The sequence below is a fragment of the Cynocephalus volans genome, chromosome 3 (assembly GCF_027409185.1).
Source record: "Cynocephalus volans isolate mCynVol1 chromosome 3, mCynVol1.pri, whole genome shotgun sequence".
In the NCBI taxonomy this organism is placed as follows: domain Eukaryota; kingdom Metazoa; phylum Chordata; class Mammalia; order Dermoptera; family Cynocephalidae; genus Cynocephalus; species Cynocephalus volans.
The window spans coordinates 86,766,987-86,836,925 of NC_084462.1; the positions used below are offsets into that span (position 1 = coordinate 86,766,987).

The window sequence follows — 69,939 nt, forward strand, 5'->3', positions numbered from 1 at the left end:
GTGTCATAATGCTATCTTGCTTTATGAAGATGACATCACTGATCTTCAATCAGTGGGGCATGTACATTTAGTGGTTTTTCTGGAACTAAGGGAGAATTTGTGCTAAATTGGTCACATTTTTTCACCAAGTGAAAGATTGGCAATACTAACATCTCATGTCATCAGCAGAACACTTCTGATGTATTTAGCCTAACTCAAAGCTATGCATGTAAACAGAGATAGGCCTCTATCATAATCACAGTTACAAACACAAATTATATAATAAATGCCTTTCAGTGATTAAAAAAAAAAAAAAGCTTAAGTAAGAAAGCAAGACAACCCAATACGAAAGTGGTTAAAATCATTCTCTTTCTGTTTTTTTTTTTTTTTTTTGGCAGCTGGCAGGTATGGAGAACTGAACCCTGGACCTTGGTGTTACAAGGCCACACTCCAACCAACTGAGCTAACTGGCCAGACCTTAAAATCATTTTCCATCATTGTCACTCTCTCAGATCTGCACCAGTCCACTTGTCAAGTTGCCAGAGGTGCCCATGAGCAAATAAAACTACTATATATATCAAAAAATCCAAGATAAGCAAGTAGTGCTAAAAAAGAAAAACAATTAAATTATTAGTTGTGTGGTTAACGGAAATGAACAACCTTTGATAAAATGGTCCCAATAGGGAAGGAGGAGAGTTTTTGTGTGTTTTTAAACGGCCACTGGGGTGAAACTTCACCTCTTGTGGAAGTTTACCTTCGGTCACCTTCAACTCTCTTCTTACGAACTAGGCAAGAAAAAAAGAAACAAAGGGTTAAAAAGGCAAATTAGAGCAATATCTCTTAAATTCCAGACAAACAACTTAATCACACATAATTGCAATCCCACACATCTGAAGACACAGTTACCTTAAATTTCAATACTCAACCATGGCAGTAAATGGAAATGATAAGATAATTCAGTGTCTGGTGGAATTTACATTTAAATAAAGCTATGTCTGATAGTTGGGAACTTGGAGTGTTAGAATTTTCCCATTTCTATGAAGTAGAAGGTCCAGAATAGACACATGAAACAGTGAACTAAATATTTTCATGGTCATTTATCCACAGAACATCATCTTCTGTGCAACTCAAACACCAACTGGCTTTAACTAATTCCCCATGTTAACACAATCACAATCTTAATTCTGATCATGGCTTGAAGACCAGGAGGAGCTGCAAGCAGAAGTTTAAGTTTCCAAACCCCTTTTAAATAAAAATTTCTAAGTATCAATTTTCAAGAAAGGTGTGATTCAGATTGCAAGTGAACTCAGAGATTAAGATTTCCTTAAACTGGTACTTAACATCAAAGAAGCTGCTCAGACTGCCTGCTTCCTAGTTATCTGCAACCCTCTTCTCCCCCTTTCACCTGCAGTCTCCCCTTGTCGCTAGGAAGAGGGCTACTCGAACTTTCCTGGATTTGGCGAAACGGTGCCCTGGCTGTGATCCTGCCCCAACTCTCCACTTTAAATAGCCCAGCCTAGGGCAGGCTAGTTGGCTCAGTTGGTTAGAGCGTGGTTTGGGTAACAATGAGGTCAAGGGCTCAGATCCCCATATCAGCCAACTGCCTAAATAAATAAATAAAATAGCCCAGCCTGCTTCCGCCTAGGCTGCAAGAAATTAGACAAAGTGGTTGCACACAGTTGCTGCTCTTGGGCTAGGGATCGCCTCTCCATTCACTTCAAAACCCTAGTTTTGCTTATTTTTTGGTTTCTATGTCAGTCATGGACCCAATGTGCTTTTCCTAGGTGTCTCCTGACTGCTGCTGCCACCCTTCCCCAAAGCTCTCTATGCTGGGCTGCCTGTTGGCCTCAGCCTCTACATCCCACAGGTTAGCACTGCTGTATGCCTGGCCAGCCTCTTGACACCACACACTGCACCTTGGCTGGGCCCCGGGGTGTTGGCTAAGCATGCCTGGTCAGTGAACTGAACACTGACCTTTGTTTGCCCCTTCCCATTCTAATTCTTAACTTCTATCTTGTCCAGTATCTGAATCCTGAATACTTCCTCCCAGCCAGCCCTATACTTTATGGACAACTTGCCCAGTTCCCCTGTCCAAGGCCTTGCATTCTGTCCCTGAACTTCAAACTGGAGACTGGAGCCTGCTATATAGAGTAACTGCTTGCCAAATGGACTGTCTACTCCTAAATGTCCTTTTGCCATGCTGCTGCAGGTGGCTAGGATGTCACCAAACCAAGCCTTCCAATCTGTTCCATTCTTCTGTGCTGTGGTTGACCAGGACATGCCTCCCATCCTCATCCTAACAGAAGAAATGGCGTAGATCCTCAGCAAAAAGTGGCAATAGGAAAAATTAAAACTTCTGAGTTTAATCTTCATAATGTAGCTCCATTAGTTTATTTCACATGCAAAGTACCAAAGTATCAGACATACCATATTTAAACCTAAAGCACAGTCAGAAGTCAAACATAAGTAAACTAGAAATTTCTGGGTTCCTGTGTCCATTTTCTGGTGCAGAAACAACAACAGGGGGTGACTGCATGTAAGAAGCAAGCAAAGGAGAAGTAAACATACAAAAGAAATCAAGAAAAAATCAAAGGCTGTCTGGAAAATGCTACAACGGAAATTAAACACTGTGAGGACCACAAGAACTTCTATGACTGTGTAATAAAGTGCCCTTGATGAAGGACTGACACCAAAGGCCAGTGGAATGGTGTCAGTGAGATGTTGTATCTGAAGTGGAGAAATGAATGCTCATCACACTTTTCTAATTGCTAACAGCACATATCAGGGTGCATTACCCAGGTCATTATTCTTTGTGATGGCAGCTGCCACCCTTGTTCGTGGCCCCTGCTTGGTAAACTGGTATCCAAACTTGAGGATCCTTGAATTCTCCTCCAGCATCTGGGCAATTTCCATCTCTACGGCTGTTCCCAACTGCTGCCTCTGTTGCAGGTACAGACACACACACAGAATGACCAGGAAGGAAGAGGAAACAGTTACCTTCACAGGAAAGATATATGGCTACTTGTTGGACAAAAAGGCCAAGCAATTGAAAGGGACAGGGTCACTTGAGATGCTTTCTCCACACAATCACTTGAGTCCTGATCCTTGTCTAGAAGCAAAATCCAATAGATAGCTGAATCCACTGGCATTCTAAGTTGAAAAAACTAAGCAAGTCATTTATGAAGAAGACTTCAGAGATAAAGTTAGAGCAAAACTAGTATTTGGTGTTTCCAATTCACTCTAGTATTTGTGGTTTAAACAAAGGATGTTTTCTAATAGTGAAACTGTTTTATAGCAATCGATCCAATTACTGAATTTTCTATCCTGGGATCCAGATCCCCAAATAATGAAAGATCATCAATTGATGGGCCAGTCTCTCTCAGCACAGTTTCACCAGGAGATCCTGCAGAGGCTTTGCTGAGATTTGAACTAAGCACAGTCAGATGAATTACCAAACACTGAGATTCCTGGGCTACAGAAAAATTGCTTAATGTTGCTTAAATTGGTGGAGAGAGGTTTTTTGTTGAAGTTGAGACAGAATAATGAAAAAATAAAAAGCATTTTTTAAAAATGTGGATATGTAAATATAGAAATTTAAAATTAAATTTAAGAGGCTATATTTTTTCATAACATTAATTTAAAATAAAAAGTAGTCTTGTTTAGAAAAAAAGCTAACAAAAAGTATATAAAATATAAAAACCCCTTGCCTCCAACATTCTCATTAGAGAAGGCCAGTTTGGCATGTAGTGCATAGTCTTCTAAACATTTTCTGTGCATTCACATATCTACACAATCATTTGTATGTCTATGCTTTTCTCCACACAAATGGATTATACTAGCATATTGTTTTTTGTTGTTTTTTTTTTAAAGATGACCGGTAAGGGATCTCAACCCTTGGCTTGGTGCTGTCAGCACCAAGCTCAGCCAGTGAGCCAACCGGCCATCGCTATATAGGATCCGAACCCGGGGCCTTGGTGTTATCAGCACCGCACTCTACCGAGTGAGCCACGGGCCGGCCCTTATACTAGCATATTGTTCTGAAACAAGTTTTTATTTTTCATTTAACATTAAGGATATTTTTTCCTGTTGGTAAATATACATTTCCCTCATCCTTATAAAGATCTACATAGCATTCCATCATAGTGATGGGTCATAATTTACTTGGGCAGGTCCTAATGACTTAGGTTACATTGCTTTCCATTTCCACTATTCCTCACGATGCTGCATGAACCGCTCCCCCCGCCCCCCCATATATCCTGGGACATTTCTGAATGTGTGCCTAAAGGGGAAATTATATCTGGGTCCAAGGGTAAGCATGTTTGAAATTTTGATGTATTACTGACTGACCTTCAAAAGGAAACTACGTATACGCTAACAGCGTATGAGAGTTACTGTTTTCCCCACCCTAGCCAAATGAGATATTATCAATCTTTTAAATCTGTCAGCCCATTTAACTAAAATTTATGTCACCTGCATTTATTTATAATTGCTTTAATTTGCATTTCTCAATTATGAATAAGAAAAACTAATTTTCTTAAACATTTGTATTTTTTCGGAAACTAATAATCTATGTCTTTTGCCCATTTTTCTACCAGCTTATGGTTCCTGTTTTTTTTTTTTTTATTGATTTGTAAGTTTTTTATATATTAGGAAACTCGCCCTTTGGCAAATGTGCTGAAAACACTTTGCTCTGTTTGTCTTTCGACTTTCTTTTTGATTACCATAAAGACTTAACATTTTTTTCATATGTCATGTTTAGGAAGGCTGTCTATTCCTCCTCATTTCTTCCATTTGTTTTATAATTCTTATATTTTAATATTAATTCTTCATTTCATCTGGAATACATTTTAACATAGGAATGAAGATAGATACCCAACTTAATTTTGTTCCAAAATGCTAGCAAATTGTCCTATTGTCTTTACTCCATTCTTCCCTGATCTGATATACTGACACATCACTGCAGGACATTCAGGTGTACTCTGGTTTGTTTCTGAAAACTACTCTATTGCTTTGCCAACCTATTTTTGTGCCAGTACCATGCAATTTTGATTATGATATATTAAAAAGACATTCCTTTTTTAAAAATTTTAAAATAAAATATTTTATTGTATGTACATCATGCCTTAATAAAATTAATTTAAGAATTTTTTAAAAATTGAAATCTTCACTTTCTCATTGCCACTGTCCCCACCACTCCCTATTGTCTCTTCAATGCTGAAAGCAAATGTCACCTGCTAGCTGTTGTTTTACTTATAACAGAGGTTAGAGAAAAGTTAAACATTTTTTTAAAAAATTTTATTTTGTCGATATACAATGTGGTTGATTATTGTGGCCCATTACCAAAACCTCCTTCCCTCCTCCCTCCCACCCAACAATGTCCTTTCTGTTCACTTGTCGAATCAACTTCAAGGAACTGTAGTTGGTAAAGACATTCCTTTTAAATTTGGAAAATTTAAGTATGGAATAGACGAATGAGAAAAGTTTATGGAGGAACTTTTGTGTCTCAGGCAAGTTTTAAGGCTTAACTCTGCTCTTCTCTTTCTTGTCATCTAACAACCTGTCAAACGAGTCACTCCCCAAGAAATGAACACAATGTGATATTTCCAGTCAGACAATGACAATTATGGTTACCTACAGTGCAGAGATTATCATTCTAAGCAATGTGGGCCTATGGAAGGGAGAGGCAGCAAAAAAACTAAGAGATACTGACTGACAAGTTTCATGAGCAACTTTAGCTCTTGATACACTTTAGAACAGGGGACTGTATTAAGGATTGAGACCAGAGCTAAAGTTGGGGCTGCCACAGTTATGGCTTGTGCCCCTGGAGTGGAACAAAGTGATACATTTGAGTCTTGGACTTGGGTAACCTGCACTGTTAATGTTATGATCAGAACTTACCCCAACACCTATACTCCCAGGTGTCTGAGTCCCTCCTCTCTAAGCAGCTGGCTGTGTTCTCAGTAGTTTACATTTTGGTCAGCATCCTTACAGCTGCTTTATTTTGCAATAAAAGGCAAATCTGTATTTACTTCTCCTTCATTTGGGCATTTTTCTCTATTTCGCAGTGAATCTTACGTGACATTTTAGTAAAGTACTAAAATAGAAACACAACCTCCTCTTGTATAATGTTAATTGCATAAGCTGTTCATGTACTCTGGTAAAGAAAAATAGAAGTATGACTAATAGAATGATAGTTTTTATTTTTTGTTTGAAGGAGGAGGGGTATGCTGATAGCTATGTAAAGGACTTAGGAGCTGAAGAAAAATGTACTGGGGGAGGCATGTAAAGAAGGTGAAGAAGTAATGTAACATAGGGCATGTTTCTTTCTTAGCCTGGGTCTTTTTTTGTTTTGTTGTGTTTTGTGGTTTCTTGTGCTATATAAACCCAGGACAACAAATGGGCATCAAAAATTCTTATAATTTAGATGTATTTTCTTTTTATATTTTAAGTCACTAAATACAAAGGAAAACAACAAAAACAGAAGTCTAAGCATACATGTCTTCAGATAATCTTTTTTTTTTTTCAAGTGAACTCTTATCTACTCAAATTTCTTTAGCAGTTACCCATCTGTTTCTTTAATACGCATCACCATCACTGATTGTTCTTCTCACTGGGATACCTGATTAAATCATTACATATTCACCTGGAGCCCAGCTGCAGCAGCCCACCCCCGCCCAGGTTAGATTCTTAGCAGGCCTTCATTTTGGTGCAGGTTCCTGCTGCTGTGATGCTAAATTGGTCTCAGCTGTTGGTCCTGCTTGAGGAAAACTGTCTTATAGATTGTTTTATCATAAACCTTTCATTATACAGATGAAGAAACTGAAGTTACTTCTAACAGTCTGAATCAACAAACAAGATTCATATACAAGTTTTGACTCTGAAGTTCCTCGTTCTTCCAGTAAAGCAAACAATTGTTCCAGTTCCTCTAAAAATCTTAATCATCTTTCTTGTCATACACAAGAAAAGTCCTTTCAGATGCATAATGGAGGACTGAATTTGAAAAATTACATAAATCCATTCCTAGATGACTGAGAAGGAGTGATGAGGTTGATTTAAAGGGTATTTAAGAGAGCAAGTTCAGACTTCATATTTCAGGGTCTTCTTCATATGTATTATAAAAAGCTGCTCTATTCTAGGGCCGGCCCATGGCTCACTTGGGAGAGTGTGGCGCTACCACCACCAAGTCAAGGGTTAAGATCCCCTTACTGGTCATCTTTTGGGAAAAAAAAAAAAAAAAAAAAAAAGCTGCTCTGTTCTAAATTTTCAGGATTCTAGATCAATCACTAGATGAAGGGTTGCCAGATTTAGCAAATAAAAATACAGGACACCCAGTTAAATCTGACTTTCACATAAACAACAAATAACTTTTTACCATAAGGAAGTCCCGAATATTTCACAGGACATCCTTATACTAAAAATTGTTTATCTGAAAGTCAAATATAATTGTATTTTATCCGACAACCTTAACTAGGTGGTATCTTGCAAAGAACAAGGAACAAAGTGTCTGTGATGTTATTTCAGCTATGGGGTTTCACCATGGTCCTAACCAATACAAAAAGTTAAATGTACTTTGGAACAAGATATCCACTACTCTCTTACATCCCCTGGAAATATTTACTAAGAGCCCACTAAACTTCCTGATACTAGTCTATTCAACAAATACCCTAGGCTATCGCTTCTTTTCACTCACTTCATATTTCTCTCCAGCTTGTTTCCCTGCTCTTCCACTCCTGATGCCTCTTTCATAATTTGCTAGCAGCTGGACACACACCAGGACCCACAGCATCAAGCTTCCCCAGTGCGTGGGGCCACATATGGCACATCCCCCGCGGTGCTGCCCTCTGTATCTGGGAAAGTTGTTTTGGTGGCGTGTCCATTCTGGGAGGGTGAGAATGAAGAAGCTCCTGTCTCCTGGTGGAGTTTCCTTGCTCCCCTGGCAATGAGCCTCAGAAGGAGTCTAGGGTCAGATGGCCTGCACTGAAAAAGCCTGCTTGACAGGTTAGCAGATAGAGAGGAACTGTTGGGGTTTCCAGGCTTAGGCAATAGTCCTGGGTGAGATTCTGGGGCTTTGATAGGTCTTGGAAGGTTTGGACAAGGAAATATCTCAGACATGGTCCCCAGATATGCAAAGGGTAATTTGAACAGTTACTCTCCACATTGTCCCTCTTGTCCGCATTGTTACTCTGCCACCACCCCACAGGGAATGCTCACACCACAAGTCATGCTCTCTGCTCTTTCTGGTCCATTCCAGGGCTCTTTCTCCCCATGACATAGTGTCTAGACTCTCCTGATTTGCTGAATCCCCATGGCAGACACTTCCCTGTAGCCAAAGAAGCAGGGCACAGCATCATGGCTGATAGCTGAGTGTTGCTGGGCAGGAGCCAGGTGAGGCCAGCAGAGCAACTCTGAAGGCACTGCAGGCCAAGGCTGGGAAAAAGAGGTCTCCAAGGCACAGGAAGTGGTGGCTCTAGGGAAAAGCAGCTTGTTTGGGCTGTTGATGGGAACCCGAGAAATGCTGGGCAGAGTTGAGAGTGTGATCACACTGTGGGTGTGGACTGCTACCTTATGCCACACCATCTTCTAGAACCCTGGTTCCTTTCAATAGGTTCTCTGTGGCCAACACCAGACTGCAGGAGCCTGGGTCTGCTCTTTCACCTCTGGCAGCCTCCAGCCATGAGCAAGAAGTCTGAGTCTCTGGCCATGGCCCCCCTACTTTCTCCTTCCAGCCACAGTCCCAGTGAGAAGCAAAGCAAGCTAAAGGTAACAATGATGATGGCTGAAGAAAGCAGCTGTCACCACCTCTGCCTCCACCTCCTGGCTTTCTCTTCTAGTGCGTGACTAGCCTAGGGTTAGGGGGATAGCTGGCTCTTTATGTCTCAGGCTGCCCCAGAGTGCATTGCTTAATTAGTGACAAGCTCTTCTGCTCACCCTCTGTGGGCCAGAAGCTGTTGTAACTCACAGTAAAGCCAGAACATCACGAGTCACACACTGAACTTGGTCTTTTAAACTCACTCCTTGTGGCACTTCCCCCTGTCACTGTATACTCTGGGAGTTGGCTTTGCCTGCCCTTCCTTACCTGGTTGTCGATCTTGATCTCTGTCAAGGTGTCATTTTCTTTTAGTGCCTCTACCAGGGCCAGGATCCCGCTTCCAGTGATAAAATTGGATTCTATGTTTAGACTTTTTAAGGTCTTGTTTACTTTCAGCATATCTGCAAAAGCCTTATTATGCAAAAAGAAATAACCGTTAGGTTTTATAAAGACTGATTTACTGAACCCCTAATTATTCTCAAATTAAACAGACATTTTTTACAGCACTTAAAGACAACCTTCATTAAATCATGCTTTCACCTCCAAGTAACAAAGACAATAACTTCATACTGCAGTAAAAGTAATTTAGTTCAGCAGTCCAAACTTATACATTTCACACACCTGCAAAAATTTTTCTAAAAGACACTGAAATATGATTACCAACTTATTAAAAGGACATTTATAAAAAAAAAAAAAAAAACAAAACCCACTACCATCTGTTATCATTGCCAATTTTTTTTTTTTTAGAAAAGATATTTTAACATTAGGAAAAAAATAGAAAGGACATAATTTCAGAATTATCTTCTTTCCCTTTTACTAGGAATGGATAAAAATTTACCATTGACTAGCATTTGGGCACTACTGCTTTACTTATATTATCTCAGATCTATAAATCAGAATTCCTTCAAGATAACTTAGGAACAAAACAACCACTCAGAACAGCAAACCCATGGAGACTCCCAGTTTGAGACAGCACACTATACACAGACACCTGCCTGCTCCCCTTTACTCCCAAAGTTTCCCATCACCATCAAGAAAAGATAATTTTTAAGAGACTGGAACTCTCACAGTGCAAACCTAAACAGACCAATAATGAGTAATGAGATTGAAGTAATAATAAAAAGTCTTCCAACAAAGAAAATCTCAGGACCAGATGGCTTCACTGCCAAATTCTACCAAACATTTAAAGAAGAACTAATACCAATTCTTCCCAAACTCTTTCAAAAAATTCAAGAGGAAGTAACACTTCCAAACTCATTCTACAAAGCCTGCATTACCCTCATACCAAAACCAGAAAAAGACACAACAAAAAAAGAAAACTACATATCAATACCTCTGATGAACACAGACTCGAAGATCCTCAACAAAGTACTAGCAAACAGAATCCAGCAATGCATTAAAAAGATCATATACTATGGTCAAGAGAGATTCATCCCAGGGATGCAGGGATGGTTCAACACATGAAAATCTATAAACATGATACATCACATCAAGAGAATGAAGGAAAAAAACCGCATGAACATTTCAATAGATGCAGAGAAAGCATTTGATAAAATCTAACACTGCTTCATGATAAAAACACTCAACAAATTAGATATAGAAGAAATGTACCTCAACACAATAAAGGCCATATAAACAAACCCACAGCTTACATCACAGTTAATGGACAAAAATTGGAGGCTTTTCCTCTAAGATCTGGAACTGGACAAGGATTCCTACTTTCTCTACTCTTATGTAACATATTACTGGAAGTTTTAGCCCCTGCAAAAAGGCAAGAGAAAGCAAAGTGCATTCAAATTGGAAATGAGAAAGTCAAACTATCCATATTTGCAGATGACATTGATCCTATACATAGAAATCCCTAAAGACTCCACCACAATATTACTAGAACTAATAAATTCAGTATAGTGGCAGGATACAAAATCAACACACAAAAATCAATAGTCTTCCTATATGACAAAAACAAAATAGCTGAAGAAGAAATCAAGAAAGTAATCTCATTCACAACAGCTACCAAAAAATTTAAATACCTAGGAGTAAACTTAACAGAGGAGGAAAAAGACCTCTACAATGAAAACTATAAAACATTGGTGAAAAAAATTGAAGAGGACACAAATGAATAGAAAGATATCCCATGTTAATGGGTTGGAAGAATTATCATCATCAGAATGTCCATATTACCCAAAGCAATCAATGCAATCCCTATCAAAATACCAATGACATTCTTCATAGAAATAGAAATAACGATCTTAAAATTTTTATGGAACTACAAAAGACCCTATATAGCTAAAGCAATCTTGAACAAACAGAAAAAAGTTTTAGGCATCACACTCCCTGACTTCAAAATATACTACAAAGCTATAGTAACCCAAACAGCATGGTACTGCCATAAAAACAGACAAATTGACCAATGGAATAGAATAGAAAGCCCTAAAATAAACCCACACATTTACAGCCAACTGATTTTTGACAAAGGTGCCAAAAAAATACAACGGGGAAAAGAAAGCCTCTTCAACAAATGGTGCTGGGAAAACTGGATATCCACATGCACAAGATTGAAACTAGACCTACCCTATCTCTCATCATATACAAAAATCAACTCAAAATGAATCGAAGACCTAAATTTAAGACCTAAAACTATGAAACTACTAGAAGAAAACATAGGGGAAATGCTATGTGAAATGGGAGTAGGCAGTGCTTTTTTGAGTGAGACTAAAAAGGTACAGGCAACTAAAGCAAAAATAGACAAATGGGACTACCTTAAATTACAAAGCTTCTCCACAGAAAGGGACACTATCAACAAAGTGAAGAGGCAACTTACAGAATGGGAGAAAGTGTTTGCAAACTACACATCAGACAAGGGACTAATATCCAGAATATATAAGGAACTTAACTCAACAGCAATAAATAAATAAATTTTAAAAAAGCCAGTTACCTACCTCCAAAGGAACAAGAATGAGACCAGCATTAATCATTAGATTGTAAGACCCATGAGAACAGAGATTTATGTTACATAGTCATAAAACCGTAAATGCCACTAATATGTTTTTAATTTTTAAAATTCAGCTATACAAAACATAGAATATAATCACATAAAATGTATAAAGCCCAAACAGTGAAAATGATGGAATACCTACAATTTGGAGGTAGAAGAGGAAGGAGGGATGGAAAACAGAGTAAGTATAGAACTCCCCTCACCTTTTATAATAGACAATCAAAAATTATCTAAGATGACAAATCAAAAAAATATAAAATTCTGTACATTAGTGGTTTTCCACCTTGGCTGCACATTAGAATGATGGGAGCTTTAAAAGACATACCAATGCGTGGGCCCCACCTAAGATGAATAAATCTTTGAGGCTGGGGCATGGCCATCTGCATTATTGGAAAGCTCTCCAGGTGAATAATGTACAGCCCGGACTGACAACTACTTTAATTAAAGTCATAAAGACAACAACTAGAAGAATGAAAAACAAACTGCTAGCAGTGATTGCTTCTGGGGAGCAGAATGAGGAAGTTCTAAACTATTTTAATTATTTTTATGGCAGAAAAGACAGGAAGAAGGAAGAGGAGGTGGAATCCAACATGGGACCAGAACAGGGTTTCTAAACCTTGGCATGACTGACATTTGGGGCTGGAGAATTCTTTGTTGGGAGAGGTTGTCCTGTGTACTGTAAGATGTGTAGGAGTATCCTGGCCTCTAAGACCCACTAAATGCCAGTAGCACTCCTTCCAGTCACGACAACCAAAAATATCTCCAGGCACTGCCCAATGTCCCCTGGAGGACAAAACGGCCCTGGGTTGAGAACCACTGGACTAGAAGAATAATTCTGTGTATTAGGCAGTTGTTTGAACTGCAAAGAAGCTCAAGGATTTGGACTGACATTATGGTACATCACGTAAATTAAAGAGCATTTATTCAGTGCAAGCCCTTTAAAATCAAATTTACACATTTTAATCAGAACACCAGAAAGGAACGCATCATGCCTTTCCTTAAGGATGCTCCAAGCTTTAGGATTTACCTTCACTATTAGAATAACAAAATGTCACAGCAATTAGGCCTTTACAAAAAAGTTGCAGAACCTCCTGGCAAATAGCCAGGATCTTTCCAATTTCTTTTTAACTTGAGAAAACACTTTTCTTATATTGAACAAAACAGCGGAGACCTAGCCAACGTAACCCTGGGCTGTAAGCCCAAGTTCATTTCTGTTCAGCAAATATTTGAGCATCTATTACATGTGCTGGTGATAACAACATTAGTAAAACAAAGGCTAGATTTCTGAAATGTTATACAAATAATTGGAGTAGGAATACATTTTAATCTTATTTTTTTTAAAAAAGATGACCGGTAAGGGGATCTTAACCCTTGACTTGGTGGTGTCAGCACCACACTCTCCCAACTGAGCCAACTGGCCATCCCTATATAGGGATCCGAACCTGCAGCCCTGGAGCTATCGGCACCACATTCTCCCAAGCGAGCCACGGGCCGGCCTGGAATACTTTTTTAAAGAGAAGGTTTTGCTTTCTGCAGTTTACAGGATTGTATGGGAATGCAGTTTTCTACACTGTCCAAAAAGTAGCCACGAGAAACATGTGGCTATTGAGCCCTTCAAAAATGGGTAGTCAGAATTGAGATGTGCTGTAAGTGTAAAATACACTGAATTTCAAAGATGTAGTATGAAAAAAATAATGTAAAATACCTCATTACATTTTCAAATCACATTTTGAAACGATATTTTGGATATATTGGTTTAAATAAAATGTTATTAAAATTTCACGTATTTCTTTTATTTATGTATTTATTTATTTATTGGTGGCTGGTTGGTACAGGAATCAGAACCCTTGACCTTGGTGTTATAACACTGCACTCTAACCAACTGAGCTAACTGGACAGCTCCCCTTTTTTTTAGTGTGGCTACTAGAAAATTTAAAATTATACATGTGGCTTACATTTGTGGCTCACATTTTATTTTTATTGGACAGTGCTATCCTAAACTCTTGATTTTTAAGTGGCATCATTGTTAATAATAAATTTTTTTTTAATTAACAAATTATGGCCTTTTCAATGGCATTCAGTGGGGGCAAGTTCCATTAATTTTCCACTGCTTCAGAGGTAGTTGTATGGAAGTGCTTGGGGCATGGCGAATTCGCTCAATCTCTCTGAGCTTTAGCTGCCTCATCTGTAAAATGAGGATAATGCATCTCTCATACACATAGCTTGTCTACATTCACAGCAATCCCAGAAGGGCCTTGTTGAATCTGTTTTTAAACCTTAAATAGAAAAGTCTCTTGAAGCTCTTTGCTTTAGTGACTCATTTTTAATTCAACAGTGGGTAACAGCCGTAATCACAGTTTGAAGACCCCTGTGGGGTAATCAACCAATTTTCAACTTATAGAAAGATTCTTTCCTGACCACAGCATAGCTGGGAAGGGAATCATCTGGAGGCAGCCAGGAGTGGGCTGAATCATATGAAGCCATCTAGGCATAAGGCTGAAAGAGGCTGTTCTCTTTACATCTAAGGACAGTGATTATTTCTTGTAATTGTGTTATCTGCTTCTGGGTGACTATGAATTCACTTTATCCTACCAGCAACTTCAATTATCTCTGAGGAAACTAAGGTCCACCAGGGAAGTTACTGCAGATGTCACGTAACAGGTTACTGGCAACACCAGGACACAGACCCAGGTCTTCTCTGCCAGGTCTAAGGAAAGCTCTTCTTGACACACCACACTGCCTCAGAGGTGGAACTGTTATACTTTGATAAATCTGAGAAGTGTTTCAAGTGTGCACAATGTTCTTGAAAAGTGATTTTAAAATACTATCATTGAGCATATTTGTGTTACCAGTCCCCCCAAATGTTTTCTTATTGAACGCAAAATAGCCTTAAATGGGGACATGTCTAAATGGATGCCAACCACACATGGCTTCACTGATTCTAGAAATATATCAGAATAATCATTTCTAATAAGAAAGCAGAATAAGGTTTGAGGTATGCAAATGGCATCCACTAAAAACATGTTTTCACTTCATGTTTGAACACTGAAAATAAACACTCTCTGACAGAGCTCCCAATGAAATGGTCACCCAGGCACAGCAATGACCAAGAAAACGTTTCCTAAAACACTCATTTCTTTCCCTTGGTTTGGCTTCTCTCTTCTCTGCTTACCCTTGAGGAGGGGAGGGGAGGGGTGTGACACATCAATTAGAGTTGGAATGAAGGAAAAGTGAAAAATCTGTTAGGAGTGGTGACCTTCAGAAAACAGTCATAAAATCATATTTCAAAAACTCTATCCATAAAAATTAATTAATAAATGCAGACAAACACACACACATATAGTGGTCCTTCTATTTTACAGACTGTCCTGTGACCACACCACATAAATTATTTTTAAAAAGCTAGTTACAAAAGAGGTCAAATTTGCCTGAAAAATGTTACCAAAAAAATCCAGCTCCTAGCGCAGTGCTTGTCACATGTAGGCATTCAACACACAGTTGTTGCATTAAAAAGACCACCAGACATTATTATATTTGGAATTACTTAGTCCACTTAGCAAGTTATCTATTTGACCTAGTATATAGGTGTTAGATTATTTACACCTATAGTAGTTGTAGCCTTAACAATGGACTATGAACTATCCCTACCCATGCAATTTTCCTGTAAATAGAATGTTAAATAAGTGACAAATCATTTCTTTGTTCATCTCTTTATTCATCTACATACAAAGTATATTGTATTTTTGCTTTATTGAAAGCAAATTGACGAAAGGGCAGGGATAACACAAAATCATTCACAGGTAAGAATCCTTAAACTGCCTCATTTCACCTTACCAATGGTTTAGTTCTATTTTTCTATTTTAATGATAGGTCTCAAATTCAAAACTGCTTTCAGCCTATATATTTAGATATGTAATAATTGCTGGTGAAACACTGCTTTTGTAGCTTAGTCTTTCTTTTACATGAGTGCTTATTTCAAGTTTGCTGTCATCACCATGGAAATACTCTCTATTGCTGAGAGGGTGGAGGTCATGATCATTCATTCATTTAAAAAAAAAATTTTTTTTTTGATAAGCATTTTCTCTGAGCTTTACTTGGATTGACTAATTTAATTACAGAACCGTCTATCCAAGGTAGCGAGGTAGGCACAAATATCACCCCTATTTTATAGAAAGAAAAACAGGCTCAGAGGGGACGTCATCGGTCTGAGGTCACACAGCTGGGAATGGCTATACCTGGGTTTGGATCAAGGTCAGATGGGCTGTAGCTCCTGTTCCTTCCACTCCACCATCTCGTCCTCTGGCTGGTGCTGGCACAGCACTCCCCATGGGGGAGGCTACATCTTAAACTGGAGCAGACTTGGGATGCTGCCTGGCAGAGGAAAGGACCTTGATGCATTTCACAGGACCCTCAGCACATGAGCAGAGCACATCTGTCATTAACAACACAGCTCAGCTCAACCAGGGAGACTGGTGTCCAGGCTTGGAGCTTGATGCTTTTTCGTGACTTGCAATGGAGGTTTCGCTGGATGACTACACCAGGGCTTGTGGTCCCGGGTGATGAGGATGGTTCAGGACAGAGGCCAACTCCCAATCTGGGCAGAGTCCCTTGGACAAATGCAAGTGGGACTCTTAGCTCAGCAGCCCCTCAGTGCCACCTCACAGCTGAAGGATTTGCTCCTTGCTATCGTTTTCACTGTCTTTCAGCTGCTCCAGGATCTCGTCCAACACCACAGACTGCTTTTTCTTCAGGGGCTTGTGGAAGTGTTTGGCCATCTTCCACCTCAGGGCCTGCAAGGTCACCTTGGAGTCAGCCCACTCCAGCACCAGCCTGCAGCCATACAGTGGGTGCTGTGACACAGGGCGCTGAAAGCTCTCTTCATAGCCTGCTTGGTGAGGAAGTCCACAAAGCCAAACTCTGTGTGTGTGCCTGTCCCAGTCATCTTCTTTGGCAAGTGGACCGTCTTCAGCTCCCTGAAGGTGCTGAAGGGCTCTTGGCTCTCCTGGCTGTCAGCCTGGAAAGGGATGTCCTGCTCCAGGATCTTGGAGGTCGTCTGCTTTCTGGGCACTTGTTTCTTCCAAGCAGATGTCAGGGCTAGCTTGGTGTCTCGTTCTGAGAGCCTCACTTCTCATTTGTGGTTGTCCACGATGTGACCCTGCAGCTGCTTGAGAGCCTTCTGGGCTTGATCTGGCTTCCTGTATTCCACAAATGCAAACCCCACGGACAGCAGCACTCCTGCTTTGCTCTTCTTCTTGGAAACAGAACAGCTCTTCACCATTCCCACTTTGGAAAACACTTCCTTCAGTGTCTCCTCTGCTGTGTTGAAGTTGAAATTTTTGATAAAAGAGTACACCCTAGAAGGCTGTCTTCTTCCTCCTCTTTCTTTTCTTCTTCTTCCATCTTTGCTCAAGAGTCGTCTGCTCCTCCTGTTGGCTTTTCACCTTCTGGGGTCTTACTGTCTTGTATGGTTTCTGGCTCTGCCTTGTCCTTTTCCACAGTTTCCACTGGTGGGTCTTGGGGCTCTTTCTCCTTTGGGTCTGTGCTGGAGAAGATGCCAGTTAGAGCCCACTCCAGATACAGGGGGACACGGTGGAACTTAGAATAGGCCAGATGTCTGAAGACCTTGCAGGCCTCCAGGAGCTTCAGGAACTCCACAGTGGTGGTGACGTCACCCTCAGGCAGCAGCTTGGCCACCAGGGTGCCAGCCGGGAGGTTCTTCACCAGAATCATGGTCTTGCTTCGCTCTGCTACGTACAGCCAGGCCGAAAGCATCCAGACTAACCTGATTGTCAGTGAGGAAGCGCCACACTTCTTGGATGAGCTGGGTCTCCCCCAGGGCCACGTGAATGGTCACATTGCCCTTGGTCTCGTAGTCAAACACTTGACTCTTGGTGGCATCATACTTCTATGCAATGTCATCAGTTGTGGCATTCAGCTCCATGAACAGTGTGTTCCAGTTGTGAGAGCTGGAGCTGTTGGCTTTGTCCCTGGACTCCTTCTTCTTTTTTTAAGATGACAATCGTGGAGCAAAGGGGTCCTCGCTAGCTTCCTCTTCCAGTGGATGGTAACACGTGGAACATCCTGCCCTGGAACACCTGCCCATCTCCTTCTGCGTAGGCCTTCACAGCGTGCTCGGGAACATAAAGGTGACAAAGGCAAAGCCCTTGGGTTTCATGGTCAGGCTGTCGATAGGGTAGTGGAGCTCAGACAGGGGACCGTATTTGAAAAAGAGCTTTTCTAGGTCCTCCTGGGTGCGGGTGTAGAGCAGGTTTTGCACAAAGAGCCTCCTGGAGCCAGCCAGGTCCTCCTCCTCTTTGTTCTCCCTGAGCATCCAGCCTTGCCAGGCTTTGGTGCTATTCTTCAGGGGTCCCTTGACTATGGGGATGTTCTTTTCCCTGAACACCTTGACGCAGCGTCCACCCATGTATTCCCCGACGCATTTCAGAGCCTTCTTCACTTGCTCTTCACTGCTGAAATCCACAAAGAGGTACCCTGTTTTGCTCCCATGAGCACTTCTCACTACTCAAACGGCCACTGGTTTCAGGGGCGCCAGGAATTAAATAACATTTTTCTCCTGATGTTGAATGGGGCTCCCTGCAGCCTCACAGTGTGAGGGGTGGTGGGCTCCTTCTGGTTCACTGGTTTCTCTACCTTGTCTCGGGCATCAGGTGGTCACTTATTCCCAGACGGGGCCCCTGGCTCCCGGCTGCCCCCCTGCTCTCTCTCCTGCAGGGCTAGGGCAGCGGAGGATCCTCTTCCTCAGCCTCACTCCATTCCTCCTCGCAGTTACCTGCTTCATCTTCACGCTCCTCCTCCTCTGAGGGAGAGGATGACTCCACCTTCACTGTCTTGGATTTCAGGTAATCCATGCCCAACAGCTCCTTCTTCACAGCTGCCTTCTGTTCAAGGCCGGCCGTCCTCCCTCTCCTGCCCTGAATCAGAGTTGGGGGCTCGCTCTTCCCTCTTGGGGGCTTGCTGTTCCGGGCGTCGTTTGCCCGTGTGGCCGTCTGCCTCCACTTCTGGTGACCCAGCAGGAACTCCTGCAACTCAGAACCTTCCTTCAGCTTCTCCAGTTCACTTGCAACCTTTTTCTTCTCATCGTCTTTCTTAATTTCCAGGGGAATGGAGTCTTTTAAAGGCTGCTTGGACTGGCTTGGTTTCTGGGTATGTTTGCTCCAGGCTCAGGGCTCTGTTGGGTCCCCAGATGCCTTGCAGAACTTCACCATGATCCAGGATGTGTCAATAAAACTCTTGTTCAAATGTTTCTGAGCTCTTTGGGCCTCTTCCTTGAAGTCAAAACAGCCAAACTTGCTATCCTGCCCTCTTTGGTGAACTTCAGATTGCAGTATGTCAGTGTGGCAAAGGCAGTGAACAGCTGCCTGATGTAGGGACCCAAATGCCCCAAGGGATCACACCCCGATCACATAAGCCCTTCTCGGCCACACCCCATCATGGCGCTGGTTGCCCTTCTCTTCCGTATTCTCCTTCCCGCCGGTGCGAATTACACACCAATCAGCTCCCCCAAACCCCATGCGGTATGCTAAGTAGGGATTGTATTTTAAGCCAATCAGCTTTCCCCTTAAAGCCCTATATATATGTGTGTGTGTGCTGCCTAATAAACGAGCTCTCTCCGGTGGATCATCAACTGGTGTCGACTCGTCCTTTCATTTGGTGCCGAAACCCGGGACGGAGTTTCTCTTGAGCGGCGACACTTTTCGGAGCGCAGCGACAGCACCTTCCGAGTCGCCCCTCAGGGCTCCCTTGAGCTGTAACACTTTTCAGATCACAGCGGCAGCACCTCTCAAGTCGCCCCTCGGGAACTCCGTCCCACCAGGACCGCCTCCCTTCCACTGCTCACCATTGACGGTCAACCCTCGTCCATTGTTTTCGGTGCTGGCTTTTTCCACTCACCACCGGCTCATCATTAGGTAAGCCCCCTTTTCTAAAGGGCACCGGCCCTTTTCAGGCTACCACAGGGAGTCTAGCCCAAACTATAACAGGTTCCAAAGCCCCGGTAAACTTTTACTTTCATTTTTGGAGGTTAAAAGCCCCATTCTGTTCTCTCCTTCTCTCTTTCACCCTCTTGTCCACCACTCTCTTCCAATTTCCGTCTCTCTCCACTTCCCGGGTCCGGGACCCGACCAGAAATTCCTAGCGCTAGGTTTCCTTCAGGCACTGGGCTTTTGCCCTAGAGAAGTGAAGGTCTGGGTGACGACCCACACCTCCCTTCTCTCCTCCTGGTTCGTACCTGAACCTGCCGGGACTAACGTGACCTACTGGGGACGCCCTCTAGGATCCCGCTTTTCCCAACCGGCCGAAGGATATGTCTTATCACTAATCTCTGTCCAATTTCTGTCTAAAATTCCCATTAAGAGACCAGAATGGGCGCTTCCTCCTCCTCCCTAGAGGACTCTCCACTTCAATGCCTTCTGAAAAACCTCACCAATCTTTCCCTCAGGCCGGATATTGAGCCCAAACTCCTTACCAAATTCTGCACACAAGATTGGCCTTATTATTCTTTAGATAATCAAAACACATGGCCCCCTGTGTTTTGATTATCTAAACACATTAGATCCTAACATTCTATGCGACCTCTTTAACTACTGCCAGCGCCTAAAAAAATGGAAAGAGATCCCCTACATCGAGGCTTTTCACCTCTTGGCTCAGAACCCCACCCTCTGCTCCTCCTGTGCTCCCTCTCAAGTCCTTTTAGCCTATAAACCCTCTTCACAGTCACCCCTCGATCCTTCCACCTTCAACCCTGCTGATGAACCCCCACCTTACCGACCTCCTCCCCCCCAGTGCCTCCAGCGTCGGCTCCTCCTCCCCCGTCATCCGCGTCACCTTTTGCACCTCCTGCGCCATCCACTCCCCCGTCTTTACCCTCCCCTACTCCTGACCCACTAAGCCCCCATTTCACCCGTTCCTGAGGACCTCCCCCCGCCCCTTTAACAATCGCCCCACTACGTGAGGTAGCTGGGGCTGAAGGAGTAGTTAGGGTCCATGTTCCCTTTTCCCTAGCTGACCTTACAGAATTAGAAAAAAGAATAGGCTCTTTCTCTACCGACCCTACCAACTACATTAAAGAATTCCAATGGATCCTGCAGGCCTACAGCCTCACACATCATGACATCTTCATGCTCCTAGCCAATACCCTCCTCCCTGAGGAACACCGCAGGGTCTGGGATAGAGCCCAAACCCATGCCACTGACACCGATCGTACTAATCCAGATCACCCGCCAGGCCCCCAAGCAGTCCCAGAACAGGAACCTAATTGGGATTATAACACAGCCCAGGGAATCCAGGCTCGAGACCGTTTTGCCTCTTGCTTAATAATTGGCCTCAAAAAATCGGCTCGCGAGGTTGTCAATTTCCAAAAAATTCAAGAAATTGTCCAAAAAAAGGAGGAAACTCCCTCCGAGTTCCTCAACAGATTAACTCAGGCCTTTCAACAATACACTAACTTAGACCCCAACTCAGAAGACGGCCGGCATGTCCTTATGACCTATTTCCTGGCCCAATCCTACCACGACATTAAAACTAAACTTAAAAAATTAGAGCAGGGTCCTGCAACCACTCAGACCGAAATCCTGTCAGTGGCCTTCAAAGTCTTTCATAATAGAGAGGAGGAAAAGGAACGTTGAAAACAAAAGGCCGACCACGCCAACTTCCAGATGTTGGCCCAGCTTATCAAACCCCCTGGGCGCTCTCCCACAGCCTCCACCTCTAAGCCTCCACCTGGAGCCTGCTTTAAATGTGGAAAGGAAGGGCATTGGGCAAAGGCTTGCCCCACCCCCAGGCCCCCCACCACTCCTTGTCCAAAATGCAAAAAGAAGGGACATTGGGGATCTGATTGCCCCCTCGCCCGAAGGGGTGAGGGACCAACTGCCCCACAGTCCCTCGAACCGTGGACTCCACCTATGGTGGGCCTCGCTGAGGAGGACCGACAGAGCCTTGGGCCCTTCCCAACCATCTCTATAGCAAAGCAGGAGCCCAGGGTATCCATGGTTGTGGACGGCCACCCAATATCTTTCCTCCTGGACACTGGAGCTACCTTTTCGGTCTTAAGGGAATATAAAGGCCCCACCACCTCCAGCAGCTCTCCTATAGTCGGGGTAGGAGGTAAACAAATCTTTCCCCAAAAAACCCCTCTTTTAACCTGCTGCCTTCAAGGCACTCAATCCGTTTTCTCCTATTCCTTTCTAGTCGTGCCACAATGCCCCGTCCCCTTGTTGGGACGGGACATTCTATCACGGCTTCAAGTCTCCATTACCTTGCCCCTTTCCTCTTCCTCTTCCCCCGTTTCCTTCCTCCTAGTGCTAGTTCAAGCCCAAGATCCTACTAATTCCACCCCTCCAAAAAAGTCCTTACCCATCCTGACGCACCCTGTTAACCCCACAGTTTGGGACACTGCCAGCCCCGCTCTGGCCCAGTGTTCCCCCGTACACATAAAACTAAAAGACCCCTCCAAATATATTTGCCAGGCTCAGTATCCATTAACCACAGCAGCCCTCCTCGGGTTAAGTCCCATCATTCAGGACCTATTAAAAAAGGGGTATCTCTGTCCCACTCGCTCCCCTTTCAATACTCCCATACTCGCTGTAAAAAAACCTAATGGCTCCTTTCGTCTCGTCCAAGATCTCCGTCTTGTTAATGCCGCTGTCATTCCCATTCATCCCCTTGTATCAAATCCATACACTCTTCTTTCCAAGGTCCCAGCGACCTCTACTCATTTCTCGGTTTTGGACTTAAAGGATGCCTTCTTTTCCATACCCCTGGAAACCGGCACTCAGGACATTTTTGCCTTCACATGGACGGACCCCCATTCCCGCCACTCCGAACAACTCACTTGGACAGTCCTGCCACAGGGATTTCGGGATAGCCCTCATATTTTTGGGCAGACCCTAGCACAGGAGCACAGGACCTCAAATCTTTTCACTTAAACCATCCAGAGTCCACCTTATTACAATATGTGGACGATCTCCTTCTATGCAGTCCTTCATGGGAACAATCCCAAGCTGACACTGCCCATTTGCTTAACTTCCTAGCGGGTAAGGGATATCGAGTGTCCCCTGCCAAAGCCCAAATCTCCTTGCCGTCTGTAACCTACCTTGGTTTTCTCCTCTCCCCGGGAAAGAAGGAAATCACCCTGGACAGGAAACAGCTTCTTATTGACCTGCCCATCCCCAAAACCAAAACAGAAATCCTATCTTTCCTGGGTCTAGCCGGATATTTCAGAGCATGGATCCCCAATTTCTCTTTGCTAGCCCGACCTCTCTACAATATGAGTAAGGGTCCTCCTGAAGAACCTTTACTCTCCTCACCTCAGTGCCCTTTTCTCAAGCTTCAGCAGGCCCTTCTAACGGCCCCTGCACTTCATCTCCCTGATCTAATTAAACCCTTTTTCCTCTATGTTCATGAAAATGTGGGACAAGCTCTAGGCGTCCTAGGACAGAATTATGGACCCTCCTTTGCCCCTGTAGCATACCTGTCAAAACAGTTAGACCCCACTGTACAAGGCTGGGCACCCTGTCTAAGAGCCCTAGCAGCGGGGCAGTTGCTGCATAAGGAGGCATCCAAATTAACATTTGGGGCACCTCTCACCATTCTCTCACCACATCATCTTAAAGACCTCCTTACCTATAAGGCTCTCCAATCCCTCCCACCTTCCAGAATCCTAACCCTCCTATCCTCGTTTCTGGAAAATCCTGCCCTATCCTTCAATACCTGCCCACCCCTAAACCTGGCTACTCTACTGCCTATACCAGATTCCCCCAACAAGCCTTTGCACAGCTGCGTAGAAAGCCTTCAGAATTTCATACCTTACCGCTCTTCCATCACTGAGGGGCCCCTGTCTCATGCTGATCTCGCATGGTTCACGGATGGATCCTCATTCAAGGAAGGAAACACTCATTACGCAGGTTATGCCATAGTCTCCCTTGATTTGGTTATAGAAGCCCAACCTTTACCCAGGGGTACTACCAACCAGCAGGCTGAACTTATCGCTGCCACGCGAGCCTGCATTCTAGCTGAAGGAAAAACTCTTAACTTGTACACGGACTCCAAATATGTCTTTCATATACTTCTCTCTCATGCCGCCATATGGAAAGAACGTGGTCTGCTTAACACCAAGGGTAACACAATCACCAACTCAGCTTTAATCTCCATATTAATCGAGGCATCCCATTTACCTTGTAAATTAGGAGTCATTCATTGCAGATCCCACCAGAGGGACGATTCCCCAATCACTCGTGGGAATTGTAAGGCTGACCTCGTCGCACGCACTGCAGCACGGCACCCACAGACACAAAACCAACTTCCCATTCTTCCTTACGGCCCCCAGGGTTCACAGACACCCTCTCAGCCCCAACCGCCTAATGATGATAAGTCCTCTCTCTTTCGCTTGCTCCATGACCTGTTTCACTCTAGCCTCCAAGCTTTATCTCAGTTTTTACAGGCCTTCTTCTCAATCACCCCATCTGACAAAGCTCTCTTATGAAAAATCTCCTCCTCACGCACAATCTGCCAGCGTACCAAGCCTAACACCCGTCTCAAACCTGGGCCATACCCCTCCCACCAGGCCAGAGGTCTCACACCCGCAGCCGACTGGCAAGTCGATTTTACACACATGCCTTCTGTCTGGCGCCTCAAATACCTCTTGGTGTTTGTTGATACCTTTTCAGGATGGGTGGAGGCATTCCCAACATCCAATAAAAAGGCCTCCACCGTAGCCCAGACTCTCCTTTCCCAAATCATCCCACGATTTGGGATGCCCACTTTCATTCAATCTGACAATGGACCTGAATTTACCGCCCAGATAGTATAAAAACTCTCCCAGTCACTCTCTCTCCCCTGGCACCTACATTGCCCTTACCGACCTCAGGCATCTGGAAAGGTAGAGAGAACCAACAGAACCTTAAAAGACATACTAACTAAATTATCTCTGGAATTACACCTTGATTGGGTCCGTCTTCTACCTCTTGCTCTATTCAAGGCCAGAGCTCTCCCAAAGAGGCCCTCCAATCTTTCCCCTTTTGAAGTCATGTATGGTAGGCCCCTCCTACCCCCGGGGATCACAGCAACTGAAGGACCCATACCACCCGCCATGGCTTTACCTTTGCTCTCCCACCTTTGCACCGAATTATGGAAGCACCAGGGCTGGCTACTTCCAGATCCATCACTTTCCAAAAATAACCTTTCACTCAGCCCAGGCCAATTAGTATTCTACACTTCCCCAGAACCCAAAACCCCCCTAACCCCTAAGTGGGAAGGCCCATGTCCTGTCATCCTTTGCACTCCGACCGCTGCTAAACTTGCCCTGCCAGGTAATCATGTTACTCCATGGATTCATATTTCTAGGCTGAAGCTTTACACTCAGGATCCGCCATCGGCCACCGAGAACTCCAGTAACAAACTGCAGAAGAACTTAACACACCATTCTTTGAAGTGTCCCCAGGGTCACCCATTTACACCTGGCAACAAATCATTTCTGAAACACTCATCTTTCTCAACCACACCTCGCCGGCTCTCTCTCCTGAAAATTGTTTTCTTTGCGCCTCTCTCATGCGACCGCTCCTGGCAGCCGTCCCCTTAAATGCTTCCCTTCCTCTCAATGCTACCTCCTCCCCACCACCAGAACACCTTAACCTTCTGGGCGTCCCTCTCTGGGAGCCCGATGACAAAGACAACAATACTCTGTTGCCCCGTCACTGTCTCATCGGAAGCTCTTCCTCCCTAACTTCTCCCCCGTCTTACTGTAATCTTAACACAACCATTCATACCCACACCTACGCCCCACCAGGCACTTTCTTCTGGTGCAATGGAACCCTCTCTACCTCCATCCTGCCTAATCTTACTGTCCCATGCCTTCTTGTCACCAGTGTCCCTCAACTCACTCTGTACACCAGTTCAGAACTGTTCTATCTTCTTCACCCACCCTCAAGACAAAAAAGGGCCGCCTTCCTCCCAATCATGGTCGGTATTTCCTTAACAACATCAGCGATCGGAGCCAGCCTGTCGGGAGGAGCCTTAGGATGGGTGGTCAAAGACATCAATGCTAAACTTGAAGGGGCTCTGACTTCCACTGCCGAATCTCTTTCCTCTCTACAGAGACAGATCATCTCTTTAGCTCAGGTCACCCTCCAAAACCATAGAGCACTAGACCTCCTCACCGCAGAAAAAGGAGGTACTTGCATCTTCCTTGGGGAAGAATGCTGTTATTATATCAATGAATAGAAACAAACATCATCAAACTCACCGACTTAGCTTCCAGCCTACGAACCACATCCAGTTCTAACCCCTTTTCTTCTTTTATCTTAAACCCTATCCTAACTTGGATTTGGCCCATTTTGGGACCTCTAATCATTATCCTCATAACCTGCCTTTTCTTGCCCTGTATCATTAGGTTTCTTCAAACCCAAGTGGGAAAAATCTCTAATCAGGCCTTTAACCAGCTTTTGCTTAGAAACTACCAGCTTCTAGGTACCGATGAACCCCCCGCCTCATCTCGTGAGCGCCTCAGCCGATGCTGAAGAGACACCACCTTACAGAGGAAACGCATTCCTACACGCCCTTGCCACCGATGCCTGGCTGCTCCCTCCAGTCTCCACTACGAACAATGGAACCGGTGCATATTCGACTTGTGGCTTCAAGGAACGTTTATGGACTTTTCCCCTTTTGAAATTACTTGTTTCTCCACCCTCCTTTGGGGTTTCATAATGGGTATTTATGTACCTTCCTCCTTTTGCCCCCCCCACAACGCCCCAGTTCAGCGGAAGTAGCTTGATGACTTCAATGTCCCCTTTCCTAAAACAAGAAAAAGGGAGGAATGTAGGGACCCAAATGCCCCAAGAGATCACACCCGGATCACATAAGCCCTTCTCGGCCACACCCCATCATGGCGCTGGTTGCCCTTCTCTTCTGTATTCTCCTTCCCGCCGGTGCGAATTACACACCAATCAGCTCCCCCCAAACCCCATGCGGTATGCTAAGTAGGGATTGTATTTTAAGCCAATCAGCTTTCCCCTTAAAGCCCTATATATGTGTGTGTGTGCTGCCTAATAAACGGGCTCTCTCTGGTGGATCGTCAACTGGTGTCGACTCGTCCTTTCACCTGAGACGCTCCTCCTTCATCCCATTCGGGAGGTTCTTCACCATCAGTTGCAACATGGCACGTGCTCCCCACTGTTTTGATTTTAGCATGACTGGACAAAGTCTTCCAGCAACAACTTTCATGCTACTGCTCAAGGCGCCACCATCTTTGACCCATTCATTCAACAAGTACTTTTTAAACATCTATTCTGTGCCAGCAGCATGATTGGTAGTCATTACTTTCATGTAATTAAATGCTATGTTACATGCTGTTTTAAATGCTATTTTAGATCTTCCAAAAGGCGTGTCACTTTAAATCAAAGTCAAGACAACTTTTGCTTTTCTAGCTTGACTCAAGAGCTGAACATTAGATGATATAGAACCATACATAGGTTGATGCTCAAGCTTCTGATAAATGACTTATTTTAACTAATGTATGACAGCAAGGTACTATATGTAAATACACCATAGCTTGATGGTTAAGTATCCTGGTTGTGGAACCAGAAAGACCTGGTGGCTCTGCCACGCTATATGGCCTTGGATAACTTACTTAACCTCTCTGAGCCTCAACTGGCTCATTTGTTAATGTGGGAACTAATAATAGTACATACTTCATAGTATTAGAGTGACCATTAGATAAGACAATGTGTGTAAAGCACGGAGATCAGAGCTGGCATTTACTAATTCCTCAAGAAATTAGCAATAGGAGGAACAATTAATTATTAAAAGGAGGAATACAATGATGATGGTGATGGTTGTAGTATTTACTTGGGTTGAGGGACTTCCTTATTTGACTGAGTTATCTAAAATCCATAGAAGGAATACAGTTTTTGGTTGGCTATTTTTTTTTCATGTTCTGGTTAACAGTATCAAACAAAAAGTGTTTCAAGATTCAATTTAAAGTAATTTTTACACATATTAATCCATTTCAAAGATGAAAATGGAACTTTTTTTTTTTTTTTAACATGTGCTGAGTTCCTGTAGGATTTTATCATAATATCCAATGACGTAACAAAATGTTATGTATATGCAAAAGTATCAGAAAATTTGTACTAAGCACAGAACAAACCCTAAATATTTATTTAGCTAAATGCCAAACTTATCCTGTTTCTTTCTCTAAAAAGTGTAGTGCTGAAAAAATTCTAGTAAATTCAAAGCACCTGACAGTTGGGTTCTGAAGTTTTGATGTCTCGTTATAATTCTGCTTATTAACTCTGTAGACTATAAATTTACCAGACCTAAAAATTGTTAATTGATAAAACAAATTAAAAAGATTCTCTAGTGAATTAAATAACCTCATGTTATATTTCTGAGAATTTTACTCACAATGGCCACAGGGTCACTGCTGCGGGTTGCAGCCAGGCTGAACTTCTTTATGTGAATGTTGGTCTCCAGAGCCTTTGCAAATTCCTTCAGAGTTGGAATTGGAATGTTCTAAGAAAGAGAAGACATGGCTAGCTAATGAACCATTCTATGATACACCCACCCCAGGTGGAGGACCCATGACTTTTAAATACCATATACGTTTCGATGGCTAAAAACATGTTACCTCTAAAAGAGGTTCATTACCCGTCCTCCAGCAACCAAGCTATCCTGAGCCAACGGCGCCCCTTAGTGTCCAGTAAGGAAATCTAACACGATGGAACATTCTGACCCCACCTTTCTGTCTTCTCTAAACAAGAAGTTATGCACATTTCCATACTTCCCTCTTTTTTCTTTTGTTTTCTATATTCTAGCCAGACTGACCTTCTTGCTCCTCTTTTACTATACCCTGGTCTTTCTCTCCTCCATGCCTTTAGATATGCTTTTCCCTTTGTCTGGAAATTCCTTTTGCTCTTTCCTTTGATTAATTTCTACTCATCTTTCAAGACCTCCTTTGTTTATTGGCTCTCCTAGACAGTATTTAAATTTTCCTTCTCTCCATTCTGTAACATTTGGGGGCTTACCATGTGATATAATTTGTCTAGTGTTTCTCAGAGTAAAGATAGAATGAATCTTACTTTTCTTTGTACTCCCTCTCCTAGACACCTTAGCACAGCACTGACCACTGGGGAGGGAAGTAATATTGGGTGCAGCCAGATGTGCACATGAGTCCTGACCACACAATAGACTAGCTCTGTGATCTTAGCAACATAACCTCTTTAAGTCCCTCTAAGGATTAAATGAGACAATAAATTTCAAGTATTTAGCAAAGGATATAGCACATAGTGAGTAGTCAATAAAAGTCAGTTATTATTATTAAATGCTAGGAATTGGCCCAATAAGAATGAACAAAACAGACCCCTCTGGCAATGTTTACACACACACACACACACACACACACACACACACACACACACACCCTCTGAGAGTAGCATTACTTATTGCCAAATTAAATAAAGTGAAAGTGACAACGTGTGACTTCAGAGACAAGGTCATAAAAGATGTTGTGGCTTTCTGCTTACTCTTTTTCTGTTGGATCATTTGCTCTTGGAGAAGCCACCTGTCACGATGTGAGGACACTCAGGCAACCCTACAGAGAGGCCCACGTGGTGAGAAATTGAGGTCTCTTGCCAATAGCCAGATGAGGCGAAGTGGATTCCCTGCCCTCGTCAAGCCTGACACTGCAGCCCTGGCTGACAGCTTCACTGCAACCCTACTTGAGACCCTGAGCCAACTTCTAGCTAAGTCACCCTCTGATTTCTGACACTCAAAAACTGTGTGAAATAATAAATGTTTATTGTTTGAAGTCTCTAAATTTTGGAGCAATTTGTTACTCAGCAATAGATATATATACTAAGATACTATTTTTAAACACAAGTCCTGTGATTCTTTTCAAACAATTCTAGAAATCACTTCTTTTAAAAACCCACTTCTTATTTTGACTAGGATATGTTGCCTCCAAATCAGTGACTACAAAGCACTGCAAACAGGTGTGAAAGCAGGCAGTCATCTCTGGTAAGTATTTTTTCCTCTTTTTAAAAAAATTAATTTATTTTTAATTGGCACATGAATTGTACATATTTATGGGGATTGTATATGTTTCCATACATGCATGCAATATGTAATAATCAAATTAGGGTAACTGGCATATTTGGTAAGTTTTCTAACCTCATGAAGTGACTGACAAATCACAATCATAATGAAATACCTTAATGTTGTTGAGGTTGACTTCTTGCAGGCTGGGATCGTTGGCTTTCATCTGCTGCAGACTTACTTCCACATTTGTGGGATTAGGTGGTTCCTCAAATATTGGATTGACCTTCTCGCCTTTGACCACATCTAAACACAGTTTGAATTTTAAAAAGAAAATGCAAGGAATCTCCTATCAAAACCAGAGATGACTTTCCCCAAAATGTCATTTTCACATACTCTGATTCCAATAACACTGTAATATCAATAATAATAATTTTATTCTCAACTAAGTGAGCATGGAAGTGGTATATCTCTAAGTTACAGTTTGGAAGGTTGATGTTTCTCAACCACAGTGAGAAGTCTCAGTGGCTGACACTGCATGGAGTCAAAAGTGCAGGTGGCCCTATAGCAAACTCCAACCCCGCAAAATATCCATGGGCAGTTATTGCTGTTCCATATAGACTTCCTTTAGACTATAATAACCAGACCACAGGATTGGAGATGCAAAAAAGAAACCATAATAAGTCTCTTCATTTCTCAAACCTTAATGCCCCTCTGGCCTCTTGATCATACCCCACCATCCTCTGATTTCCATTTTGGAGCTTTAGCTTGAGGGAGATATGGGAAGAGAAAGGGATGGAAAAGAAGTATGGAAGAATTCCCAAAAGCAGTTAACAGAAAATGTTTGGAATATATGTAACATACAAAGTGTTATTATCTCAATATATGCAAAGCTTCTACAAATGAATGAGACAACCCCATTAAAAACGAACAAATAATATGCTGAGAAGAATCTGTCACTCAACCAAAAATATGAAAAGTAATTACACTCTGAAGTAAAAAAGCGAGACACCATTTCGTTAGCTAAAAATTGTAAAAAGAGATAACATTCAGACCTGGCAACAATGTGGAGGAAGAAGCATCCTTATGAATTTTCGGTGGGAGTAATTTGGCATTATCTATCAAAATTTAAAATGTGCATACTCTATGACACAGCAGTTCTATATCTAGAAGTCTAACCTATGAACAAATAGCACGAATACATAAAGATATATATCCAGGGATGTTCCTTGATGTTTTATTTGTGACAGCAAAACATGATAAACAAAATGTCCATCAATGTGAAAATGGTTAAATAAATTACAGCATGATCATGTAACAAGGTGCTATTTACTCATTAAACCAGGTAAACCTACAGGTACTGATAAGAGACCACAACTTGAAAAAAAAGTTAATGGTATTTGTGTGGATGTGGATGTGTAAAAGCTCAGAAGGTTATGCACCAGATTGTTAATGGCAAACATGTTGTCAAGAATGTTACCCTGATACTGAAGCTTTTTAGGATGAACATTTTTCATTTGTATGCATAAGAAACCAGAAAGAAAAAATAAATAAAAGGAATATTGTTCATCATATGGTTAATTACCCACTATAAATGACAGTTCATAAATATGCTACTGAGACTAGAAAGCATCTCCCCCAAGTCTTCGTTAAAGAGAACACTACATAATTAATCTAAGAAAAGATGTGATGTTCTGTGAGTTTTCACAGCACCTGGATCACACTATATTGAAATTACCTGACTACTGGTCCATCCCAACCCTGGACAGGTAAGTTCCTTTGGGTAGGGACCATCTGTTATCTTTGCACCTAAGCCTAGAACTTTCCTGGCACATAGAAGGTAGTTATCAGTAGATGACTGATGAATGAGTGAACGAGAATATAACTGTATCCTTCTCCAGAAAATGCTGACATAGAAGATAGTGGTCTGGAACTTTCTGTGCCAGTAAGTCCATGCCAGCGTGTCTTTCATGTTCCCTGGGGGACATAGGTATCAAATTCTAGCGACAAACATCCATTATTGAGACAAAAAGACAGTTGAATAAAGGGCACTAATTTGAGCTACTATAGTTGATTAAAACATCCTACAAACATGAAACTCTGTTTACATTCTGTACTAACTTGCTAACTATGCAACCTCTTCAGCAGCAATTTTATCTTCTGACTGAACAGTCCTACCAAGAAAGAGTGTTCTGGGAAAAACATACTGTTCATACTAGCTACACTGCCAGCTACAGCTCCCATTATCAGCTGCTCTGCTCTCGTGTGATTGCTCAGTGATCCCTGGTGAGATGACAAAGTGTAGAGCCTGCACAAGGCAACAGGCCTCCTTCCTGCCAGCAGTACCTGCTGGCTCCAAAGCTCCACAAAACCACAGATTCCACATCAACTTACTTCTTACAGGCCCTTTGCCACCTTTACTGTTGGCTGTTTCTTCATCAAACTTTGGATTGTTGAGCAAATTGTGTACTCCAAGGACGGCTAAAAACAAAGACAGTTGACAAATGAGCATTAAGTTTGGAAAGTGTGTTAGGATGTCCACACTGTTAATCTGCCCCTCAAAGAACAATTCTTTATATCATAAAGGTAAGTTTCCAGACTCTCCTTTTCTTGAACAGTGTGTTGTATATGTACAATGTTAAATAAACTTATTTTAAAAACCCTCTTTCCAAACCTCCAGCAATCTTCACGTCTTTCTACATCTAAACGTGTGGAATCATTTTGGATCTGAGGAACAATGGTTTAGTTACATCCTCAAATTACTGAAAACTGCTTAGACCTCCTAGTTTAAGTAGACTAAACCCTTCAGTTTTCTCATCTGTAAAATGAGAAGGCGGGACTGAGTTGAAGGATTTTTAAGATCTAACATTATATAGATTATTGCATATATTTTTCTAGAGGCAAATACAGAAAGATTGCAGACCTCTTTCAATGTAAGGCTCCCCATCTCTCCTGCCTCTCAGCAGCAAAAGGAATTGTCCTTTCCATGGCTAGAACAACCCAGGGTGGGAAGTAAGAGATACCTGCAACAAAAGGTCAGCTAAGCATATTGAAATTTTTGGTCTGCTGTATTACATGGAACTTGCACCAGGAGGCAGCACAGTACACAGGAAAAAACACTGAGGGCAAGTGAATGCTGGGCAGGCTGACACTGCAACTGCCCACACAGATTTCTCTCTGGTAATGAAATTGCAGGTGAAACTGGCACCTGGAGAAGGATCCCAGAAGAGATAGATCTGTCAACACGTGGCAGAGGAGCACCGCTGAGAGCCTCATCAGCTCTACTGTAAGCTACATCTTAGGAGGGAGGTGGCCAGCACAGCAGGAGGAAGGGCAAATGGTTAGAGCCAGCAAGTGCAGGGGCTGAGTGGGGGACTCCAGAGTGGCCAGCCACAGTTTGAATTCTGACTCTATCATGTACTAACTGTGTGACTTTGGAAATTACTAAATGCCTCTGAGTCTCAGTTTTCTCATCTGTAGAACAAGGATAATAATTATTCTTATTACAAAGATTAAATGACTTCCTATGTGTCGGGCACTGTTCTAAGTGCTTCACAAATTCTTGTTAAACAAATAAGAGTTTGTGACTGTGTCTCTGGCATTTTCTAGGGAGAAGCTGTCCTATTTGATAAACGTAGGACCACTGAGACCATACAAGAAACATATCTTCTTGTTCTGGCCTCCATACTCTCCAAGCAACTTCTGATTATCACTTGGCTCCCACTGTTAAGTCTTAATTTTTGTTTTACCTGTTTCTTGTGAATGAGGCTAATGGATCAGTACCCACCATCCTGCTCCGATCTGTCTGCTTCTGTGTATACTGACAAGGCCAACTCTCTAAACTAGCAGGGCTGAGGACTAGACTCTGGATGGTTACCATGAGATTCGGCCAGTGTGGGAGGCACTGTCTTGGAGATCAGGTGCCATTCCCTGATGAGCTGCCTGTCTTTCTGCTGTCTGTCTGCCACAATCACATAGGCAATGCACTGCTGCTCTTCCTGATCTAAACCTCAATGGTTATCAGCCCATCCACTCATAGGGCTGCTCTCAAACTTCCAGAATGATCCACCCTTAAGAAAATGTTGCCACCCAACCCCAGCTAGTCTTCTTCCTGAGTTCCTAGAAAGCATGTGATGAGGAAGGGAGGCTGAGTAAGGATGAACAAGGATGGTGCTCTACTTGGATTATCTCCCTGGTTTTAGTCTATGAATTTCAGGATCTAGTATTTTCCAAAGGATCGGTGTTTTTCCCTTTCTCCTCTTTCAAACATCTCAGGGAATTCAAGTCCAGCTCTGCAATCTCCCTTTGGGCAATTCCAGTAGAGACCATGAAGAAACCCTTGGGAGGAGCAGTCACCATAACAGTATCCTTCCACAGCAACCACAGGGCTAGGATGAGCAGTTGCTGCAAAGTCCTGCCCTCACCCAGTGACGCAGGTGCCTTAGCCCCTGCAGTGACCTCCGAGAAAGGTTGAAATATTTGAACCTAATATCGACCACTGATGTCATCATAGAAGGAAGGAAAATGCAGCTGAGCTGGTTGGTGTGTATTAGAACAAAGCATAGCTGGTTCTCCTGGGAGGAAGGTTATGATCATAAATGTCTTCTGATGGAATAAAAATGAGAATTCCTATGAAAGCTATGGACTAGTTTTTAAAGCACCTCTATCCTGTGGTGATCTAATAACCCTATATGCAGAAAATCTTTCTTGAAGACTATACAAGAAATGGGAGAGGACCTAGGTAACTAGGGTGAGAGACTTACTCTTCATTACATATTCTTTTATATTATTTGAGCTTTTCATATCTGCATGCAAAATCAATTAAAGTAATTATTATTATTATTATTATCATGTTGCTATTATCAAGGAAACTAGGAAGCTAACAGACTTCTGAGTGTGAATCAAAATGGAAGAGAGACTGTGGGGAAGAGCAAGAATTTCATGGAAATTTTGTGATGATAAAATGTGATAAAACACCAAATGTGAAAGCTCCTTGGAAAACAGAAGGGCTGTTATTTATTCTTTAAGTTCTCTGTACTACTTCGTGTTTATTCTCTTTGGCTTCTCACAATAACTCTTGGGTTTTGCAGGATGGGTATTATTTGGGCATTTTACAGTGAGATGGAGCAAAATAAGATTTTCTCGGAGAGGTTAAGTCACCTGCATCAAGTCTGACAGCTACATAATGGCTAGAATCAACCTGGTATCGCAATAATAATCAATAGCTGCAAGGAAGTTCGGAGCCTGCTGCTATGGGTACCAGTGCACACCTGGAGGTCACATAGCCAGGAAGGAAACTTCCTGGAGCTGAGGACTAACCTGCAAGATCATAGAGTTCAGTGTCAGATGCGCTGGCCAAAGCTTCTTCCAGTTCTGGGTCAAGGGTCACTTTTTCTTCCTTACGAGTTTCTACAGGCTTTTCTTTGGGGATGAAGACTCTCCCTTTAAATCAGAAGAGAAACAGGAATATTATGTGCTACTGCCTTAAGGGTAGGGTGAGGGGACTGAGCAGAGAATGCAGTTCTGGCCATTAAGACCAGCATCATTAAGCCATTTCCTCTACAACTGAGATCTGTGAATTGCTGGGATGGTGCCAACATCACTAATCCACTATTGGAGGGAAGGGACATTGGAAGAGGAATTTTGGCTTCTGCCACACAGAGATCCGCAACTACAGTCCTTAAACACAAAAGGAAATGGTAGCTTCTACCTCCCTGCCCTTAGCCCTGGGCAGGAGGGGCCTGGCCTTGGGCCCCACTCTGACTCCAGTCTACCTCCAGCTGCACCCTCTCCTCACCGAGGGAGTAGCCTTAGGGCCAAAGGGATATTCCCATCCAGAACACGGGCCACCTGTTAGATCACACTCCAGATGCCTGGGACCCTGGAATTCCCCATGCAAAGAGCCTGGAGCCTGCTTCCAGGGCCAGCATGAGCCCCGTCCCATGTCCATTCTCCTGAAGGCAGGTCATGTTGCTGGGGTGTGCACCCCCAGGCCAAGGAGAGGCTGTTTATGGGGGAGTATAGATGAGGCTTGGATATGAAGGCTGGGGTGCCCAACATGTGTGCTTGAGGCCCTGGCAGTGTGGGACGGACTGACATCTCTGCACAGAGTTCTGGGAAGTCCAAGGATACTGGCCTTCTAGGTATATTTGTAGGAGTACATAACATATCTCAATGGTTTGTTAGGTTTAAATATTTGGGGGGAAAAAAAAGGCATGTGGGCTTCTATTTGCATTCTTGCCTTGGACCTGCAAACATGGGGGTAGATTCATCCAAATGGCACCAGGGGTTCCTGAGGGACAAACAGGTGATCACCCAGAGTTTCTCCCCCTCAGCTGGGACTAAAGACAACTAGCCCTAGGATGCTACAGCTGGTAACCTGGGCACACAGCCACTGCTCTAGAGTACACCAAAGCATGCATCATTTAAAAATTTTTTTGGCACTGCTGCTAGTTCTGGTCAAGATGGCTCAATAGACAGTCCCCAGCATCACTCTCTCCCACAAATCAACCAATTTACAACTATAAAAATGCAACGACAGCAAGCTGGGGCTGCTAGAATTCAAGGAAAGAGGAGAGACCTACAGAAGGCATGAAGGTGGGAAAAGCCATGATGAGAGAAAGAAAAAACTGCTCTATTTCGTGCTATGGTCCCTTTAAGGCTGGAGCTGCTGAGTGCATGGAGCAGAAGCTGGCAAAAGCCACAGCTGTGCCCTTCAGATGAAGTTGCTTGGAGGCAGCAGGGAGAAGAGGGCCTTGGTGGCCCCCAGGACAGCAAGACCACTAATAGGGTTTCCGTGGACCCACATAGGAGCAAGGAGCCACAACAACTGAAAAGAAGGAGCCACTCAGAGGCTGGTGAGTCATTGTAAGGGACTGGAACATGGCCCGTCCCATGGGAAGTGTTTGCAGCACTGGCAGTGGGAGAGATGGGCCCACCCAGGGAACACTAGGGCACAGCAAGGACAGATGAACTGCCCCCCAATCAGCACAGGACCACTCAAAGGAGACTGGTGAGGGATATAGAATAGCATGGGGTGCATTTTGATGAAAAGACTCAGGCCCAGATCAGAGATTCTACATAACCCAGGTGCACTAGGTCTCTGGAGAGCTGGAAGTACCTATAAGGTTAGCAACTAAAACCTGAGCTGCACAGAAAGCCTTCCCTAGGGAATCAGCAGCAAAACAGCAATTTAGCTCAACCGCACAGCTCAAGTACTGGACCCCACAGGAAGTACCCCCATTTTAGAAGTAATCAAAGGACAAAAAATTAGTTCCAGCCCAGGCATACTGCCAGTGCCTTGGGGCCTGCCCAGGGGTCCAGGGCACTGAGCCAGGGGCCGGACCCCCTGCCCACAACCAGGCACACCATCAGCACCAAGGAGCATGCCAAAAACGTCACCTCCATGTGGGTGGCCCACCACAGCCACCACAGTAACCATGCCTGCTGCAAAAGTGGCTAGATGTCACAACCACCATGCAGATGGTCCGCCAACCACTGGAGTGCACTGACACAAGGAGAGTCATCAGCAGAAAGCAAAGAAAAGAAGAGGATGTCTATCTCCACAAAGTCCATTCCAGAGTGACAGAAGAAACAGCTGCTCTATGATAATATTGGAGGATCTGGTCACGCCTTTCAGCATCGGACAGATCATCTAGGCAACAAATCAACAGAGTAACCATTACTCTTTCAGAAGGAGAGAAGAAATCTAGGGTTATCAGAGATGGGAGAGAGGAGGAGAAGGGGATAGGGAGAGATTGGACAAGGGGCATAAAGAATAAGTATGATTTGTAACAATATATATGCTAGTAATATTGATTTGATCAACATATGTCAACGTTGAGCCCCCAAAATATGTATAATCAATTATGATTCAATAAAAATTAAAAATAATAAAATAAAATTAGTTTTAAAAAAATCAAGTTGTTATCTTAGAGATCATGAGGGTCTGTGAGCAGCCAGGCACCCTGTGCTTCCCACAGGCTCATTTTCTGCCACTATCTCCCACTTCATGCTGTGTATCAGATTCCATTTATTTAGCCCCCTATTCACTTCTGAAAATACTGATATCTAGGCCCTCACCTCCCCAGCCCAGACTTCTGGACTGATGGATCACATCGCTGGGAGGACAGCCCAGTACCTGCTCTTCCCTTCCAGCCAGGCCAACACACCACATCTCATGTGCACAACAGCTGACAAAGATAAACCCAGGACATTCTAGAGCCTCGGTCGCAACACCCCAGACCTACTCACGCTCTTTTCCAATTCTTACCAGCTTTTGACTTTTGGTTTCTCTCTCTTTTTTGGAGCTGCTTTTACTTCTTGGGCCTGATGTTTGAAGCTCATCTCCTTTATTTTGAACTTTAGAGTTCTTTAAAGACCCACCCCACTACTGTCTTCTCCTCTTGGTCACCTTGGATAGAACAGACAGCTGGCTCCACCTTCAGCCAACTAGGACCCAAGCTCTACTCAGGTCTCCTTGGCTAGCCTGGCCCATCCCACTCCCATGGCAAAGGAAAGGGTCAAAACCAAAATCAATAACTCTCCCTCATGAAAACTCTCCAGAAGACTTCCCTGTTTATAGGGGATATGATGCCCTGATGTTTTACCATACTGTCAAATGGTTGGGTAAGTAAACAGGAGCTGGTCAGAGCTGGGCACCTCAAAGAAGGGAAAGAAGGGCACCACTTGTGGTCAGTCTGGGGCATCCTGGCAACAAGGTCTCTGTCACTGACATACAGCCTACTTCCTGCCTTGCCATCACATAAGCTGCCATACTTCCTAGAAAGAAGAAAACATACTGGGAAAAAAAGTAGGAGGGTGGCCAGTGGCCAGAAGATAGAAAATGAAAACAAAAAACAAAAAACCCCAGCCAATCAATAACATCTCAGACACTGGGGCTAATTTTCACAGTATCTGCAGCCTAGAACACTTTCTTTCTGACTCAGATGATCTTGGGTCTAGAGTCAATAGGACTTGTAAGTTCCTCCTTCCTGGTGCTAAACATGAGGTACAGGTAGCCCAACAGCTATCAGTATTCAGGACAATCGCTGATGCAGATCCATCCCTGGAAGTCCAACCAAGCAATAAGTTCTAAGTGAAAAAAGCTGCACCAAAGAGTTAAAGCTAGTTCAGCAACCAGAAGCACCACGGCACACAGCATTCAGAACTGAGGTTGTGCAGCCTTTCTCCTGAGGACCTCCCAAAGCCTCCTGCTGGTCCTTTCAAGGGCCCTGAATACTCCTGATTCTGATCCTGCTGCTGGGTTTGAAAAACTTGCTCCTTTAATTTAGTTGTGCTACTTCACAACCTTCTCCTGAGCTACACGGTGTAAATGTATTCCCCCTTTACATCTCCATTTATTACTCACATAGCTCCTGCACTCCTAACTCACCCACGGACCATCTGTAGGTTAATCTGGATCAAGAGATAATGTACCATAGCCAGTCTCAGGCCTCTACTCTGAGAACAAAAGACAACAGCTTTGCCCTTATTATGCTGTCACTACCCTAATACTTGTCGTCAATTGGGATTTTATTGAAGACTTGACATTATAATTTATTTTTTTCACAATGAAATTAGTCCAATAGCAACTATGCTGCCATAGAAACAGCTCCGTATGTCCACAGTAATCCTGGGTTGTTTGCCCAATTCGTCACTGTTCAACTTTACTTTCTTAGTGACATTCTCAACGGCACGTGATCCACCAAATGTGCAGAACACAGAGGAGAGCCAGGACGTTACATAAGAGAAGGCGGCAGTGCTTCGACTTGTGTAGTGAGGAGCTAGGTGCTCCTGCTCCCCTGCCACAGTGCATGGGCTCAGAGATGGCATTTGTTCAAACCATATATTGAGTGCCTCCTGGGCCAGTTTCTGTGCTAGGATACTAAAAAGACCCAGTCCTGCTGCAGAGATCTCAATCTGATGTGGAAAATGTACAAAAACCAAAGTATATACACAAAATGATGAATACTGTCACAGTGCTGTGAAAGCAATAGACAGGTGTCATGATAGAAAGAAGAGGTCTATTTCAGATAGAGAGGTCAGGGAAAGCGTGGGGCCCTGACATTTAAGCTGAGACAGGATGTGAAAGACAGGGATGTGGGTCAGAAGGAAGAGTCTAGGAGGGGACCAGCCTGAGATGGGAAAAGACCCTGGCAGATTTGGGGAAGTGGATGAAGACAGTAGGGCTGAGGCATAGGAAGGGAAGGAGAGATGCAGTCAGAGAGGTGGGTGCAGGCTAGATCCACCTTGAAGACCGAAGTAAGAATTCGGGACCTTCAGCAGAGAAGTGACATGATCTCATTAGTATTTTAAAAAGACTTAGTTGCCATGGTGTTATCAATGATTCCATTAGTATCTATGGGCCCAAGTCACTGTGATAGCTGAAGAAACTGGATGGGATATTGATATCCACTCTCCCTCCAAAGTGGGGCACAGGGTCAGGAGCTAAGGAGGAGGGGTTCCTTGTCTGGGCTTGAAGCTCAGTCCTGGCATGGAGAAACATCCTCTTGCTCCTCACAGCCTTCCTAGCTCTACTGTCATGTTTCTCTCACTAGAACACATGCTCCTTGAGGGCGGGGCAGGGTCTTATTCACCTGTGGTCCCAGTGCCTGGCTCATAGCTCTGCACAGAGGAGGTGCTCAGTAAATGCTGGATGAATGGATGATCAACTGCACTGGCCTTTAGCTGTAGCACCTAAGGTTGGGGTGTGAGGCTAGAGCCATCCTAGACAGGTAGTAGAAAGGCCTTGAGGGCACTCTGCAGTTGGTAAAGCACTGGGCTAAGAGAAACACACCAGTGTCTATGGAACCCTTTTTTAGGAATGACACTGCTTCACAATTTTTTTTTTTTTTTTTTAAAAGATGACCGGTAAGGGGATCTTAACCCTTAACTTGGTGTTGTCAGCACCACGCTCAGCCAGTGAGCGAACCGGCCATCCGTATATGGGATCCGAACCCGGGGCCTTGGTGTTATCAGCACCGCACTCTCTTGAGTGAGCCACGGGCTGGCCCTGCTTCACATTTTTAAAACTTTTTCTTTGGGGTTCAAGAATTTTTTTCACAGAACTTATTTGAGGGCCATTACAACCTAAGTATTTATTTAATTAGCCCACCTATTCTGCCATGATTCTTTTTTCTTTTAAATTAACAAAGTTTATTTTTGAGAGCAGTTTTAGGTCCACAGCAAAATTAAATGGAAAGTACAGAGAGTTCCGATATATGCCCTGTTCCCAGGCATATACAACGTTCCCCACTAACAACATCCCGCACACCAGTGGTATGTTTGCTACGACTGATAAACGTCCACTGACACATCATCACCCAAAGTCCATGTTTACATAAGGATTCACATGAGGTGCTGTATATTCTATGGGTTTGGGCAAATGTAGAACAACATGTACCCACCAGCAGTTATTCTTTTTAATACCGAATCCAGTTCATGGGCTTATTTCCCATTTTCAGGTCAGTTCCCTTGCTTGACCCGCTGAGACTTACATTACGAGCACCTTTATCCCCAAGACACGCTGACTGTGGTTCTTACCTTTTTTTTCTCCTGTGAAGGGCACAAAGTCCTCCCGGTCTTTCTGTTCCAAAGCCTCCTTCTCCAGGTACATGAGGAGATGCTCACGATCAAATGGGCCAGTGGCTGCTTTCTGCGTCTGGTCTTTCTGTCGGAATCCAGCTGGCAACATTGCACTCTGACAAGACAGAAGTATGAACGGGAAGGAAAGATGTCTGCTGGACTGAGACTCTATTACCTCCTCCCCGACCCCACTTGCTGTTGTGGGGGACACAGGGAGAAGGATACCTATGCAGAGATGTGGGTCATTGCTGAGGCCCTACTTGTTCTAACACCCTGTGCTGCAAAGAGGGTTTCCAATGAGCTCAAACAGAGCACAGACGACTAGAGGAGCCTCTGAGTCTTCTGCAGCTGCCTTCCAGAATGTGATGGCAAAAGGCTCCTTTCCTTGTAGATCCCACTTAGGTTTGGCTAGATTTGTACCCAAGGTGCTCCCAGGCAGGAATATGGAGACTCTAACAAGGAGCCAATGGGCTACACTCTCTTATTACTAACCCGTCTCCTGCGGAAACATCCAAATGGGTAAGTGGATATTACGGTAGATGTTAACACTGTCTTGATTAAGCTTTGAGACTCCTTCCTTAAGCTTAAAAAATAAAAACAGAATATTTGTTTTTTAAAGAAAATACAATATCCAAAGTATCTGTCATATCAGAATATCATATAAGTAATTTTATTTTATTTAAATTTTTATTTATAGTAAAACCATTATTTTGGATCTTCCAATTCTAAGTTTAAGACAATACCATCAGGGTGAAGAAAGTGCTTGTTAAACAAACAATATAACCAGCTACTTAGCTTTTTAAGAATGTATAAAAATATTAGGAGCCATTTAAATTGACATATGTCATTTAAATTGACGTATTATGATTATAGTCATTCTAATCTATCCATTGTTGTGGGATTGGCAAAGATTTCAAGTCATTTATGCATTTGAAAGAAATGAGATTTAAAAAATCTGCATTTGTGGTTAAATACTTCGTTTAAATACCATCTCTGACATTTACTAGTGCAGATCTTATGTAAATTACCTCCCCAAGTCTGTCTCTTCATTTATGAACTGGGGATAATACAATTTACCTCAAGGGCTTCAGTGCCCAGCAAAGTGTATGACTCATAGAAAAAACTTGGTAAGATTTGTTCTCTTTCCTCTTTCCTTTTTTCCCTAAGTCAGACTAGTACTTCTTCAACCAATGAAAAATATTTTCCCCATTAACATTAAACTGGTTTAAAAAAAGAAATTTTTTTTTGGTGGCTAGCCAGTGCAGGGATTGGAACCCTTGACTTTGGTGTTATCACACCATGCTCTAACCAACTGAGCTAACCAGCCAGCGTCCCCCCCCCCAATTTTTTTTTTTAATGCTTCAGGAATTTACTTGTCATCCTTGTGCAGGGGGCATGATAAATCTTCTCTGCATCACTCCAATTTTAGTATGTGTGCTGCTGAAGTGAGCATTTAACCTGGTTTTTGAGAAATATATTTGCCATATCATACTGTAGTGGCTATGAATTTGTAAAAGTAAGTGACCCAAAACCAATGAGGGAAGAACACAGAATTTGCATTTGGAGTAAGCCACGCCATTTATCCCACACTATCATTAACCACTCTGCTTCAGTTCCATGTCACTAACCTCGGGATCTAGGTCATCTAGAACATTTTCCAACTGTTTCAATTCCTCTTCTGAGAGTTTGCCAAGAAGCTCATCTTCATCAATGTTCTTGTATTTCTCCAGCTCTTTTTGAAAGGGGAGTGCCATGGCTTCTTATATACCTTTCTCATGTACCGTGCACATTTAAATGGGCCAGCTTCCTCAGACTTCAGAATACTAATAAAAAAGAAACACTGTTATCTTCTTTCTATAAACAGGACTTACTAACAGGAGACAGAGCTCTGCTGTCCGTGGGGTCTACTGGACGAATAATTCAACTAAAAGGTAATATTACCTTCATGTGTAGAGCAACCTGACAGCTTACAAAGTGTTTTCATATACATTCTTTCACCTGCGTTGACCTTTGCAAGAACCCTGTGAGGAAGCCTGCACAGATGCTATCATCCCCATTTTACAGATGGTGACTGACCCGGAGGACTCTGAGGGCCTTGCTCCGGCTTACAGAGCAGGGATGTATGTGCCTGGCCTTCTGACTCCCAGTGTGGTGAGTGCTTTCCCATCACACCATGCTGCCTGCCCTGGCTTTCCATAGGAAAACAGTGAAGAACAATGCACTCCTTGTAAGGCAGCTGTAGGAAGCACACTCTCTTTTCAGGGAGAGAGTGATGGGAAGAATACAAAACAGGATTCATTCAGTAAAGAGAGCTCACAGCATCTATGTGAGAAGGCATTGTCCAGCAACCCCCCTGCAATCAAACTAAGTAGGATTCTAAAATCCTGGCCACACAATCACTTTCTCTCCTTTTCTCCTCTCTTCTCTCCTTTATCTTCCATTGTATTTCTATTCCTATTTTCTTTTTGTTTCTTTAGCCTTATACCTAACTCTTCTTTCTTTATACCCTGAGACTATTCACCTTTCAATCCCCTGTAAAGCTACACAACTATGCCACTTGTCGAGTTAGGCAAATCATAGCTAAAGCCAAAATGTATCATTAGTTATAAGTTTCCATTTGTATTGTCAGGGCTAGGGCTCAGACCCTTCAAACCCATTGTGCAGACCGGGTCACCAGACCCCTCACATGCTGGTCCATGCTAAGTAATTGGGAAAGATCCCGGGAGCAATTGGCAGACAACATGAGCTCAGTTCTCAGCAGTAGCTTACAGCAGCAGCAGTGGCAGTGGCCTCTTGCGGCATCCCGGGGGCACTGGCAGCAACAGCCTCAAGCAGCAGCAGAAGCCTCCTCGTGGCCCCCCCTCCAGGGGGCATCTGGGGGCAGAGGGGGCCCTGTGGAGAAAGCCGCTAGTCCTTTGTACTTAAGTCCATAACAAGGGACACCTGGGTGCACATGTGCAATTATATTAGTCAATAGCCAAGGAACACCTGGGCACATGTGCATATTTACATCAAATGCTTGGCAAGATTCTGAACATCTGAGGGGCCCTGACCATTTTCCTATATTTTCCTAGCATCCCCTTTTTTAATACCACCTCACTCCTAAACTTTCACCCAAACTGAAAATATTACTTAATCCCTTCCTCCTAGCAGAGGATTTTACCGATCTTCCCTAGAAAGATAAAACTGCATTCAGGAAATTGTAATGTACTTAACTGTGTTTCTCCTCAGGAGGTATTAACATCAACCAGATCTTTCAAAGTCATAAATATTTGCTATATACCTACTATTTTCCAGGTAAAATTCTAGAAAACAAGAATACAAAGATATGACCCCTTTCTCCAAGGATATCACAGCATAGTGAGACACAGAGATAGCAATAATACCACGTGGTAAGTGTTAGAAGTAATATATAAAGTAGGTTTAAAAACACATGAGGAAATAATCACTGGGTAAAGGGGTGGGGGGCTGAGGGGAAACTATGAAAAAGAGGTTGCATTTGAGCCATGAAGGTCATAAGGTGGACACATATGGGCAAAGGTAATTCTAGAAAAGAACAGGATAAACAGAGGCACAGGATAAGAAAGTACATGATATGTTGGTGAAACAGGTGGCATGGCTACAGAGAGGGATTCATGGGGAGAGGGAGAGGAAAGAACTAAAGACAAGGATGGGATATCTCTGAAGGGCCTTTCTTATGTGTCTTGCTAAGGGACCTGGACTTTATTCTGTTGGGGATGGGGAACCACCAAACTTCTTAAAGTAGGCGAGTTACCTGAGCACACCTGTTTCTTATAAGGCAATTCAAATGGAAAGAATGAAGAGTTGACATAGAATGAGACTGGTTGCAGGTGGGCCACTTAGGGGCAATCAGAATGTTGTTCCCCTTCCCTTATTAATTAAACTGCTCACGATGTTCAGGTTTTTCGTTTTCTGTTTAGGTGTCCTTTTCAAATGCAATGCACGTCTCTTTCTCTTCCATTTGCCCTCCTTTAAAGCCTCAATTGCTATATTTTAGTAAAAAACAAACAAACAAAAATCATACTAAAGTCAGAAAAGCCATCTGGATCCTATATACTTGTTCTGGTCCCCGCTACCACTAATTTATTTTGTGACACTGGACAAGGATTGCAATATGCCAGGCCCTTATCCATCAAATGAATTGGTTGAACTACCCTACTTAACGGATTCTAAGATGCACAATTTACAACATTTAACATTCTGAAACTGAAATGTGTCTTACAACTGATGGTGTCCCACAATTACTGTTGCCCCAGCAGCAGTCAAGACGTACTTGTCATTGCCTGTATATGCATCAACATCAAAAGCGCTAGCTTCCAAACTAGCAGAATCGGTGTCAGGAATTCGGAAAGAAATCCCAGGGACAACTGTGGAACACCCTTTTAAAACCTAGAAGCAAACCATTGTGGGAAGGTGGGGATGTACAGCAGGCCCAGCAGTGCCCAGCACCAATAGCTTTTAGTTCTTTTCCAGATTTTTTTTTTTTTATTTCCACTTGACGGCACAGAGGAGATATTGTGTGGCAAAAAACAGACATCAATGACTATGAATTTAAAAGTGATTAAAAAAAAAGTTGGACTCTGAATGTGAAGAAGTTTTAAGAATATCAACCAATTCATTTCACTTACATCTTCCCTTTTTATGTATGCACAGAAGAATATTTGCCTTTTAAAATCTATGTATATTCATAGCAGGTTTATTTATAATTGCTAAAAACTGTAAACAACCTGAATGACCATTAGTAGGTGAAAGGACAAACTGTGGTATATCCACATAATGGAATACTTCTTGGCAGTAAAAAGGAAGAAACTATTGATATACACAACAACATGTATGAACCTCAAAATAGCTATAGTGAGTGAAAGAAGCCAGACCAAAAAGAATGTCTATTGTGTGATTCCATTTATCTAAAATTCTAGAAAATGTAAACTAATCTATATTACTGAAAGCAAATCAGTAGTTGCTTAGGGATGGAGAGAGGTGGGAGGGGCCACAGGAAGGGATGACAGAGGGGCATGAGGTGATGAATTTTTGTTCACTACCTTGATTGTGGTGATGGTTTCACAGGTGCATGTCAAGCCTCATCCAAGTGTACACTTGAAATACATGCACTTTATTGTATGTCAATTATCCTTCAGTAAAAGAGATTTCAAAAAATCACAGAAATCTAAAACAGCTATTTCAATAAAGTAAAAATTGTATTTTTAAGAAAATGTGTCATATTTTGATTGGCAGCATTTTTTTCTTAGTGGTACCTAAAATATTGGAGTGTTTTACAAGTGATGATATCTTAGAGTTGATAAGATTCTATTTGTATTCCTATTCCAGGATTCTATAATTAACTCCCAACCCCTCATCTTCCCCTGAAATAGATTTGTTCTCTAGATCTGTCTACCAGTCAGCCACTTCCAACACTCAGACCAACATCACATTCTCCCCCTTCTTTTCATGTCCAGTCGGTCAGCACCTCCTGCACATACTTATTGCACGGTACTTTTCACACCAGGCCTTCTTTGCACTCCTGGTTTTTGTTTTTTTTAAAAATTTTTATTTAATCATAATTGATTGTACACATTTTGGGAGTTGAAGTTAACATATGATGATCAAATCAATATTACTAGCATATATATTGTTACAAATCATACTTATTCTTTATGCCCCTTGTCCAATCTCTCCCCATCTCCATCTCCCTCCCCCCTCCCCCATCTAGTTACCCTAGATTTCTTCTCTCCTGAAAGAGTAACAGTTACTCTGTTGATTTGTTGCCTAGATGATCTGTCCAATGCTGAGAGGTGTGATCAGGTCCCCCACTATTATTGTAGAGCAGATGCTTCTTCTATCACTCTGGAATGAGCTATGTGGAGAGAGACATCATCTTTCTTCTTTGGTCTCTGCTGCTGACTCTCCTTCTGTCAATGCACTACAGTGGCTGGCGGACCATCTGCATGGTGGTTGTGGCGTCTAGCCACTTTTGCGGCAGCCATGGTTATTATGGTGACTGTTGTGGGCCACCCACATGGAGGTGATGTTTTGGCGTGTTCCTTACTTAGTTGGTGGTGGCGATGGCATTGTGCCTGGTTGTGAGCAGAGAGTCCAGTCCCCGGCTCCATACCTCTGCACCCCGGGTGGGCTCCATGGTGCTGGTGGTGTGCCTGGTTGTTCCCCCTTTCTGTCTTGGTAGCCCAGGGGATTTCCGATCCTTCTAGGTGTTATAGGTGTTCTTTGGAGAAATGAGACCTTTACTAGTTAATATCAAACTTTGTCTCTGGTTGTGGGTACTCTGTTTTTTCTTTCAGTTCTGTGTTGGATTATTTGCTGTTCCTACCACTTAAACTCTGTGCTGGAACTAATTTGTTGTCCTTTGCTTACTTCTAAAATGGGGGAACATCCTGTGGGGGCCAGTACTTGAGCTGTGTGGTTTAGCTAAATTGCTTTGCTGCTGATTCCCTAGGGAAGGCTTTTTGTGCAGCTCAGGTTTTAGTTGCTGACCTTATAGGTACTTCTGGCTCTCCAGAGACCTGATGCACATGGGTTGTGTAGAAACTCTGATCTGGGCCTGAGTCTTTTCATCGAACTGCACCCCATGCAATACTATATTCCTGACCAGTCTTCTCTGAGTGGTCCTATGCTGATTGGGGGGCAGATCAGCCATCCTTGCTGTGCCCCTGTGTTTTCCTGGTGGGCCAATCTCCCCCACCTCCCATGCTGCAGACACTTCCCATGGGATGGGCTGTGCACTGGTCCCTTGCGATGACTCACCGGCCTCTGAGCGGCTCCTTTTTTTTCAGTTTTTGTGGCTCCTTGCTCCTATGTGGGTCCATGGGAACCCTATTAGTGGTATTGCTGGCCTGTGGGCCACACCAAGGCCCTCTTTTCCCCTGCCACCTCCAAGCAACTTCATCCAAAAGGTACAGCTGCAGCTTCTGCCAGCTCCTGCTCCGTGTGCTCAGCAGCTCCAGCCTGGAAGTGGTCAGGACTCAAAATGGTCAGAGAGGTTTTTTTCTTTCCCTCATCATGGCTTTTCTGGCCTTCATGCACTCCATAGGTCTCTTCTCCTCTTCCCCTGAGCTCTAGTGGCCCCAGCTTGGCTGTTGTTTTTTTTTTTTAAAAGATGACTGGTAAGGGGATCTCAACACTTGGCTTGGTGCTGTCAGCACCACGCTCAGCCAGTGAGCAAACCGGCCATCCTTATATAGGATCCGAACCCGTGGCCTTGGTGTTATCAGCACTGCACTCTACCAAGTGAGCCATGGGCCGGCCTGTGTTGTTGCTTTTTAATAGTTGTAAAATAGTTGATTTGTGGGAGAGAGTGATGCTGGGACTGTCTATTCTGCCATCTTGACCAGAAGTCCAACTGCACTCCTGTTTTAGATCTTTGTTCCTTTGTGCCTGCACTACTCTAATTGCATCTTGCAAAGTTTTTGTTCTTCCAAGCCAACCAAGAGCACTGTGATCAGATCATCTTTCTCAACACTTAACAAGCCACTTCCCTGGTTAAGAACTTAATGGCTCCCTCTCACCTACAGAATAAAATTCAGACAGTCTAGCATCCCAAACTCCCATAAATTGGCTTTAATCTGCACTTCCTGTTTTCTCTCTCATTACTTTCCTGGGGAGCCCTCCACTACAGATAAAATGGTTTATTTGTTCCCTGTGGTACGCACAAGCATGCTAAAGATGTCCACATCCCAATCCCTAGACCTGTGAGTATGTTACTTTACATGGCAAAAAGGACTAGGTGTGATGAAATTAAGGATCTTAAAATATGGAGATTATTCTGGATTATCAGGCTGGGCCCAGTGTAATCCAAAGGGCACATAAAAGATGGAGGAGGAAGGCAGAATAATCAGAGGAGTTGTGACAACAGAAGCAGAGTATCAGAGTCATGAAACTGCTGGTTTTGAAGACAGAGGAAGGGGCCACAAGCTAAGGACTGTGGGCAGCCTCTAGAAGGTGGAAAAGACAAGGAAATGGATTCTCCCCTAGAACCTTCAGATAGAAATACAGTCCTGCTGACATCTTGATTTTAGTCCAGTGAGACTTCATTCAGACTTCTAACTTCAAAATGCTATCATAATAAATTTGTGTTGTTTTAAGCCACTGAATTTGTGCTAATTTGTTACAGCAGCCATAGGATATTAATAAATTCTCTTACCCAAATACTTGCATTTTCCAAGATAATTGTTCTGGATATCTTGTTTGCTCCTCCATGTCCACTCCTCACCCTGCTCTGTGCCTTAGGGAGATGATCTATTTAGACTGCATAAATCGGTTCCCTTCCTCTCTGTCTTTTGTATGGCCAAAAGGAGACACCAGAAGGAAACTGGAGGGCAGGAGGAGAGGTAGGTCAGGTCTAGAAGGCCACACCTCCTGTCAGGCAGCCCACTCTATATAGCTGCCCTCTCCTGGCTGACTTCAGGGTTTGGGGTGGTGAAGGATCCCTGTGTGGCTAGTGACAGAGTTCTGCCATGTTGGATTCCCTAAACTCTCCCCATGTCTTTGAAAATAGCTTCTTTATTAAAATTTCCTCAAATTATTCAGTTTGAGTGTATCCTCTGTTTCTTATTGGGAATTTGGCTGAAATAGTAATATTACTTGGAATGCCCTTCTCTATTCTCATGGCCTATCTATGTGCTCTGCTTCTGAGACCTGGCTCGCATCCCAGTTATGCAGGACCACAAAATGTCAGAGCTGAGCGGGCCTTAAAGATCATCCAATCCAGAAACATAGATGGTTTTTCTCCTATTTCTCTGACCACTACTTTTTGGTCTCTCTTAAAAATTCCTCTTCCTCCACCTTAAAAACTGACATCTTCAAGGTCTTATCTTAGAAATTCTTCTTTTCTTATACCTCACATTGTCTGGGGGAACTCATATGCCTCCAGACTTTTAATTATAATACATATCCTGACAACTCCAAAATCTATATCTTCATCCTAGACTTTGTTCCTGAGGGCTCGATCTGTATATTTCCAAGTGCCTTAACAGCATCTCTCCTTGGCTGCCTCAGACACCTCAAATATGTCAGAAGTGCTCTCATCATCTTTCCTCTTCTAGAATTCCTACTTTCAGGAAGTTGGCCAAGAAACCAGAGAGCCATCCTTGACATCTTCTCTCCCTCATCTCCTCCCCACCCGTCAATCACCAAATCCTGTCCTTACCTAAATGTCTTGAGACCAGCTTCACTCATCCAGACTGCCCACATCCAGCCCTACCACCTTCTGATCCACCCACCACACAAATGGACAAATGATCTTTTTAAACAATCCTGCTCTAGTTACTTAAAATCCACCAGTGGCTTCCCAGTGCCTAGAGCATAAGGTTCAAATTTGCAGCCTGGCCTGTTATCTTCATCAGCTGCATCCCGCACTGCACTCCCCAACTCCTCCTGGCTCCAGCCTTCTGGACCACTTCCAGTCCCTGGATCATGAGCACTCTTACTCCTCCTCCTCTGGCTGACTGCTATCCTACTCATCTTCTGGTCTCAGCGTGAGCTCCACTTGTTCGGACCCCAAGACAAGGTCTGGGTCACTGCCCACCCCCACGGCACCCCTTGATCACAGCTGCCTGTGGCTTTATTACAATTACTTGTTTTATCTTTGTCTTCTTTGCTAATCTCCGTGAGGGTGGGGACTGTATCGGTTTTTTTCACTGATAAAATCCTGATTCCCGGCACAGGTCTCGACCCAGAGTAGGCATCCAATAAACATTGTGTAACAAATGTCAAATGAAGGAAATGAGCTCATGACGTGACCCACAGGTCCAGGCTCATTCCACTTTATCCACTCCGTCCACTCCCTACCATGGAACTTTCCGAGATCACCTAAGTCCACAGAAGTTGCTCCACTCCCTAAATTTGCATTGCCTATGTAACCAATGTGATGATCATTCTTGTTATCTTTTTATGCATGTTACACATATGGTTGTCTCTCCACAGGACAGGGACTCCCAGAGGACAGGGACCATGTCATAATTCTTTATACTCCTGGGCTTCTCAACCTCATCTTTGTATATTTACTCAACAAATATCTATTAAAAGCCTGCCTTTTCTAGGCATTGCCAGGACAACAGCAGTGAACAAAACAGATGATACCCTGTGCTCTAACTGAACTTATAGTTCAGCAGGGAAAGACACATTAACTAGGTAATTACCACAGCATGTTACTACTATGTAACAGTACCTGTTAAAACAAATTGTGTATTTTGTGCCAGTGTACCAAGGGGTCTCAAAGCCAGAGGAGGAAAAAAATTGTATCCTCCTGGAGCACAACTTAGACTTGAAAATTTGAGGAAAAGCTCATTATTGTTTTTTAAAAACAAATATAGCTGCACTGTGGAAAAGAATGCAGCGTCTCATAGCTCTTCAAGTCAAACGATTTTCTGGTTCACAGCTGGCCTGTGTTACCCCCACCCCTCCAGGCCCTGCAGGGGTTAGTGATTATCTTCCCCTCCTGTTAGCGATGCTGCAGTAGAAAGTTTGCAAAGCACTGCTGCAGCCTTGCCTCCGGCAGTGTCTGTCCCATGGTAAGCATTCAAAATACAACAAGACACTAATGTACACACTGGAATGAAGCAAACACCAAACGAGGCTTCCAGAAGTACAGGTGGGCAAGTACAGGGAGCCGGTTAGGAAAATGGAAAATAGGAATAAAGACTTGAGCTGAAGGAAGGATAACTCAAGCCCTTAAATAACTCTTTGTATTACCCAAAGATACGAGCCGTGGGAAAGAAAACAAGGAGTGTGGCTTTCTTTGCTTTACTTTCCTCTACCTTATTTGTATAACCGGTATGGAAGAGGAAAATTAGATACAATGTGAAGTGTGTCTACACACAAGACAGAGCCAAAGCCAAAATAAGGAGCCCTACTTATTAAACCCAAAGCAAACCAAAGACTAATTTTTACAAAAGAGTAAACAAAAAATATTCTTCAAAAACCTAGTGAAAAGTTTTTTAAATGGGTCATAAATTGCTTAGGAGTACATACATGTCTAGGAAAGTTACAAAGGACTGCTTGTGGAAAGGATGAATACCACATTGGAAAGGGTGGGGAATTTGATTGGAGAAAGGGGGCTTGGGGCTTCAACTGTACTGGTGATGATTTATTCCTAAGTGTGTGTGTGTGGGGGGGGGGGGTTAGTAAATGAGAGGTTATTACTCTTTATCTTTTAAAGTATATTTTCAATATTTCATAATAATTCTTTAAACAATTAGTGAATCAATTTGTACAAGAACCAAATCTACATTTTCTAAAAGTAGTAAATTAGAAGAAAATCAGCACATCAATGTACCCTCCAACAAAACATGAATTGATCCCATATATTTAATTTGTTTCTAGCTGCTGAGCAAATACAAAGATGTAACAGTTATAGTCTGTGTTTTGGAATCTAGCTATTTGAAGATGAGCCAGTCAAGTAAGTCTGTTCCTTTCTTTTAAACAACTGACTGGCTCCTCGCATATTCTGGGAAATACTTGCAGAGGATAAAGGACAGAGAGTGAAGTGGGATAAAGATGAATTTCAGGCAAAACTATGGCAAGGCCATGGGAAGGAGCAAGCTATAAGGGGAATGAGGAACAGATCCTACAGAATGAAGAGCTTGTATCCGAGACTATTTCTCAATCTTACAACATAAAAATTGCCAGAGCTTAAATCGTGCTTGAAAATAGTCCCCTTTTATAACAATGTGCCTACTAATGATTGCTCCCTTCCAGGTTTAGCAGAGCACAGAAGACTAAAAGTACATGTCTTGGGGTCAAATGGTCCAGGGTCTTGATGGTGCAGGCCTGTGTGCAAGTGACAACTTCTCCAAGCCTCTGTTCCTTCCTCTATAGAACAGGCAAAAAAGCCCCAGTACTTAGAAGGTGGAGGTAATGTTTAAAGCAATAATGTACAGACTAGGCACAGTGCCTAGCCCATGCAAGCCTTCATTCAAAGCTATTTCTCTTTTGTCCTTGGTCTGAGAATAATCTTCTTTTTGGGGTATTCTTTCCCTCTGTTTTCCTTGTCAGGATCTTGCATATGGAGAGGCAGCATCTTTAAGAGCCCCAGGTCATCGCTGCCAGGAGTAGCAAGCCACCATGGTGTAGGCTGGCCAAACTATGAGACAGGTTTTCACCTGCAAAGGAAATAGCCAAGAAGCTTCCTGGCTGGGGCAGAAGCTCTTTCACATGGAAGTCTTACTGTCTGCCCAGACTGCCACCTGGTTTCTAATTCTCTTGGTGGGTCCTAGTTCTCGCTGCTTCCTTGTTCCCCTGTCTGGCCCTATTTTCTGTTTTCCAAAGAATTCTTGTTTCTTGACCTCCTTGTCTTCACTTGGGTATCTCTGCCTTTCTGGTTTTTAACTGCCTGTCGGCTCTAACCATGTCTCCTCATCTTGCCTTTCAGAACTTATGGGCTTCTAACTTCCTCACTCCATGGATTTCCTGCTCTCTGTCCTTTCCCTCATGTGCTCTCCTAGCTTCTGCCTGCTTATGTGGTCTTGGACCTTGTCTTTCTTGGGCATCTGTATATGAGCTAGGTTTTGACCTACTCTTTGTTATGACCTATGGGTGCTTTGTGCACCTTGCCTCATGACTGCTTACCAAGACAATATGCAAAACATTTAAGAACTGGTATGGAACGGCCACTGCCCAATCAGAATAGCTGTCTATAAACAATGGGGATGGCTGTCCCCACACATATTGATTGAATAGCAGCCCAGCTCACTGGATTCCAGACCCTTCCAACCGCTCTGATGAGGGGCCTCCCGGTTCTTTCCAGCTTTGCTCCTTCCTCCTCCTGTCCAGGCTTGGCACGGCTGGCCTTGTGTCCTGTGTCATAAGCTTCTGCCACCCACAGTCCTAGAGCTGACCTTCTCATTACCACCCCATCCAGTTGTCACTAGGGGAATACAGGAATACTGGTGACACACATGAAAGAGACAATTAATGGAGCAGCCTTGATGCCAAAACAGGACAAAACATAAAAGCAGAAATAGCACTAAATCACAGCTGTGAGGAAGGCTGTGCTGAAACACAGTACCAAGGCCAAAGAACTCAAAATGACTTTGGGAGGAAAGGTGGCTATCCCATTTAGGATTCAAAGTTCACACATCAAAATTTATTGTTATCTCACTGGAGTATTTTAATCTACAATAGTCGCCCTGGCCCGCTGCCCAAGTCTTTTTGGCAGGAACACTACGTAGGTGGTGATGGCCTTCTTACTGCATGGTAACAGCAGACTCATACTAGGTGCTGCTAAACTTAATCACTTGGTTATGCCTAGGCTCTTCATTGTACAGACGTATTTTTCCTAAGTAATCTGTGGCGAGATACTTTGAAATAATGTGAAAACCCCAACAACTTTTTATCCAAAGTTTTTTTTTTTTTACCAATTGATGAGTCCTTACCTAAATCAAGTGTTATGTCAGGGTTTGTGCTGATTTTCTGGTTCTCATTCCTTCTATTGCGTATTTATTTTCCAAACAACGACTCACCAGTAGCATCCTCTCTCAGTGCTTACCCTCCCTGGTTATTTCTTGCTGGGGCTTTCTCCCCACCTCCCTACTGACCACATTTGCCAGCTCAGGCCCAGCCCTAGAGAGCCACGCTAGCCCTTTATCTGCTGATCCCATCACTTCACTTTCAGCAAATTAAAAAAAAAAAAAAGTTACATTGTCACCTACTAATTTACAGCAATTTACAAAAATTAAAACGGTTTTAATGCATATTTATTGGGTTAGAGGACATCAGTTTAATTAAAAAAAAAAAAAAATCAGATTGCCTAATCCCTGAACAATCGTTCCTCTTCGCTAGGGCAAAGAAGCTTGTCTGTCACAATCAGGCTTTTTGTAACGGTATTAAATAGAAGCACCCTCATCTTTTCAGTTGCCTGACATGAAAATCTTCGAAGAACAGAGGTTTAGAAACCATTTAGCCCAAATGCCCCATTTTACATGAAGAAAGAGGCTCAGAAAAATGAAGGGACTTGCCCAGGGTCCCTCAGCTCCTTAATGTTCGAGCTAGGATAGAAATCAGATTTTTAAAATACATTCTCTGATGTCCTTTTCATTCCCTTCCCAACTGCCTCGTGATTCAGATGTTTAATGGGCACAGACGAAGTCATAGCATTCACGGCCTCCCTCATTGCTAATACGCATCATGACATCACCTTCCCACCTTTCAATGCTTTAAATAAAAATTCCCTTTTATTATCTTTAAGTTTTAAAAAATCAACCTTCATTTTTTCAGGTCAACAGGGAACATTTAGGAAGCCTCAAGGGAGCACATTCTAACATTACTTTCACCAGGAAAAAGAAAAAAAAAAAAAAAAGGATCGAGGACCTGCATCAGGCTGCTTTCTAAACGCGGCTCCCTGGAAGGCTGAAATGCCCTGAGAGTGACAGCTCCAGGGACCCTAGAAAAAGACACCGGCGGAGTCCCCCCTTCCCCGTCGCCTGCTTTAACGAGGCCCCGAGACGCCTTAGACTTCAGGAGCTTATCAAACGTGCACAGCAGAGGAAAAAGTGGGGAACAAAGCCCAGCCCCGCAGCCCGGGAGGACGGAAGACCGCGCCCTGACTGCGGCGGCCCGGCGGGCTGCAGAGGCTGCGGAGCCGCAGTGCGGGGCGTGGGACCCGCTCCCCGGCGGGCGCCTCCTGTCCGCGCCGCCGGTGCGCAGCGCCCGGCAGTCAGCGCAGCCCGCGGGGCCGGGAGGCAAAAGGCGGCCCGGCTCTGCGCGCCCGCTTGGCCGAGCGCCCACGCCGCGGAGCATCCTCCAGCCGGCAGGGAGAGCGCGGCGGGCCCCGCGCTGGGTCCGGGGGCTGCAGACGGCGGCTGAGCCGGCCCGACCCCCACCCGCCCCCGGCGCGCTCACCCGTCCGTGCGCCCATCCCGGAGCCGGCGTTGCGGGCCGTCCGTCGGTCGGCCCCGAGGTAGCGGGCCAGGCGGGCAGGGGCGGCGCCGCGGCCCGGCGAGGGCGGCGATCAACAGGCGGCTCCCGGCCGGGCGCGGCGCCGGGGCGCGCGGCTGCAGCGGAGCAGGCTGGGAAGCGTAGTTCCCGGCGGCGCGCGGCGGCCACGCGCAGGAGGGACCCCCGCCCGCCTCGTGGTGCTCGGGGGTTCCCCACCCCCGCACTTCCCCCGCAGGGGTCCTCTCCTGAGATCCCGGCCCGGACCCCACCGCCGCTCTGCGGGGGAGGAGGAACCTCAGCCTGCAGAAAAACCGAGCAGGCTCTTTGGAGAAGCTCGAGGCTACGGATAGGGTGGGTGGGGGGCAAAGGCTTTTCAAGCTTGTGAGGAGCGTGTGGGTGAGTGAGCATCTCTGCGTGGAAGCCTTGGTCAGACCCGGCTCAGGTACCGGCCCGGCCTGCCCTAGGCTTATGTGAAAATAGCTGGGCCTCGTTGGGCTGGGTAAATGTTCAAATCCACCGGTTTGTTATTGTCAGTCATTTAGCGGGTTCACTTCATCCGGTTCACTTCATCCTATTCAGAGAAGAAGTGAACCGGCTAAGCTCGGGAGCTGCAAAGACAGAGAATATACTGTCTTGTTTCTGAAGCAGGAAAGTGGCATAGGACAAAGACCAAAATCATGAAAATACGTGGCATAGTAGGGTTACCTTCTAGAAGCTTTTTCTGATTAGACGTTCTCTCTCTCTCCTTTTGAACCCCTGCTGCATACTTTGAATGTACCCTTTGCTAATGGCACTTACGTTGACAGTTTAGGGTATGTTGAGTTTTGTAAATTGCTGCAATGCAGTATTTCACATTAGGGTGAGATTTGCACTTAGAAATGAAGTGGAGGAAAAGGAACCAATGGGATGGATACAGCATGGCTAGTGTCTGAAATAGACAAAGGGTGAATGGAGGTGAAATAGCATTACAGTCTGGCACCAGGTGTGCAGTAGTCATGTGGCCAAAAAAAAGTGCTGCAGAGGAAATTCCGTATTTAAAAATGATAACACCACTTTGCATTTGTGAAAATATCTTCTTATTCATGTTTTCATTAGATTTTTGCATAACGCTGTGCGGAGCAAGAATTTTTCTTCAATAAGAGTTCTAAGAGGGACGGACAGGTGATAAGCTTATTCAAGGTCATCCAGCTGTTCATTAAGCCCATCTGCTCTCCTTACACCCTGGGCACTCTTGGCACTGTCTTATCTTTGTACATCTCAAAACAGGGCCATATCTTTCATAGCAGATGGGCTGAATCAGAAAATAAAGTTAATTCTCTCAGGCTCTTGGAACTAGCATGATGAACGCAGGCACACAGTAGCTGCTGACTGAGACATTAATGTTATTTCCACTCTCTGGACTCTACTCTAGGCCTCCTCGTCAGAATGACAAATCTGAGCTGGAAAGACTTCAGTAAAATGGAGGTGTGACCAAACCAATTTAAATCACTTTCCCAAGTTTCCGCATACATTTATTATTCTAAATGTTCCCTGTAATAGACAAGGGGTCTTTGACTTTTTTACATTGTGTATTTGTTACAAGTCATCCTCCTTTGTTAAATAAGAACAGGACTGCTCACAGACCAAGCCAACAGTTTTCCCAGAGAAAGCTGATGATAGGCATAAGCTGAAAATAATAAAGCAATTTCATTCATATTGGATGAAAGATATGCATTATCTTTGTTTGGTTTCCTGTGGTTCCCCACAAAGAAAATGGCTGCATGTGATGAAATGAATGGAGCATTACTTCAGAAGCAGGCCATGAAAGGAAGCAGACGTAGAAGTGATTTAAGGTAGTCATAATTGGTAGCCGAAGCAGAGTTAAAAGAGGTATCCTATAGTTCCAGAGTCATGTATAAGCTCCAGGAGGACACCAAACTAAAGAGAGTGAGTTGTGAAAAGGAACTTCTGATCAATCTCTGTAGCATGAGAGCCAGAAGTTAGGAGGTGTCAATGGATGAGTGAGGAAGATAGAACATTTAATCTTTCTAGTTTTAATGTTAAAACTTAATGACATTAAAAACTGGCATTACCAGTTCCAGTCTATTTATTTCTTTCAATCTAATGTTTATGTCTTTTTTTTTTTTTTTTTTAGGGGAGAAAGGGTGTCAGCCATGCCTATCACTTGTTAGTTGAAACCCGTCAACATTTCTGGACCATATCTTGTAGGTTTAACTTTTCAACTTTCTTTTTAGAAAATGAAAAGGTGAGATTGAAACAGAACTCCTAGAACTGGAAGGGATCTTACAGGTCATCTTGCTTCCATCTTGCCTCCTCTTTGTGCAAATGAAGAAGCCGATACACTGACAATAAATGTCACACAGCAGAAAGTAAAAAAAAAAATCTATGTAGCAGTTTTAATGAAGTACTTTAATTATTTGCAATGGAATATGTAGCATACCTCATAAGGAACAGGGAGTAGATACTGTTGGTTGACTATTCAACATCCATTCCTCCCTTTTCTCCTTCTTTACAGAAGCCTGTATGGGTGTTCACCCATTAGGGAAGGTGACCCTACTGCCATCTCAGAGGTACACTATTAAACCTATCATGGGCAGGAGGAATAGAATCCTCTTAACTGGCCTGTAAGAGATTAGGAGTAGGTACGTGACCTGGTTCTGGCCAGTGAGACCTGAGGAAAGGTCTGCAGAAGGAACTTCTGGGAAAGGTTTTCTTGCTCTAAAAAAGAGACATATAGGGAAATATGCCACCTTTCACTGTTTTCATTGGATGTTGTTGCATCTGGCTGTGTTAACAGAAACTGGAGTGACCATCTTATAACCATCAGGGGATCTAGCCTTAGGACAAAGCCAACACATTGATGATGGCAGAGTAAAGACATAGCATGAACCTGGGTCTGCGATGTTGATGTTGAGTCAGTAAATCAATCAGCCCTGGTGCTGCCCTACTTCTGGATTTCTTTTTATAGGAGATAATAAATATCCTTATTGTTGAGTCAATTTGAGATGGGGTTTTCTGTTACTTGAAGCTGAAACCATCCTAAGTGTTACAGATGAAATGTGCAAGTAAGTTCTTTGGATGGATTGAAAGACTGCTTCCTAGAGCTGATAAAAACAAACAACTACCACAAACCACAGGCAGGGGAAATGTGAGGGGATATTATCACATGACAGATAACAGCATGGGTTTTAACATAAGACAGACCTGAGTTTGAACCCAGATATTTACTGGTGGATTGATTGTGGCCGAGTTTCTTTAGCCTTTCTAAGCCTCATTCTCTTCATCTTTATTTTTTTATTTTTTTAATTGATTTTTTTTTTTTTACTGGATATTTATTTATTTATTTATTTTCTTCCAAATTTTATTTTAATTTTGTCAATATACAATGTGGTTGATTATTGTGGCCCATTACTGAAACCTCCCTCCCACCTCCCTCTCCCCGCTTCCTCCCAACAATGTCCTTTCTGTTTGCTTGTGGTATCAACTTCAAGGAATTGTAATTGTTATGTCTTCTTCCCTCCACCCCCCCGTTTTTTGGTGTATTAACTTATTTATTTTTAGCTCCCACAAATAACTGAGAACATGTGGTATTTCTCTTTCTGTGCCTGACTCGTTTCACTTAATATAATTCTCTCAAGGTCCATCCATGTTGTTGCAAATGGCAGTATTTCATTCGTTTTTATAGCTGAGTAGTATTCCATTGTGTAGATGTACCACATTTTCCGTATCCACTCATCTGATGATGGACATTTGGGCTGGTTCCAACTCTACATAGTGCTGCAATGAACATTGGAGAACAGGTATACCTTCGACTTGATGATTTCCATTCCTCTGGGTATATTCCCAGCAGTGGGATAGCTGGGTTATATGGTAGATCTATCTGCAATTGTTTGAGGAGCCTCCATACCATTTTCCATAGAGGCTGCACCATTTTGCAGTCCCACCAACAGTGTATGAGAGTTCCTTTTTCTCTGCAACCTCGCCAGCATTTATCATTCACAGTCATTTGGGTATTAGCCATCCTAACTGGGGTGAGATGGATTGATTGTGGCCAAGTTTCTTTAGCCTTTCTAAGCCTCATTCTCTTCATCTTTAGACTAAGGATAATAATACTTGAGAAATAGGACTGGTTGGATAGCTCAGTTGGTTAGAGTGTAGCCTTACAACACCAAGGTCATGGGTTAGGTTCCCTGTGCCGCCCAGCCAAGAAAAAAAATAATGCTTGCCAAATGATGTTGTTACAAAGATTAAATGACAATTTGTGTTAACTATGCTACAAAGGATATGGCGGCTAGTTAGGACTAGAGGAGTGGTGACTATATTGATGAAGTATGAATTAAATTGTATTTATAGTGTAATTGGCAGCAAACATCTAAAAGCGAGTCACTATGTAATAGTGATAATGTTAAATGACACCACAGCGATGCAATCAGCAAAATCTAGAATGTGGGAAACCACATGGCAAACAACCCAGTTTCTTCAATAAATAAATTGTAAGGAAAATAAAAGAGGGAGAGAAATCTTATAAATACATAGAAATGCAAGGCACAACTAAATGTGATGTATTAAGCAGCTGTTAAAAAATTACATTAATGAGACAATGGGGGAAATGTGAACACAGGATATTTGATCATATTAAGGTATTTTAAAAATTTTTGGATGTGATAATGATATTGTGAATATGTCTTTTAAAAGAGTCCTTATCTTTTGAAGTGATAAACAATATTTACGGAAGAAATAATATCTAGGATTTGCTTCTTAAATAATCTAGTGTTGGAGTAGGGAGGGGACAGGGTGGCAGGGTGGAGGTATCAATGAAACAAGATTGGTTATGAGTTGATAATAGTTGATGCTGAGTGATAGAGCTTTGTTAAACCATTCTCTATACATTTTTTTAAAAAATACAGTTTTAGGGCCGAACTCGTGGCTCACTCGGGAGAGTGTGGCGCTGGGAGCGCAGCTGCGCTGGGAGCGCCGAGGCCGCAGGTTCGGATCCTATATAGGGATGGCCGGTGCGCTCACTGGCTGAGTGTGGTGTGGGCGACACCAAGCCAAGGGTTCTGATCCCCTTACCGGTCACAAAAACAAACAAACAAAAACAAAAAATACAGTTTTATTAAGATATATTTCACATACCATAAATTCACCATTTTAGAGTGCACAGTTCAATGGTTTTTAGTATGTTCACAGAGTTGTATAACTATCACCCAGTCTAACTTTAGAACATTTATAAAACCCCAGAAAAAAACCCCAGACACATTTAGCAGTCATGTCCCATTCCCCCTACCCTCCTAGATCCTGGCAACCGCTAATCTTTTTTTTCTGTTTTCTCTGGATTTGCTTATTCTGGATACTTCACATAAATGGAATCATACAACACCTGGTCTTTTGTGACTGGCTTCTTTCACTTAGCATAATGTTTTCAGGGTTCATACATGTTGCAGCATGTATCAGTACTTTACTCTTTTTATGGTAAAATAGCATTCTAATATATGGATATAACACATTTTGTTTATTCATCAGTTAATGGACATTTAGGTAGTTTCCACATTTTGGCTATTATGAATAATGCTGCTGTGTACATTTGTGTGCAAGTTTTTGTATCGACATATGTTTTTATTTCTCTTGGTTATATGCTTAGGAGTGGAATTACTGGATCATATGGTAACTTTATGTTTAGCATTTTGAGAAACCACCAAACTGTTTTCCAAAGTATCTGCACCATTTTACATCTAACCAGTGATGGGTGAGAGTTCCAATTTTTCCACATCCTTACCAACTTGTTAATATCTGTCTTTTTTACTGTAGTTATCCTATGAGTTGATTTCCTTAGTTTGTGTCTTTCCAGGAATTTATCTGCTTCTGCTTCATCTAAGTTATCTAATTTGTTGTCGTACAGTTGTTCATAATATTCCTTTATTATCCTTTTTGTTTCTGTAATGTCAGCAGTAATGTCCCCTCTTTTATTCCTGACTTTAGCAATTTGAGTCTTCTCTCCTTTTTTCTTGGTCAGTTCAGGTAAATTTGTCAGTTTTGTTGATCTTTTCAAAGAATCAACTTTTGGTTTTATTGCTTTTTTCTCCTGTTGTTTTTCTAGTCTCTATTTCATTTATTTTTGCTCTAATTTCTATTAGATTTATCATGGCCCAGATGGTTTTACTGGAGAATTCTAACAAACATTTAAGGAGGAAATGATACCAATTCTCTACAAGCTCTTCCAGAAAATAGAAGCAGAAGGAACACGTTTTAACTCATTCTATGATGCCAGCATTACCCTAATACCAAAACCAGACAAAGACATTACAAGAAAGGAAAATTACAGGCTAGTATCTCTCGTGAGTATGAATGCTAAAGTCCTCCACAAAATATTCCTAAATTGACTTCAACAATATATAAAAGAATTATACACCATGACCGAGTGGGATTTATTTCAAGTATATAAGGCTAGTTCAACATTCAATAATCAATTAATATAATCCATCACATCAACAGGCTAAAGAAGAAAAATCATATGGTCACATCAATAGATGCAGTAAAAGAATCTGACAAAATACAACACCCATTCATTATGAAAAACTACCAGTAAACTGGGAATAGAGGGAAACTTTCTCAACTTGATAAAGAACATCTAAAAAAAACTCAACAGCTAACATTGTATTTAATGGTGAGAAACTAAGTGCTTTCCTCCTAAGATAGGAAGCAAGGCAAGGATGTCCTCTGTCACCACTCCTATTCAGCATCATACTGTAGATCCTAGCTAATGCAGTAAGACAAGAAAGGGGAAAAAAGGTATGCAGATTGGGAAGGAAGAAATGAAACTGTGTTTGTTTATAGACATGATTGTTTATGTAGAAAATTCCAAAGAATCATAAAAAAAAAAATTCTGAAATTAAGAAGTGATTATAACAAGGTTGCAGGATACAAGTTGATATACAAAGGTCAAATTGGAATTTGATGTTTTCTTTTTTTTGGTGGCTGGCCAGTACAGGGATCTGAACTCTTGACCTTGATGTTGCAAGGCAGTGCTCTAACCAGCTGAGCTACCCGGCCAGCCCTTATAATTGGAATTTGAAATTAAAAACACAGCACTACTTACATTAGCATAAAAAAAGAGATAAAGGAAGAAAGGGAGAATAGAGAGGCATATTGCAATATCTAGATGAACAAAACAATAAAACACTGATTAAAGAAATCTTTAGTAGATCAAAGAATGCAGAGATATTTCATGTTCATAAACAGAAAGACTCAATAATGTTAGGACGTTAATTCTTCCCAACTTGATCTATAGATTCAATGCAATCCCAATCAAAATCCTAGCAAGTTATTTTGTGGTTATTGACAAACCGATTCCAAAATTTATATGGGAAGGCGAAAGACTCAGAATATACAATACAATACTGAAGAAGAACAAAGTCAGTGGACTTATACTACTCAAGTTCAATACTTACTGTAAGCCTCAGTGATCAAGACAGTGTGGTATTGGTGAAAGAATAGATAAATAGGTCAGTGGAACAGAATAGAGAGCCCAGAAATAGACCCACACAACGGAGCAAAGGCAATTCAATGCAGAAAGACTAGTCTTTTCAACAAATGGTACTGAAACAACTCAACATCCATAAACAAAGCAATGAATCCAAACAAAGACTTTCTACTGTTTAAAATATCAGGATAGAACATAGACCTAACTATAAAACAAAAAACTATAAAACTTCTAGAAGATAACATAGGAGGAAATCTGGGTGACTTTGGATTTGGTGATGACCCTTAGATACAACACCAAAAATGCAATCCATGAAAAAAAAATTGATAAGTTGTACTTTATTAAAGTTAGAAATTTCTGCTCTGACAGACGGAAGACACAGACAGGCAGAAGACACTATTGAAAGAATGAAAAGACAAGCCACAGAATGGGAGAAATATTTGAAAAACATATATCTGATAAAGGACTTATATCCAAAATATACAAAGAATTCTTAAAAGCTCAACAAAACAGTCAGCCTAATTTTTAAAAATGGGCAATAGATCTGAACAGAAACTTCACCAAAGAAAATATGCAGATGGCAAATGAGCATATGAAAAGATGCTCAGCATCATCTGTCATTAGAGAATTGCAAATTAAAGCAACGATGAGATACTACTACACACCTATTAGAATGGCTAAAATTCAAAACACTGACCACACCGAATGCTGGCGAGAATGTGGGGCAACAAGAACTCCCATTCATTGCTTTGGGGGATACAAAATGGTACAGCTATTTGGAAGCCAGTTTGTCATTTGCTCACAAAACTACATGCAGGCTTACCATACAATCCAGCAACTGTGCTCCTAGGTAATTATCCAAATGAGTTAAAACTGATGTCCACACCTAAACCTGCACATCGATATTTATAGCAGCTTTATTCATTGTTATCAAAAATTGGAAGCAACAACGTCTTTCAATAAGTGAATAGATAAACTGTGGTATACGCATACAATGGAACATTATTATATTATAAGAAATGAGCTATCAAACCACAAAAAGACATGGAGGGACCTTAAATGCATATTGCTAAGTGTAAGAAGGTAGTATGAAAAGGCTACATACTGTTTGATTCCAACGATATGGCATTCTAGGGAAGGCAAAGCTATAGAGACAGTAAAATGATTAGTGATTGCCACGTGTTTAGGGAAGAGAAAGGGAAGGACGAATAGGTGGAGTGTAAGGAATTTTTAGGGAAGTGGAACTATTCTGTGTGATACTGTAATCATGGACACATGTCATTATACATTAATCAAAATCCACGGAACTGTAAAATATAAAGAGTGAACCCAGTGTAAACTATGCACCTTAGTTAAGTAATGTATCAATAAGTTTCATCAGCTGTAACAAATATACAAAACTAACACAAAATGTTAATAATAAGAGAAACGGGGCTGGGGGGGAAGCAGAGAAGGAGGAATACGGGAACTCCTTACTTTCTGTGCAATTTTTCTATAAACCTAAAACTGTTCTAAAAACAAAGTCTAATAATAAAAAATGACATGTGTTTCATCATACCAAACTTCCTATTTTATTCAGCAAGAAAAGAAAATTATAGATCAGTGTTCCTTATGAATATAGATTCAAAAATCCTCAATAAAATACAAGCAAATTGAATCCAATGGCACATTTAAAGGATTATACACCATTACCAAGTGGGAGTCATCCCAGAGTTGCAGGCTGTTCAACATAAGAAAATCAGTAAATGTTAATACAACACATGATAAAACAAAGGGGAAAAACCACATTATCATCTCAATTGATGCAGGAAAGACATTTGACAAGATCTTACACCCTTGCATTATAAAAACACTCAGAAAACTAGGAATAGAAGGAGACTTTCTCAACATGATAAAGGGCATTTATGAAACACCTACAGCTATCATCATACTCAATGGTGAAAGACTGAGTGTTTTCCCTTGAGATCAGGAAAGAGACAAAGATGCCATCTTTCACCACTGCTATTTAGCATTTTCCTAGAAGCTACTCAAAGAAATTAACTGTAGAAGAAAAAGAAATAAAAGGCATCCGAATTGGAAAGGAAGGAGTAAAGCTATCTCTATTTTCAGATCACAGGTTTGTATATATAGAAATCCCGAAGAATACATAAGAAAGCTACTAGAGCTAATAAATGAATTCAGCAAAGTTGCAGGGTACAAGATCAACATACCCACAAATGAGTTGTGTTTTTATACACCAGTAATAAACAATCAGAAAAGGAAATTAAGAAAACAATATCATTTACAATAGCATCTAAAAGAATAAAATACCTGGGAATAGATTTAACCAAGGAGGTGGAAGACTTGTACACTGAAAATTACAAAACCTACTTCAAATCTACAGTAATGAAAACACTGTAGTACTGGCATAAGAATACACGTAGAGACGAATAGAATAGAATTGAGAGTTCAGAAATAAACCCATACATATATGGCCAGTTGATTTTTGATGACAGCACCAATCTATACAATTGGGAAAGAATAGTTTTTTCAACAGATGGTGCTGGGGCAACTGGATTTCCACATGCAAAGGAATGAATTAGCCTCCTTACCTCACATGATATACAAAAATTAACTAAAAATGGATCAATGACATAAATATGAGAGCTAAAACCATAAAACTCTTAGAAGACATAGGGATAAATGTTCATGACCTGGGATTTGGTAATGAATTCTTGTATATGTGACCAAAGCAGGAGCAATGAAAGAAAAAATGAAATTGGACTTTGTCAAAATTGAAATCTTGTATATCAAAGGACATTATCAAAAAGTGAAAAGACAACCTACAGAAGGAGAAAAATATTTGGAAATCATAAACCTAATAAAGGTTTAATATTCAAAGTGCATGAAAACATCTACAATTCAACAACAAAAAGAAAAAAAAATTAAAAATGGCAAAGGATTTAAGTGGACATTTCTCCAAAGAAGATACACAAATGCCCAATAAGCAAATGAAAAGATGCTTAACATCTTTAGTCATTAGGGAGATGCAAGTAAAAATCAAAATGAGATACTGCCTCACAACTACCAGGTTAGCAACAATTTTTTTTAAAGGAAAATTACAAGAGTCAACAGGGCTATGGAGAAATTGATTGGAACCTTCATATATTGCTGGTGGGAATGTGAAATGGTATAGCTGTTGTGGAAAACAATTGGGTTTTTGATCAAAAAGCTAACATGTAATTACCATATGGTACAGCAATTTTACTGTTAGGAATCTACCCAAAGGAACTGAAAGCAGGGACTGGAACAGATACTTATACAATCATGCACTGCATCACGATATTTTGGTCAGCAACAGATGGCATATATGATGGTGGTCCCACAAGATTGTAATAGCTATTCCAGATAGCCTACAGTAGGCTATACCATTTAGGTTTGTGTAAGTATACTCTACAAAGTTCACAGAATGATGAGATCATGTAATGACACATTTCTCAGAATGTGTCCCCATCATTAAGCAACTGATAATTCTATACCAGGGTTCATAGTATACCAATTGCTATACTTTTGGTTATTGCATATCCAAATACTGGATGTTGTATATACAAATATTGTGTATTGTATATATTGTATATACAATGAACATTGAATGCCAATGTTTATTGTTCACGGTAGCCAAAAGTTAGAAACAAGTGTTCATCAATAGATGAATAGACAAACAAAATGTGCTATACCCATGCAATGGAATATTACTCAGCCATTAAAAGGAATGAAGTTCTGATACATGTTACAACATGGATGAACCTTGAAAATATTATGCTAAATGAATAAGCTAAATAAAAAAAGAAAAATATCATAGGATAACGCTTATATGAAATACCTAGAATAGGCAAATTTACAGAGACAGAAAGTAGATTAGAAGTTACCTGGGACTGGGAGGAAGCAGGAATTTGGAATTATTGCTTGATGATTACAGAATTTCTGTTTGGAATGATGAAAAAGTTTTGGAAATATATAGTGATGATGGTTACACAACATTGTGATTGTAATTACTACTATTGAAAATAGTATTATTACACTTAAAAATGGTTAAAATGGTGAAATTTATTTTATATATTTGTATATTTTACCACAACTTAAAAATTAATAATATAATATTAATATGCAAGAAACCATTGAATTCTACACTTTAAATGGATGAATCACATGGAATATGAATTCTATCCAATAAAGCTTTTAAAATATGCAGTTATGTAAGTGTAACAATTTACTTATCTGTTCTGCTATTGATGGATAATTGATTGTTTCATTTTTTGCTATTTCTGAGCAATGCTGCTATGAACATTCTCACATGTTTCTTGGTGTACTGGTACAAGATTTTCAAGAAGGCATATACAATATATGTAGTAGTATTGGAATTTCTGGTATGTATGGAAAGCACATGTACAGTTTTGCAAGATAATTGCAGAATGTTTTTCAAAGTGATAGCATCAAATCGTACTCCTTCCAGTCAGTGCATAAGAATTCCTATCTTCATCAATAATCAGTCTTGCCAGACTTCTTAATTTTTGCCAGTGTCTGCCATTGGATTTTCTTTTTCTTATTGATATGGAGGAATTAGCTTTTAAATATTCTAGATATTAATTTTTAGTTTGTTGTATATGTTACAAATAAAACATTCATTGCTACCAGAATTCATGTAGTTTTTGAATTCAGATAGCCAGAGTTCAAATAATGAGGGATACCTAATTTTCAGAATCTGTTTGATTCTTGATTTTCATATAAAAATTAGCTGAAGTTTGGATAATAAGGGATAATTCAAACACTTTATTCAAATTTTTTGGTTCCTTGGGATACCTATACCTTGTCTTAGTTTCTAATTTATTTTTTCTTGCTGGAGACCAGCTCCAGTCAAATTGTGGGTACCCAAAAAGGGAGAGGGAGGGTCGGCGAAAATAACAAATAGACGGAGACCTCAGTGCATCAATATGCACGTTCTCTCTCTGCGGGCTGTCAGCGTGTTGCAGCTGGAGCCCAGTAGAGCATGAGACAATGCCTTTTATTTAGATTTTTCTCTGCAGGGGTTTTTTGGGTATTATTTTTATTGTATCAGCAAGCTTAAATCAATAGTCCAAAAAGCAGGGAGGAAACTTTTTTAGAGGTCAGCACATCTTAGGTGATCAACTCGTGCTTCTTTTTCCTGGAATCAGGTTTATCAGATTCAAACCATCCCTTCGTTGTCTTGAAGTTATCTTGTGACCTTTTTCTGTTAGCAAGCTGTGGTTAATATCCACCCTGTTAACAGGGTGGGAGCCAAATGTAAAAAGAACAGTGGATATTTGAGCAGCATTATCATGCACATTTTAAGGTTATGCATTGGCTGTGGCCCTGTAATCTTGCTCTAAATATTAAAGTGTCCTTGTGCACAGCACCATCCCTCACAAAACTAGGTGTACTCTCTTATTCTTCTAAGATCTAATTTTGCAGGTGTAATAATTTTACAGCATATATTTTTATCCCAACACCTGATTCTTAATGATTTATTTAAAACTGGACACCACCAAGTAAAGGGGGTTCTACAGTTTCATTCCCATATACTTAATTTGTCCCAATCATATAATTTCTCATTAATGCCAACCATTCTCTTGCCATTAATATAATCTCCAGTAAATGATGTTTGCCAACTTACATTAGGCTGCAGCTCATATTTAGTCATGAGCGGTGCTTTTGGAACATATGTTGGTGTGGTCAATTTATCATAAGGGGATAATTTTGAATTGTCCAATTTACTCGGATCCTTTGTGGGAATGTTTAGTTCAATGACTGCATAATTATTTGTGTTATTTTTATAATCTTTTGGGAATTCAGAGAATTGCCACACTAACCAAAATATCGAAAGAGAGTAAAAGCCACGAAGCCGAGGCAGGAGCCCTTATGGTTGTAGCAAGTGCTCATAGCTGCAGCCTTGCCAGCAGCTCTCCCTCCAGTGGCCTTGCCAACTCGGAGAGGGCAGCCCAAGCTGACTCCTTTAGGATCCTGCCATGGCGTGGACCGCGCCATTTTCTTTAAGGTACTTCTTTGTGAGGGAAGTTCTTAATTTTAATGTTGTCATGCTTATCAATCTTTTCTTTTATCACTGATTTTTTTTTGCCTTAC

At 42.2% G+C, this 69,939-nt stretch overlaps 1 protein-coding gene, 1 non-coding gene and 1 pseudogene across 3 annotated transcripts; all 3 read right to left on the minus strand.

Annotated features, from left to right (window-relative positions):
* Positions 1 to 626: 626 nt before the first annotated feature.
* On the minus strand, positions 627 to 43,168 carry TMOD2 (tropomodulin 2). Of its 2 annotated transcripts, XM_063091193.1 has the most exons (9): positions 43,043 to 43,168; positions 41,373 to 41,529; positions 35,148 to 35,270; positions 32,223 to 32,309; positions 30,004 to 30,134; positions 28,200 to 28,307; positions 9,056 to 9,199; positions 2,775 to 2,919; positions 627 to 764 (listed from the first exon to the last, which is right to left on the minus strand). In XM_063091193.1, the coding sequence occupies exons 1-9, from the start codon at positions 43,166 to 43,168 to the stop codon at positions 730 to 732; spliced, it is 1,056 nt and encodes a 351-aa protein (XP_062947263.1). In that variant the 3' UTR covers positions 627 to 729. The 2 variants fall into 2 exon arrangements, with proteins under 2 accessions (XP_062947263.1, XP_062947264.1); XM_063091194.1 differs by lacking the exon at positions 28,200 to 28,307.
* LOC134371565 (probable RNA-binding protein 19) lies at positions 16,442 to 26,951 on the minus strand (annotated as a pseudogene).
* LOC134374207 (U6 spliceosomal RNA) lies at positions 42,760 to 42,867 on the minus strand. The gene has a single exon (XR_010023080.1). It is a non-coding gene; the product is annotated as a U6 spliceosomal RNA (small nuclear RNA).
* Positions 43,169 to 69,939: the final 26,771 nt, after the last annotated feature.

What these genes read in the sequence shown, in the direction of transcription:
- TMOD2 (XM_063091193.1), bottom strand. Translation starts at nt 43,168, where the DNA reads ATGGCACTCCCCTTTCAAAAAGAGCTGGAGAAATACAAGAACATTGAT. An exon ending in TCAACCTCAACAACATTAAG is followed by an intron (nt 28,308 to 30,003) that starts GTATTTCATTAT and finishes TCTCTTTCTTAG; the next exon opens with AACATTCCAATTCCAACTCT. An exon ending in GCAGTGACCCTGTGGCCATT is followed by an intron (nt 9,200 to 28,199) that starts GTGAGTAAAATT and finishes TTGCATAATAAG; the next exon opens with GCTTTTGCAGATATGCTGAA.